A 72,089-nucleotide genomic window follows, 5' to 3' on the forward strand; every position below is an offset into this window, starting at 1 on the left:
CTTTTCTCCTACAGCAACAGCAGCAAGAAGAAGAGGTAAGAAAAAAACAACAAGAAGAAGACGCAGCAGCAAAGAAACAAGGGTGTCAAAATCAAACGGTCACGGTACTGTTAGACATTTTAGTTAAGAAGTCTGAAACAGATGTATCAGACTTCTTTATTACGGCCGAAGAGAATACGACCTTCCCAAGCTAAACACTCCAACCCTGTGACTACGCCTACTGCACCATCCTTAGTGATTTCAACGAAATCATCATCAACAGTACGCAGTCCAGAAGTAGGCCTTGGCCATGGCAAAGGCTTAAGACAGTTAAAGTTGATTGTTTAAACTCACCCCTTACACCAAAAAAGGCCCTTTTCAGGGCCATCCACGTCTCTCGAAAAGAGATAGGCTTTCAATTGCCAATAACTAATAAAAACCATTTTACCCAATAGTACCTGTCTGTGTATGAGTGTGCGTGAGTGTAGGTTCTTATTTTAAAATCAAAACCCAAAGACACTTACCTTTTATAATTAATTTATTCTTTTATAAATATTTACAATTCACAATTCACAACAGAGCACTTTAAAAAGTTCATAGACTTATTCTGTCTCATTGTTCACTCTCTGTTTTTTTAATTTCTTCACCGTCATAGTCTTTTCCTCCTCTTCCTCTTCACTTTCTTCCCTTCTTTTCTTCTCCTGTTTCTTTTTCTTCACCTGTCTGTTTTCTTCCTCTTCTTCTTCCTCTTCCTCTGAAGAATCCCTCTCTTCTTCTGACTCCTCTTGTTTCTTTTTTGGGCAGTCTGGTGACCAATGTCCTTTTTCTTGACAATAATAACAGGTATCTTGACTTTTGTCTCTTCTAACCCCTTTTTTTTCTTTTTTGACGGTCTGGACACTCTGAAGACCAATGCCCTTTCTTCTGACAGATATAGCAAGTATCTTGACTTTTATCTTGAAAGGAAGGAGAGTAGTCCCTCGGCTGGTCTGAAGAGAATTTTCTAATGACCCCTCGCAAAGCTCTGATGAAACGTTCGATCTTGGTAGTCTCTTCCATTGTTGTGCTCAGTTTGAGAGTGAAATGAATAGTGAAAGGACAAGACACATACCCTTTATATATGCTGGTCTGCTATGACTATAAATTAATCCATGGTGTTTAAACTTTAGTCATTTGACTTTTTGCTATCGAGATGAAATGATCCAATTCATTTGAGAAGAAAGAAGAAGAAAGTAAGAGGCAGAAACGTGATCTATCGCCTCGTACTAGGGCTGAAGTCTTGGCACAAATTCATGCCAGTGATTTTGAAGAGGACATGAGTGAACCAGAATCCAAACCCTCTAAACAAAGTTTACCACCCTTAGTCAACCCTGAAAAGTACTATGACATTCGAGAGACGGAAAAGCGTCCCTCTAGAAAATTTAGAACTACGGCTTACAAATACACAGTGAAGTTTAAAGATTTCAAGTCTGAAGTACTGTTAGAGAAAGCAAAAGGGTTCATCACCGACATGTGGGATTCTTTGCTCACCACACTCAAGCGACAATGTCAACCCAAAGAAGATGATCGCTTGAGACTTTCCATACAACATGATGGCTTGAAATCCCCTGTTTGGATCGAGTTTAGCAGCCCTGCAGAATTGACCACTTCCAAAGTCATGGACAAGATTCAACACGTGCAACAATCTAATGACCAGTTTGACATCACCGATGGAAAAGCCACACTGGACATGACCCACGTCTCTCCTCCTCAAGGGACCGGACAATGCAGAAAGACCTTATTGGTCAACAACCTTCGCATTACCAAAACAAGTCTTGTCCAAATTAACAATTTTCAAGACCACGTGTGTTTAGCCCGAGCCATCGTGGTGGGATGAACCTATGCCGACAAGAACGACACGGTAGAATGGAAAAGAGCCTGGGAGAACATTCGAAAATCGAACCGAGCCAAACAACGAAATGAAGCAGAACTTCTGTTACAACAAGCATGCCTGTCCAAAGACACATCCTGTGGCATTCCTGAGATGCAAAAATTGCAAGATGCCCTAGCTCCACGATACACCTTGAAAGTGCACCCTCAAGAAGTGCGCGGGTCTCTGTTGTTTCGAGGGAAAGACTTTAAGGATGGAAAATACATTCACCTCTATCATCACGATGACCATTTCGATACCATTACCACTATCACTGGATTCCTGGGATACAAATATTACTGTGAGAAATGTGACTTATGATGGTTATAATAATCGAGAGCAACACAAACATTGTGGATCGAAATGCTCAGGATGTTTGGCCTCTCAACCCTGTCTGAGCGAAGGGCAAGAACCAGTGCATTGTCCTGCTTGTCTGCGCACATTTGTCAGCCCTGCCTGTTACCAACAACATCTGAAGATGCAAGGTTCACAGAAGAAATGTGCTTGTCAACTCCTGAGATTGTGCCCAATGTGTGGACAAGGTCTATGTATCAACAGTACCAAGGCACACGTATGTTCAGGAAAGAAAAAATGTCACATTTGTCACTGCATTGTGGACTTGGAACACCAATGCTACATACAAAAATACCAATCCCAACCAGAGAAAGAGGATGGTCACAAGAAGAAGAAAGGCAATTTCATCTTTTTCGATTTCGAATGCATGCAAGAGACCAGTATTCACATTCCTAATTTCTGCGTGGCTCATCGAGCGTGCGAGAAGTGATTCAAGAACCTATCTTGAGTTATTGCCCTCACTGCAGTAAGATTCCTGGAGGGCGTGAAAAAATCTTTCAAGGACTGAACACACTAGCCGATTTCACACAATGGGTCTTAGACCCCATCGACAAGACGTGGAGCCAAGAGGACATCGAACATTATTATGGAGATTGTCATCACCATGCCACGGTGATGGCTCACAATTTCTCCGGATACGATGGACAGTTTCTTTTGAGATGTTATACGGAACGTGGCATCGAGCGTCCTAAAATCACTTTGAACGGAGCCAAAATCATTTTCATGCAAGTGGGACAAGTGCAGTTTAAAGATTCGATGAGCTACTTAGCCATGCCTTTGAGTCGAATGCCTAAAATGTTTGGAATGACAGAAATGGCTAAAGGGTACTTTCCACACTTTTTCAATACAGAAGCCAATCAACACGCCGTTCTACCCCATTTGCCTCAGGCTCACTATTACGACCCTGACAACATGCGTACTGAACGAGAAACTTTCTACGCTTGGTACCAGGCTCACGCCTCCGACCCTTTCGACTTTCAGGAAGAAATGCTAAAGTATCGTCGTTCCGACATGGACATTTTACGGCGATGCTGTGGAAAATTTCGAGAACTGTTCATGGAACACGGAGGGGTTGATCATTTAAAAGAGGCTTGCACCATTGCCAAAGCGTGTTCCTTAGTCTACCGACAACGATTCATGCTTGAAAACACTGTGGCTGTCATCAGTCCTCAAACGACCAACTATGTCAAACGTCAATACTCGGTCAAAGCCCCATGCTGGTTGCATTACATGTGCGACAAGGAAGACAAATGGATTCAGCATGCCCGCAACGGACAGGGCGAAAGATCATCGGAATGCATTCGGTCAATGGCTGGGACTTAGAAAACCCCAAGATCATGTACGAGTTTAACGGTTGCTTATTTCACGGATGTCCCGTCTGTTACCCTGACCGCGGCACTAAAAATCAGTTCTTACAACGAACCATGGAAGACTTGTACCAGGCCATTTGTCAGCCACGCCTAAAGTTAGAACAGGAAGGATACCAAGTGGTGGAAATGTGGGAACACAAATACAATCACCGTTTGAACACCGATCCTGAGTTTAAACGCCTCATGGAAAGTTACCAGTTCATGGACCCCCTGAACCCAAGTAATAGTTTGTACGGAGGAAGGACCAATGCCACCTGTTTGCTGTACCAAGCTGACGAAGAGAAAGGAGAAGAAATCAAATACTTGGACGTGTGTTCACTGTATCCCTATGTGTGCAAATATTGTTGCTTTCCTGCAGGGCACCCACAATTGTTCACCGAACACATCGACCTAAAAAACATTCGACAATACGAAGGCTTGATCAAGTGCAAAGTTTTGCCTCCCACGAACCTATACCATCCCGTCTTACCTCGCCATTGCCAAGGCAAACTTGTGTTTCCTTTGTGCCGTACTTGTGCTGAAACGTGCAACCAAGATCAACCTTGTCATCACACCCAGGAAGAACGGGCCTTGACGGGGACATGGGTCAGCGTAGAATTGTTCAAAGCTCTGAACATGGGATACCAACTGTTAGAAGTGTACGAAATTTGCCACTTTCCCAAGACACAATAATTCCACAAGGGTGACCCCACGCAGAAAGGCATTTTCGCAGACTACGTGGATGCCTTTTTGAAACTGAGCAAGAAGCCAGTGGCTATCTGTCCTGGTGTCACACTCCCGAAGACCAAAAGACATTCAGAGAGAAATTCTGGGCACAAGAAGGCATTACTTTAAATCACATTGAGAAAAACGAAGGCAGGCGATCGTTTGCCAAAGTGATGTTAAATTGCTTGTGGGGTAAAATGGCACAATGACCGTGTTTACCCAAGACGGAGTATTTGACCGAACCTTCCCGCTACTTTCAGATGATTCACGACAAAGCCAAATTCATGAAACACGTGGACGTCGTTCGTGAGGATTTGATCTTGGTGAATTACGAAGAAGATCTGAACTTTGTAGAAGATGACCCTTTTGGAAATGTCATCATTGCAGCTTACATGACAGCTCATGCTCGCTTAAAATTGTACGAAGCTTTAGAACTGTTAGGGGAACGTGTCTTGTACTTTGACATGGACAGTTGCATTTATATCGATCACCCGAGTCAACAGCACCCTGACATCGAAGGAGACCGTTTAGGAGCCTGGACAGACAAGCACCCCGATGACAAGATTCTAAGTTTCGTTAGTGGTGGTCCCAAAAATTACGGCTACGAATACTGGGACAAACAAGGAGAAGTGCACACGAAGTGTAAAGTGAAAGGACTTACTCTGAATTATCGTACCAGTCGAGTGGTCAACTTTGGCATATTGAAAGAAGCCTTGCAGTCTAGAGAAAGTGACCACCTATCAACCCAACAAGATTGTACGTTTACCCACACACCACATCGTCAGTCGACCCTTGGAAAAAGTCTATCAAATCGTGTAGCAGAAGCGAGTGCGGCTTCCCACCCACTTTACTTTGCCGTATGGACATGTCGGTATAAAACATTGGTTGTAAGAGGATAGCCACCCACCAGAAGGATGACTTCGCCGCAGCAAGAATCGAGTGAGAAATCCAGTGAGAACTCCAAGTTCAAACCCTACCATTTTCCAGTCTTCTTACCTGACTATTGTGATTGTGCCCGTCGATTGGACACGTTTCAAAAATGGCCTACGGATAGGGAAGGATTACCTTCTTCGTATGTTTTAGCTAGAACAGGATTTGTCTACTTCGGACCCGAGTCAGGATTGGGATACGAAGTACAGTGTTTCGCTTGCGGACTGAAGTTACGAATGGATCTATGTATCTACAAAGATTCAGCTATTCTGGAACATACTTGATGGTCTCCGCACTGCCCTTACCTTTCAATGGCCTTTCCACCCATTAAACTACGGTACAATTATGACGGTACCTTCCAAAACTAGACGTAAACACATTGCATCCTATTTCATTGTTGTTTCTTTTCCACATAATAGCTTATTTTTTATAAAATGTTAAACTTTACTAATCTTTTTTCAAGATCACTTTAGTTTGCAAAAATATATCTTGTCATTTATTGGCATTCTACATTGAATTTTGTAAACTAGCTATAAACCTGACCTAATTACTCAACTTAACTGCTGACAGAAACAGTCTACAGTAAATGTATTTCATTTCTATAGCTCGATGGATAAACATTACATCTTTTAAAGCTGTGCACAGAATAGGCCGACATATCACGAGTCAGGAAAACATGGGGGTGGTATCCCCTGTGTCCAAAATTAATATCATTTTGAATAGAATATTCTAGTGACAATTGCCTCTTTTCAAATGGTAAGCATTGCTTTTTTTATTTTCATCAATCTGTCAAATTCGGTATGCATTTTGCTTTAATATTTGAGATGGAAACCTTAGGTGCATAGAAATGTCAGACAGCATTGTACATCATGGATGGTGTCCAACATACTTTTATGATCATAAAACAAAATCCCATTTTTTAGTTATGGCCACTGATTTAAAAAATATTCATCCAAGCTAAATATAATAATAATAATAATGAGGACTTTGTATAGCGCCTAATCTTTAGAAGCTCTAAGCGCTTTGCAACATTAGACAACATAAAAACATACACAATGATATGATTACAAAAACAAACACCATGAAATTAGAAAACATAAAAAACATGCTGAGAATATTTAAGGTAGTTAACATTATTAAGTCATTAAGTTTGTTTTTGTAGTCAGAATAAGTAGTTTTGAGAGCACTCTTGAATGGGATCACTGCGTCTTTGTGTCTAAGTTCAGTGGGCAATTCATTCCATGTTGCTGGGCCCTGGTATGCAAAAGAATGCTGTCCATGTGACTTTGTTTTCATAGTGAGAATAATGAGTATATGATTGTCGGAAGAGGAGTGTAAGTATCTTGCTTGTGTGTACACATAGGTGAGGTCGGATAGGTATGTTGGACTAGAGTCTGTCAGTGAAACGTAGCACAGAGAACTAATGTTGTGTTTGATTCTGGATCGAATGGATAGCCAGTGTTGGGTACAGAGCAGCGGGGAGGTGTGCTCTGATTGTGGTACTCTAAGTATGATCCAAGCAGCTATGTTTTGAACTTTTTGAAGTCTCTGCAGTAGATATTAAGATGAACCAGACAGAATTGAGTTGCCATAGTCCAGTCTTGAAAGCAGTAATGAACACACAAGTGTTTTAGTGGCATCAACTGAAAGATATCTGAGAATGGAGCTGATGCGTCTCAGCTCAAGATACGCAGCCTTGCATATGTTCATGACATGTTGGTGCAATGTGAGAGTACTGTCCAGAGTAACACCTAGGTTTTGTACTGATTGTGTGAATTTAATGTTGGTGTTGCTGATATTTATTGTGTGAGGTAAAGGATGTGAATGAGAAAGTCTTTGATAAGTAAGTATGGCTTGATTTAAATTGTGTTTTTCATGTGACTTGCCAGAGATTTTTAAATGAATTGATAAAGTAACTTGAGACACATTTCAAAGTACATGTTTTAAAAATATTCCATTGATTATTGCTGGCATTTAGAAAAATGCAATGCATCCTTTGTTGTGAAACTTATTTTAAAACATTGTATTACTCATGCAGAAGCCTGCTTGAAAACTAATGGCAAAGCAAAGGCAAATGGAATGGAAGAGACCATATCAGAGACCCTCAAATATGCACCCAACCAACGCAGAATGATAAAAAACAAGGTAATCCAAATGACTCTTATTTCATCAATATTGGATTCAGTTTCGTCTTTTAAAGCATAGTATTTGCAAAGCGGATGCATTTCTAAACTGATAACAAAATCAGCTTATCCTATTGCCCAGGACTATCAGAGCTAGAGTCCAGCTAACTACAATATGCATATATCTTGTCTGATCGGACAAGTGCCTCCATTTGGAATTTTTATTCACATGAAATATTTGGATGAAATAAATTCATCTTTGTGCAAATTGATTGCACCATCCACTTGCCAGAAATGACAAGTAAGTGCAAAGTTATCTTGTATCATGGCTTAACGATAGTAAGGGAAGCACAAGTGCAGTGAAGAAAATTTCATACATTTTTATAATGCTGATTAACATGACTTCTGCATATGTAACTAGTGCTGAGATGATATGACTTTATTTAAGCATTACAATTTTGTTTTAATTTGCAGGTGCCTGAGCAGAAGAAGTAATAGATAAACTTTACAGTGGAGTTGGAGACTGATTCTGATTCATAATCTTAATTAAATCTAGAAAATAAACATTAAAGTCATATTAAAATATCTGTTGTATTGTTTCCTTCTTTCATTTTTCTCTTAAAAACAAATGTCTGAACCTTTAGTCTGTAAATTCAGTGGATTCCTTATCAGCCCATCTACTTTTACTTTACACCATGCTACTTTAAAAAAAAAATGAATTATCCCCATTGGGGTAGGTCCCCCCAACCCCCCACCCTACTTTGTCAACTTACCTGCCACATTTAAATCTAATGGAAGGCCCTGCTGTAAAGCCTGTTAGTAAAACTACCCAACAAGAGGATTTCATACATTTGCAACTCCTAGATGGATGGTAATGTTTTCATTTTTGTAATGTAGATTTGGACATTCTTGCCACCAGTATGGAATATGTGTTTCAGAAACACAAGCAGCTTTCATCAGATTTGCATATAGGTTTTATATGTTGTGAGTATGTTGTAGGAAGTTTTTTTAAATAACATCATATGAGATGATGCCAGTGGAAATGGCAGAAAAGTGTCTGTATTGTTCACCAACTACACCTTGTTCTTACAAAATGTGGCTGTTACACATTCCCATGATGATGTCACTGACAGCCATCAGTGAGGAATGCCCCAACAAGCATAATACAAATTGCTTCCATTGTAATTGTTACAATTCCATTCTGACCACTCCGGTGTCCTAGTGGTTAGAGCGTCCGCCTCAGAAGCGGGAGGTCATGGGTTCAAACCCCAGCCAAGTCATACCAAAGACTTACAAAAATGGTATTAACAGCTACCTCGCTAGACGCTCAGCATTAAGAGGTTAGTGTTAGGACTGATCGGCCTGGTGTCAGGATAATGTGACTGGGTGCAACATCATACTACATGTTTGCAGCATGATGCCCCAGTGCTATACATCACTATAAACTGCCACACTGCAGACATCGTAGCAATATGACTGAAAAATTATTCAAGCTACGTTAAAAATCCAATCACACACACACAATTCCATTCTACGATCCAGAACCAACACTAATTCCGTACTACAGTTCTTGCATTTCAATCCAATTTTGCTTTTGAAATGTAGTGCCACTCAATTCATAATGAACCCATTCATTTCAAACACTCGCAAATACTTATTATTCCTGTCTACAACTGAAAAATATCTATATAAAAAAACGTGTAACTGTGTTTTATGCAAGGGCATGGAGATGCACAAAAACTTGCACCTGAAGCTTGAATAAAACCCCGACTGTGGATAAGACTTTACCCATCGATTACCCCAGCTTGGGGATAAATTCCGACCGTGGCGATTTATTATATATCCTATGACTGCTCCAGCTTGAGGGCAAAATCCAAGCACATCCCTAAAAAGATAACAAGTATAGCGGCTCTTTACCTTCTGTAAATGCCACTTGAGCTTCCTGATGCTGTTGTATCTGCCATTTGACAGAATCACGAATGTGGATATATTTCTTAATTGCCTCTAGTTGTTGAGCTAGTTTAGCTGTATGAAATTCCTTTGTGCAGACTCACTCATTATTAATATTACAACAGTGATTTAATTACACATCACCTGTCAGCACACCGATGATAAGTCAGTTATTTTATAACACACCAACAAGCTTGCCCCTTGCACCCCTCCCCCTTTTTATTTTATTTGGGCACCTGTGGACATGAATCTGCAAGGCTCAAATTGTCATTTTTAATATAAGATCTCAACATTTTTAAGGCCTTAATTTTAAAGACATCCTTAAAACCCCCAAAAGGTTATCAACTGGATCACCAGCCTTCGTTTAGAGTAACAGCAAGTATATATATATATTTAGGTCTAAGGAAACACAATAAAAATGTTTGATTTAACAATGACATATTTGCCTCAGGTCTGTGATCCTGAAGTGAATATTAACTGTCCATTTATTTTCTTGGCTTTTCTTTACTAGGAAATTGATTATAGAGATTTCTGCAATGGTGAAGGCAATGTAAAAATTGGTTACTATAACATACTTTTTACGCCATGTTTGAAAAAATAAATCCAATGGAAAGGTTATAGTCTGAAAATCTTCATTAAATTAAGTTAATATAGGGGAAAAAACTTTAAGAGTTCATAAATATTTTTCAGTGCTGAATAAAGATATAACATAACACTTTCTGCTGTGATTTTAATAGTTTCTGAGAGCATGAAAAATTTCTAGAACTATAATGTATAAATGTTTTCAAAAGATTATATTAATATGAGGGAAAAGTCTGTTATGAAATAAACTGACAAGATCTTGTATGAATTCATGTTATCTTTAAATATGATATTTGTGTGAAAATATCTGGAAGAAAAAACAAGATGGTGCCACTCACACATACAATGTGGTTGCCACAGTAGCCATATTAAGAAACTTTTTATCGCTACTTCTGAATGGATAATTGTGTCAGCGTGTCAACATGTGTACAAAATACTTATGTTGATGTCTAGCAGGTCCTGAATGAGAATTATGGTGCTGTACAGACATCCTATAAGGCCACCAATGTGGCCATCCTGAAAATCTTGGTATAACTACTTCTCCTGAATGAATCGTCATATCAGTGAAAGACTTCTTATGTCTAGTTGGACGTAAATGAAAATAGTGCCAATCTAACCTCCAATATGGCTGTTTTAATGGGCATCTGGAAAACCCCTTCCTTGCTACTTCTCCTAGATGGCTGGTCATTTTGACATTGTGCTTTCACTAGATGACCTATTTGATGTCTGGTTGGCCGTAAATGGAACTATGCATATGGTTTTGATGTCTAGTTGGTCCTAAATGTGGTTTTTGCTGCTCATAAACTTTTAATGGTATTATAGTTGGTTCCTTAATGAAACTGCTGTACAAAATTAAAAGGCCTTCTCACTTTCTGTCAAGTTGGATACAATTATCTTTACCAGCTAGGATTTCTTGATCCTCTTTTTTATACATCAACCCTTCGCATATGTAGTTAGCTAAAACAGTATTTTGAACAATTAATTGCCCTCTTGCAAATACAATCCCAATTGCATGCTTTTACCAGTGTGAGAGCTCCTTATATAAGTAGCTAAGTATTCAGTAACTGAATTTCCACATCCACATGCATCAACTCAGAATTAAAAGTTGCAAAACATATACAAATTTGAAAATCTTGAGACATGTGTCACTTTGCATGGTGGGTGTTATGATTTAAATGCAACAAGGAAATTGAATTAGGGTTAATTTCTTTAAGCTGTATTCAATCATGGGGCCCTGGATTATATAATGGTCTAGGCATACACATCACTAATCAACTCTCTCTAGTCCAACCAATGTGTGTATATGAGAAAGCTTGCCAGTAGCGTTATGTGTGTTGATTTCTTCCAATAAATATGTTGGCTGCCATGTAAAGTCTATGATGTCCTGAAAAATGGTGTTAAGCTCCATACAAGCAAGCTAAACAATCAATGATATAATGGAACAGTAGACACCATTTTAGCTAAATATGCCAAGAATTGATTTAGAGACTTGGTTAGTGATGATGACTTAAAATTGGCAAGGGATTAAAAAGATAAAAGAAATGACCTTTCATGGCACTGTAATATAACAAATGAGGAAAAACAAAAGTTTATTGCATTTGAACCTTTTGTTTTTTCACAGTTTCAATTTAAGTCATAAGGCCCCTTATTTTGCCTTACCAAACATATAGCAAGTTATTACCTCAAGCCCTAGCACTAACAATGCCTCACAAGTAAGCAGTCTTTTATGAAGTCTCAGGTCTGAGTATATGTCTAGCAATACTTATGTCCAGTTTGTTTATAAAATTCTTTCTCACATGGTACAGTTTTCAGAGAGACACGATAAATTCAACAAGTGTGGTAATGAAGGGACAGGCATTCTTTATTTATGCACACATCCCAAAGGGACATTGCTATGTTTGAATCAACACTGAACTGAAGAATGGAGCATCAGCTGCATCAATTAAAATATTGTGGCCCACACAAAATACTGCAAGGACTATAATCAATTTATGAGTGCAATGGGCATGAATTACTGTAGCAGACTGGAGGAAGTAATCCGAATTTATTAATATCTTGAAGCTAAATATAGTAAAGTTTTCATCTATAATCTGTGGAATCATTTTTGCACACAGTTTGCAGGATTTGTCTTTGGGTCATCGTTTTTCTTTTTCTTCATCTTTCTAGCTTATGGTATCTTGATAAGTCTTATGGTGCCGTGCAACTGCACTTGATGATTACCACAGCCAGTGACATTGTATCAAATCTTCTGGGATCAGATGATTCAATGCAAATTCCACATAACCTATCACCATCCTCATGTTTGCCATCTGACTTACTAAGTTATTTTGCCTAAATAATAATAAAAACAATCTGGTCTGATGTATTGATAGCGTTCTGAATGACCATAATATATTCTCTGTATCTATCCTAGAAAATCCTGAGTGGATTGCTGTTTGGTTTTAATAAACCAAAGTAATCCAATGAAAGGCATTTTACAGACACAAGTGTCTGTTTCCTGTATGCAGTGATTAAATGATAGTATTATGTCTTTATTTTTTTAAAACTGATGATACATATGATCACCTTCAATGTGCAATATTAGTTATGTTAATTAACGAGTGGGCAATATTTGAATTTCAAAGATAAAAGTGTATGCCATGATCACTTTAGTAGGATGATTTGTCAAGTGAGGTTATCTTTTCTGTTTGAATAAATATTGTTAACTAAACTATTTTCGCAAGTTATGACATAAGAATGATTCAAAGAAAGAAAATTCATTAAATTGAACATATAAAGTGTAATACTGCAACAGAGTCTAGATGAACTATTTCTTCAGAGACACAATCCAGACTCTGTGGCAGCAAAATTATCAAATAGGACACAACTAAGAGACAATCACATTTTCAGTCACAATGGTTTGACAATTATCAATGGCTTGAATTCATTGACTGTGAAGGCAAAGTGATTTGCAGTTACTGCAAAAAAAGTTCCCAAACTGTCACAGATTTTAAATTCTACCAGTGGACTTGTAAGTGTAACTGACAAATTCAGGATTTAATCAAGCAAGTCTCATGATAGTATTATACCTAATAAAGCAAAATGTAGCACAGTATATTCATGACACTTAGGCCAGCATGTACAAAATATTCCTCAAGTTACAGTTGCTAGCACTCCACTAAGAAATGTCATTTTATAATAAATAAAAATGTAATGGAAAAAAAAATCGATAAAGTGATTGCACTCTTTAACATAGCCTACTACCTAACTCAATAATGAAAATGATTTGGTTCATTATATCTTTGTGTTTTATGGAATAAATGCATACATCTGATTGAATTTTAGGCAAGAGACTGAACTTTTGGGTTAAGTTAAAATGTATGTGGAACAAATGCATTTTCTAAAACTACTTGTATCAGTGTGCATTGTGACTTTTCTTTAAGATAACTCTAAATGGTACTGGGTATATATCATTTTCTTCAACTGCACACTGTTGTCTTCCATTTGATTTGATGACTTACAGCTATACTGTCTACACAGTAGGCCTCAACGTCAGGAAAAATTCTGTATACTTCAGTTACAGCTGAAATAAGTTTTGCATTAGTACCTGAATCAGACAAAAAAGGTTGTGTTCTGGTGTGTGAATAGAAATGGCTAAAAGTAATATAGACAAAAGCCATAAGAGTACACAAGTTACATATGAAAACCACCAATTCACTTGCATGTGTGGCATACAAGTTCAAAGATTTGCTTCAAGTTTATTTGTGTACACAGATTGTTCAACTCATAAGATATTTTAAGAGCTATTTCTCTATTGTATGCATAATTCATTTACAAATGTGATTAGTGGGCCACACCGAAGGCCATACTATTAGTTCACTTGGCAATATGGTAACGTCAGCTGAAAAGCATAATCATCCATTAAAAGAGCATTATGATATGAACATTAGGTATTTAGGACATATAGATTTTTCTTTTCCAAATGGAGTCCAAGTAATTATTGCCCAATCCAGGTATAATTTTGTACACAAGTAAAGAACAAAATAAGATAAATCTTCATTTATTTGCAATTGACAATACACTTCTTAATGAATATACACTTTTGCATTTATTTTGTATCACTTGAATAAACAATATTTCTTTCAGTTCATTTTAAACTTTTATTTTATATCACTTGAGTAAACAATATCTCTTTCGTTTCATTTAACACTTAGAAACAGGTTCTTCCAGTTACAATAATCAACTCTGGAAACAATAAACAAACTGGAACTTTTGACCTAATTATATTACATTTACTAGGGTTAAAACAATAAATTCCTTAACATAATAAATTAACAGTTCCAGTTAATCAAACACAAAATCACCTTTTATACAGGGTGTGAACTGTTAATATTTACAGGATAAAGCTTATAGTTTCCAAATTGATTGAAGCTTACATGTTGCAGTTGCTGGCACATATCTATTTCCAGCATGGTTTGCATACATTCCACCTTTAATAATTTTGTTACTTCCCTACCCCACCCCATTCAGTAACAAGTATCAAAAATCAGGCTCATTCTAAGGCAAAGTCTGTAACTTGTGTACCACAGTCATCAGAGAGACAAAGATGCAAAACTTTATGATGCCTGTCAAAGGAAGAAAACAGTTTGTTGTTTACCCAAGTTTTGAACCAGTTAACTTGAATTCTCAGACCATCAATTGCTACAGCCCCACTAATTACAATTGTTAGGGAATAATGAGAACTCACCTTCAGTTATCTGTGTATATATATAATTTTAATAACCAAGAATACCGGATGTCTGGGAACATTATAGCATTCAATGGTAACGTCAGAACTGAGATGAGAGAATTAAACAAGCATAGTACATGACATAATATATCCATAAACTATTGACTGGGAAAAATACTACAGAACACCATTTCTGCTGGCAGTAAGATGTTGAACCTATATGTCATAAATATCAGGTTGGACATCTAGGACCAGTAATATTCATAATGGGCAGTACCCACCCCCCACCCACCCCCAAGTGAGAAGGGCCTGATTTGTAATCTAAGCCACCCAACCTATCACAGCCTTTATAGTACTTGAAACAAATATTGAGTAATAGTAAAACAAACTCTGAAAGTTATTAAAACCAATTTGTTATATTTCCATAACTCTGCATAGTTAACTGTGCAAGCAGACTTAAACATATCAGTGTATGACAGTTAAATTGAGCTATAGCATCGATTAACAGAAGCTACGAATTCATCAACAAGCAGTGAACAATCATCTTCACAATAAATGTCAAACATTAGCATCCATAAGCTGTCAAGACAAGTTGTTACACTGGATATATAATCATCCATTTATTTCAAACAAGCTGTGAAAAACGAACCTCACGTCCGCTATATGTACGCTGGCCATTGCAAAGGATGCCTTAATAGATTAATGTTTATCGTCGTGTCTTGACAACCATTTTGCGCGCGCACACCGGAAAGTCATGCTATATATTTGTTACTTGTGAACGTATTCGTGGGCAGTACGCTATATATTGTTCCCATGGCCGTATTCACGGGCAGAATGCTATATGTTTGTTCTTCGTGAACGTATTTTTGGGCAGTTACTTTGTCATCTTCAACCTAAAGGTCAAAACTGCCCATGAAATATATATATCTGCCCACGAACCGAAAACATGAATAGGACTATAACATAAGTGTATATACTTATTTTCAACATATACATAATTACTATGTAAGAAATACAACCTATGTATATGTATTTTGATTTGAAATGTAAACTATATCATGTCCTTCCCGTAAACCCACTTTCGGGATGACTGCCCACAACGCACCTAAAACGTATATATATATATATATATATATATATATATATATATATATATATATATATATATATATATAAACCGACTGACTTTTGTCCTTAATTGAGGTTTGGAGATTGAACCTGCCTGATTAATGTCATTTTTTAAAGATATGTTTACTTGGATTAGAGTTCAGGACATTAGATTTTTTTCCGTTGGAAATTCTGTCGTTTACCTAATTTTGGACAGGTTGTTTGCTAAACTTTAAGTCAAACAGACCTGCCCTTGCTTATGAATTTGATGGAAATTTCCATTGGAAATGACCAAAGTCGATGTAATTTTGTTGCATCATAAGTCGGGTGACAGTCTGTATACTATTTACGACATCGATGGAGTCGAAAGGAAGATAGAGAGTGAAAAGACATAATTCCCTAAGCCAGTCGTGAAAATATTATAAAGTCAAAGTATATGGGTATACAATTAAAACAAAGACAAACGTTGTGTTTGATGCTGGCCACTTTCGAGACTTTGTTTGAACATAAATGATATCAGTGAACCAAACATTTGCTATATATTTACTGCATAGCATAACTATTTGGACAAAGTCTATAGAGTAAACGTGCTAAGAAATTGATCAATGAGACAAGGTAAACAATAATTCATTCCTATTTTAATATAAGTCAATGTGGAATGACTTTTACTGTGTTCAGATATAACTTGAGAGAAATTATATATTTAAAGTATGCACTGGAATTGCAAAGTGCTCATTTACATTTTGAACTAAATCATTACTTCAGATTAATCTCAATTCATTCAAAGAAATGTTATATTATATAATTGTGATACATCAGCCCTACTGGTATATCATCACATTCAAAATTGGAATTCTTTCGGAAAACCACTGGTTTCATTCGGAACATTCGATATTTCGGACTTCTGATAGATCCTTTAGGATTAGTTTTAATTTAATTCACGCTACTTTCAGTCACATTTAAGTTTTCACTTTGTATTCTAGGGAGGTAAACGATTTGATAAATTGTACTGAACGGATAGATATATATCTGTAGTCTTCAAGGTGCTAATGTACCAGTTCTTTTGATTGACCACAATGATGTAATCCATAATGTCTATGAATGAGTCCTCAATAATCCCACAGAAGCGTTTTAGTCCAAAATGACAATGAGCACTTTCTAATTTCATTGAATAATTTGAATAAATACTTCCTCTTAGATTATATCTGAACACAATAGTAAATGCTTCCACAGACTGAACTTAAAGTAATAATTGAGACTTTGCGTACAACCTCTATTTCTATACAAACTGTCACCCGACACATGACGTAACAGAATGTCCTGGATGTGGGTGATTCCTAATGGAAATAAAAATTGCAAAATATTTTCAACAAGCTCGCTTCGAGAACCATCTAAGGTCGTAATTATGGCTGTGTTCTGAACCCAAATTCAACTAAACGTCTGCAAAAGACTGACAGGTAGGGCAAAACACTACTCTCAGTCAAGGACAAAGGTCAACACACAGTATCAATGAATATGCATACCAATCAATATATATATATATATATATATATATATATATATATATATATATATATATATATATATATATATATATATATATATATAAGATTTAGTTCCTATCGGCAAGTCATGGCATCGTAACGAAATATCAGAAGGGAGATTCACCAGCGATGGTGCCCGTTGTTTTGTACACCTCGACAAATTTTAAAAACTATGGTACATGTATTGAAACAGTGAGGACCCACCTGCCTCCGTGTGTTTTCATGAAGCCGTTGTGACTCGCTGATGGTCCCCAGTGTAGTGTGGAGATCACCTCAGTGACACCATGGTTATGACCACTCGGATCATTGGCAACAGCATTCCCTATCAGAGAAAATAATATGTAACTACAGTGTCTATATATGTATGCATGGTCAAAAGGGTTTTAAAGTAATCCCTAAAAGAAATCGATGGATTGAAAACATCTTTCGAAATGATAAAATTCCCAAATAGATGGACAAAAATTTGACAGATCTGGGAAACAAATTATGTGTGCGAGTGAGTGTGTGTGTGCGCGCTAGCAGATTCGCACAAATTGGCTGAATTAAGAATATAAGGGAACTTCGATGATACAATTCAGAACTTAAGTCCTCCGGAAATTAAATGAACCCCAGGCAATTCTGTTGCTATAATAGGTAGTTTTGTGTACCTCTCGATTCCATCATGTCAATCTCACCGGATCGAGGCCACCCACCATATTTGGAATCCCTCGGGAGCATCCATATAGCTGAAATGAAAATCGAAAATAACAATCAGAAAACTGTTTGCACTGTACTGTAAGTCACAGCGTGATTCATATGTGCGTGAAAACAAGAACTTGTCAGCTTTTTTTTAAAGTATGTGTTTTCAAGGAGATATGTACACTTAGAACGCAAAATATTACATACGTGGTTAACCGCAACATGTCTTCACTTCCAGACAACTATAGCTCTAATCTAATATTTCTCCAAACTTCCCTTTAAGTCAGCTACACAAGCCGTAGTCCTAACTGCTGTTGACATTTAGCATCTCACGTCTAATACAGAAGGTTGTTTGATTCCAGTTCCGCGTCACAGAGGTTCAGATGGCTCATATGAAAGAGTAAGAACCTCAAAATCAATTCCAAAACAAAGGAAACTCTCTCTATGGAACATGAATAGAAACACAGACGATTTCATGCCATAAAGGACAGGGGAAGCGTGCATGCAATGTACAAACAAGACCTTCAAGGTATGAATTTCAACCTATTCACACACTGTGTTGAGTTTTCACTGTCTTTTGCTTTGGTATTTTCCGTCGGTATACCGCATAGACAGGATAATTAAATGCATATAGTATGATGACCCTGGACCCCTAATTTTAAGTGGAATGATCGATATCTTATTTCCCAAATGTGTAAAATTTGATCAAGAGGAGAAAGGAATTACTTTAACTAGCATATTCTAAAACCTTCTGAGAAGTGAGGAGTTCCACAAGATCCTGTTCATTACCAAATCAAAAGGTCCGTTATTTATAAAGTCCGGTTTGATTGACTTAAAAGGAAAAATACTATTTAAAGGCATGCTCAGAACTTTATTAACCTCCAACTCAGGCAATCTACCTACTAATCTAAACATGTAAAGCAACAAAACATTTGGTGAAAGCACATAAACAATTTATGTGCGATCCAACAAACCAAGAGTTATTCGGCAGAATGAAATTATCAACTTCCGGATATTGCATTCTATGATAAAGAAATCACTGAGAATGTGTGGCATTGAACGAACCTGGCCAGATCCAATCTCCTTTAGGAATCCTGGCTCTAACCTCAACCTTGCCGTACCGGATGGTGTGCTTGGACTTGATCTTGGCAGACATAACTGGAGGGAGCAAACCGTTGTGTCCGTCCCGACTGCATCCGTTATTGGCTGTGTTGGTACAGGTTCCGTACATTTCTAAAGTGTAAGTACCATTTATAAATGAGAACATATTAAGTACATGGAATCGCTTATAAAAATTGGCGGTTATTGTCCATACATAACTAATAATAGAAATAGTTTTAAAAAAAGTTAAACTTTCAATAATACTGCTTTCCACAACCGATGATCTCCAAAAGCATTAGAATGACTAAGCTTTACAACAATATGATACAAGCATTACGACAGAAACACATACACACAGAAACAAACAAACACACCCAAAGTGCATACTACCTTCAATTACGTATTGACAAATACACGGTGCTTAAACTAATATACTTTTCGTTTTCATTTTACTTTGTAAATCGGGTCAATTTGTGTACATGACATCTGTCATAAATATCCTGCATCTGTACTACGGACGGATATTTTGGTCACTGGAAGAAGTACGTATTTGGATGGGTTCGTGAAATATATATTACAAACCAAATAAAAGTCTGACAAGGAGCAAAATGTTTCATCAATGTGTACAGAGAGAGAGAGAGAGAGAGAGAACACTCAAGTACTCACGATGCAAATCCATCACTCCTGTCGTCAATTTATGTTCATCAAATCTCGCATCATTTATCGTCAATGTCTGCCGACAATAGAAAGAAATACGTGTACGTACAAATTCTAGCATACAAAATGATATTCGTGCAATTCAGTCCCTAGAACAACTTTCTATGCATTTGAAGTATATATATTTGGGTGGCTCCAAAATGCAAGAGAATATTTCGTTTTGTCGCCATATTATGCGATTTTATCTGCCTAAACAGCTATCGTACATGAATAATTGCGATGTATGTTGCTAAAAATCAATTAGAACCGAACTGATTGGTAGATCTTTCAGATAATCTCCATCTAAACTTATTACGTCGTTTTTGTCAATGTCAGCATCTATGCGAGGGAATGGAAACTGAAGATGCATTGAGGCTGTGGTTGCAAAACGCGTAGACTTTATCCAGAATGTATGTTAAGAGCACGTGGGGTTGTTTTGAAAAAGGAAAAGTGGAGTTTTCTTGAAAACACAGTTTCAGGTTTACACACCGTCCACAGCTAAATAAAATGTGTAGACCCTTCATTAGATTCTTCTATGATTGACTCTCCCTCAGTATAATGCTTTTCTTTAGACCTAAATCTTTGTTGGAAACTACTTTTGGAATTATGTTGTGTGGATACTGTCAGTACTTACGTGGGATTGAAACTGCATTTAAAATTCATATCACACCAAAAGAAACAATTCTATACCACGCATTTTTTGAGCAATACAGTACACTATAACCCCAACGCGTTATAAAGCTTCCACAACAATCCGATGCCTCCCATCCATCTGGCAAAAATAGACCTTTACCTTATTAAGTGTTATTTTCCTTTCTTATTATATAATTTTAGGGTAGCCGATTAATATATATATATATATGTGTGTGTGTGTGTGAGAGAGAGAGAGAGAGAAAGGGAGGGAGGGAGAGACGGACACGGCGGTTCTTCTATTTTATAAACATTATATGTTTGGATTCTGTTACTTACAGGCTTGAGGAAAAGATGACCATCTCTAATAAAGGCGTTTGGCCTGGCCGGTGTGTACACCTGAAACTCCCCGTTCTGAAAAAAAATAATATATATATATATATATATATATATATATATATATATATATATATATATATATATATATATATATATATATATATATATGCATGCATGTATGTATGTATTAGTAGCCTTTCATGTCATATTGACAAAATAGGAACTAAAGGTACAGTTAATAAATGTTAAAATGAATTACATGCAAATTTAGGAAGATGGAAGATAAACCCTTCCAAATAAATGAAAAGGGACCTGTGACAATCTACAATGTAAAGTGTACAGATGTTACATTTCTATGCAAATGTATCTGAAGTAAATGATGAAAGTAACACGTGCATAATCCTTAAAGCATATGGTGACAATTGTTTGCATCAACCACACACCCTCAAAATGCCCAAGATCGTCTCGATCGGTAAATCAATGTTGGAAATAATTTAAAATCCTGTATTGCCAAAACTTCAGCTTGATTACCCCTCCCCCAACCATTATATTTGATCTGTACAAGTTTATATAGTACACAAAAATACTCTCCTTTTCAGAGTAAATTTAATAAAATCAGTACTTCCTGTCGTAATCATACGTAGCCAAAGTAGTATGTACTGATGGCTTTCTTTTCGTGTATATCTGTGTTATTGTATGATTGCAGTGTATATATGTGTTATTGTATGATTGCAGTTTGACACAACTGATCATTTGAATCAATCAAATCAATCAATCCTCTCTGGTGCTTGAGGCGACAGCAAGGGAGCACCATTTTGGTCTGTCGGCTGCTGTTATGGGGGCGGTCTGCAGGGTGAGGCCTCTGGTCTTGAGTTCTCGCTCCACGGTTCGGCGCCAGGTCTCTTTGGGTCGTTTGATCGTTTGAGTATAGCTCTCAAAGTCACTTCGGTGTTTCTCGAGCAATTATTTCAAAGTTAGCAGAATTACTAATGAACTTTGAAATAGAACTTGATTACTTCGTTGTTATATGATGAGGTGTGGTTTATGGTATGGTCTATGCTTGCCAGGAGTGTCATAGACTGGTTATTCTGTTTTGCTTTTAAAAAAAAAATGAAAACAGGAGAAAAGTTGATGGCCATCGCAAAATGCGTGCTCTGTGGACATGGTGTCTGATTCAGGTTGTAAGTAGGGAGAAATAGTATTACTTCAATAGCTTAGTATCGCAAATTTCTCACATTTCCTTCTCCACCACCAACCCCAACCCCCTCTCATTTTACTATCCCTATACAGTTACTTATGGGCAAGATTCCAATATCCATTATGCAGTTGATGTGCCATTTTGATATGACTATGCATTTATGTACAAATTTTTTTTTTCAAAGTAACAAAAAATCAAAACTATCACTCTTCACTCAATTTATAGCACCGTAACATATTAAAAGATAATTTACAATTCATTCCGTGCTATAGTACCGTAACACATTAAAATATAATTTTCAATTCATTCCGTGCTATAGTACCGTGAAATATCTCTGATTTTAACCTAAGATTAAGATCACATGCTTTGGTGTAGTCCTATTTTTTTCGGTTTGAGCCCCTACCCCAGGGTCCATGTGGTCAGAAAGACACAATATTATCCATCACATATCTTGAGTTATTGAAGAACCGTAGCAAAAGAAGAAAACAAAACGTAATCCACAGACAAAGGGCATAGATGTATGTTCGACCCTTTTTGGTGGCTCTGATAGGTTGGGGATGGCTAGGCTTGCACTAAAATTAGAAAATGTATAGTTAGACTATATCCGATTTGCAACTTACTGACTTTTACAACGCGTGTTGAACAGGGAAACGTTTAAGCAATTACAAAGCTCTCAAAAGCCTTCGATTAAGTGCCAAAGACAACTTGATTTAATAATAACCTATTTTTAACCTTTTCTTCTAGGTCTTTTTAAATTGGCTACGGGATAAAAATTAATTTCATGCATACATGCTCCAAAAGACTTTTGATATACGCACATGGTATTACGTCTTTGTTATATTTCGTTTTCTTTATCCAACTGCCTTCTTTGACCCAGCATCCCACCCACCAGAAAGACCATAGGGACACCGTGAACAACACTACATGCACTGCATATATTCTGTATTTTAAAACTGTACCTACATTAAAATAAAAAATATAACCAATATACAAGAAAAAAGCATTCGTTGTGTGTTTTCTGTTAACTCTGCCTCTGTGCGGCGATTACAGAGACAATGCAAGACCTTGCTGCAAATATACACCTTATAACAGAGACACCTGCCACGTTTTACTGCTGTATCACGGACGCTAAAATACGATATTAGTTTTTGGATTTACAGAAAACGTAACGGATACCGAGGTCAATTAAAATGCCCGCCATTGCAAACAAGATGCAAAAAATAAGATTCAGGCTTCGGTGTAAATACGTCTTCCAGAATCGACCCGTTGGTGTGAGCTTTCGGTGGACTATTCGTTTAAGCGATAAATATACATTGCATTTTGCATGCATCTTAATTTCATGATTTGGCAAAGTATCTCGTTGACATGACCAAGCAAATTGTTTGCACATTGCTATTATATATTTCTCAGATGGTCTAGGCCTGAAAAACTATACTAATTCAAGGTAAATTGACATGTCATGTTGGTCTAGTAACACAAATGAAAAACATGAAAAATTACATACATGACCCCCATACATGGAGACTTCATAGTCCCAGTGGTTCCTATCAGGTTGGTCACCGTGGTCAAAGTCGTCACGGAAGACGACCGTGCCTCTCCGAACAGCATTTTTGGGATAAAAGAGTTTTGGTTCTAAAAGAATTGAAAGGATTTCATATTTTAATAACATTTATAATATGCATCTATTATGTCATTTTATCCTTAGCTTCTAATAAAGTATTCAGAGAAAAGGATTACCATTTTCCGTTATTGATTACAATGTAACCTAATTTTATATAGGTAATAGGGTAACTGCTGGTCTCATAAATGGATAATTGCATCATTGCAAAGTGCGGAAATGGGTCATAGCATTCCCTAATATATCTCGGAAATGGGTAATAGCATATCCTAGCAGAATTAGGAAATGCATTCACTAGAGATTTCAGAAATGAGTAATAATATTCGCTACAGATCTCGGCACTGGGTATCAGCATTCGCCACATACTTCAGAAAAGTGTACTGATATTCACTACAGGTCTCATAACACGTTCACTTGCTTGAATTTTTTAAGTTGATTTTACATCAAAATATTTATAAAGAAGTAAATTTGAAATTGGCTCAAACTCTTACTTTACTTGCCATTCTATTTATAATATTAGCATAGGCTTATTAAATGATGTTGAACATATCAGAAAGTACATCCACAATGCATATTTATCATCTGAACTATTTAAGAAAAAAGGTTCTTGTTCATGTCATAGTTTAATTCTTTGTTGTTGAAGTAAAATGACAGACAGAGTCCTTTCGGCACGCCTCTTGTATACACTCTAAATATAAGTCGTCAAGATTGGTAAAAACGTAATAGGTTTTCGGTACTGCATTGGATCCAGGTCGCTGTAAACGATCTTCATTCAACATGTCGAAGTCAAATGCATGATAAGTTAGTGCTTACATACCTAACCATTCCAGGAAACTGCCGATGGGAAAGTGTATGAGTTTTCCTTCAACTTCAGCCACAAGCCGATATAGAAGCTTTTCTCCCTCGTCTATCTTGAAGTTGTTATTCCAATGGTACCACATCCCATTTACTGAATTAAAAAAATGACAGTTACAGAATTTAAAACAATGTTGGGTCGATTTAAAAAGAAAAAACGTTTCTATCATTAAAAATGTTTAGCCCCTTTTAATAATAATAATAATAATACTAATAATGTACCAAACATAAGATGTGTGCTATTTAGTGATTTGTGTTAATTTTTGTATTATGTGAATCCATTTTTAAAGATATTTCTCAAAACGAGTAATTAGTCAACTGCTATCAGCAGACTTCATAAAGCACCCTATTCACGAGACGTAATAATTTCTTATCATCATAAAATTATCTGGATATTCTCAAGTGTGAGTATCAAGTCATGTGAGATGGGAATATGTGTGTGTGTGTGTGTGTGTGTGTGTGTATTCGGTGTTTGGATCATATTTCCTACCAAATGACATGAAATACAGAACAAAGACTTAGAACAGCATGTTAATAATGTAAAGCTGGGAAAAACCATGTGCGTGTGAAATTTGAGGTTTGTGAATGTGTGGTCGTTATTATCAATAATCGAAAATTATATTTGATATTATCGCATTTAATAACCTTTCAGTTTATAACGACTGTTCTCTTTATGTCATTGGAAACAGAGGAGACGTCGTCTTCAAGTCAGCTTCAAGCAAGTGTTCAACATTGCTTGCTTCGCTGTGAGGTGTAATAATAATAATAATAATGATAATTGATTATGATGATAATAAGTGACGTTACATTGGTTTATTCTGTTGCAATTCTTGATTATGACGATGATAACTTTAAAATCTATTTTTGCATGATTAACCTAAAGAATGAATTCCTTACCCGCTTGCTGGAAGACGCCAACCACTGTGTCTTTCTCGTTCTTTCCGTAGATGACATGAAGAAACCGGAGGCCAGGAATATCTGAAAGACAATGTTTACTGTTATCCAGTTTCAACTTGGAATCACATTCCGAAAACATGTATTATCGGATTACTGTAATCCTGGCTAATGTTTGAATTTCTGTGCCTACATGAATTAACGGATTAATTTTGTTTTAAATAACCACTGGTCATAGCCATAAAGTCATAGAATATACAAGGATCTTTCTTGGAGATGCAAAAGCTCACGCTGTAAGCAAAGCCTGAAATTGTCGACCCACGCACGGCTCCAAGCGGGGACTTGTCTCTTCTTCTTTTTTTTTTTTTTTTTTTTTTTTTTCTTAAATTGGAGATGGGCAGCTGGGTGTAATTCAATCAGGAACTCGAAAGTCAATATTCACAGTTAAAACGAAAAAGAATGGTGTACAAGACTGTGTTATGGGTGTGTAGATCTGTGCCAGCAATGAGGATATTTATTTTAATGGTAAGTTAAAGGTAAATCTGAGCAACCAACCTAATTTTATTTCCATTTCGCGCAATACAGAAGGCATAATATTCTCATATCCATTCGTTCGTCGGACTCTCCATCTGTCACACTCTAACTTGTATATTATTTAAGATATATTAATATCACTTGAATAATAACAGAAATGATTGCTCTCGACTTCATCCATAAGCTCTTATACTGACAAGAGCATCCTTGAGAAAGAAAAATTGAGATTTTTCTCTTCTTGTTTAGGTCAATGTTGGTGGAAATAATCGACGGGAAATGCAACGGAGTTGATTTATCGGTAAGCTCTACTTCATTGGCGTATAAACATTCCCTGAGTATTTTCACACCTGAAGATGTAGTCTGCGACCGAATATTTTAACTTTTTAATGCTATAATGCTAAGATGACTTCGAGCTGGAATTGATACATCAAAGCGGTTCCAAATGTCAAATTCTGGCAAGTCTCCTTTTCATTTTGATGAAAAATGTATGTATGTATGTATGTATGTATGTATATATATATATATATATATATATATATATATATATATATATATATATATATATATATATATATATATATACGCATGTGAAGAAAGCAACGTATACAAAAGTTAAACGATTTAAATTTAGTTACGAGAGGTTCGTTAATTTTACCTACTACACATGGTACTAATGATAAAAAAAAAACAGCGTAGATGATGACCCCAAAACAAATACTAAAAACAGGACATGACACTTCCAGTATTCCAATCTTATCTTTATGACACTGATGTTTGTAATTTATTAAAATGAAAACAGCCATTTAATTCTAATACATTTTCCCGATCTGTCATAGCGTACCATGGTACTTTTCATTTGTTTAGTGTTTTAATATTGATCGTGAGCGAATTATTTTGTGTGATCACATGACTATGTAACTACTGAAACATATACTGTGAAATAATGATAATCATTTTAAACATTTTTACAGTGAACACACACACACACACACACGTACCTTTAAACGTATTATGCTTGGTCATTTGGGTTTTGTTACAATACCAATCCTCTAATTGTTTAATTGAGGTTTTCATTAATTAAATCCAGTTATTATTAAAATGTCCATCTGTTCTTTTTCTTTTTTCTTTCCTTTTTATTATCTTCTTCCTCTTTATAACCTGCACTTTTACATTCTAATAATGATCATAAATTCTATACTTAAGCACATTTTATCGGCTGTGTCAAATCTATATTTACTTTAAAGCTTTGAGACCTCGTACATATCTGTCATTGTCTGAATTTTATCAGATAAGATTTGACCTAGATCCAAAGTTTATCAATGATATGAACTTTGACTTCGACCATGATAATCCTCACAAGAGCAATATCTGGGATTCTACTTTTCATCTAGAGTCAACAGCTGACTTTGCTTAATGAATCTCTTAGTGCGAAAGCATTTTCTTTGTCAACTCAAACTCGAATGACAAAATCAAGTGTTGCAATAACAGAAGCCTAATATTAAACACTGTAACACCTCAATTAATTTGTAAAACACAAATCTGCAGTCAGAAAGTTTTGGATCACACTGAATCTAAGGTAATATTTATCTTTTAGTAATGAAACTGACATATCCATTATCTTTTGGTGATAAAAAGCCTTTCCTAATTTCTTGCTCAACAGCAAATCATTCGAAATCACTATCTTGCGTCAAAAGTATATGGCTGTTTCTCTTTTTCATTTTCTTTCCTGAAATATCCTGGTTGAATTCATACGAAAAAGGAGTAAATGTACAGAGTCAGATACATTCCCCTGAACCAGACACTGATGGAACGCAAAATTTGGTCAGATTTATTTACAGCGGTGGTCAGTGCAAAGAAGCCAGTCTGATTAGTATTGGGAAAGCTTTATCCAGTGAAGCTTGTGTGGACAGACTGCGGAGGATATTGGCATCGAAGGAGTCGGTATAATTACATACACCAAAAATCTAAACTTTGGAATACCTTTAGACCGTATACCACATTAATGGTTTCCATGAATGTATTCTAATAAAGTGTTATTACTTTCAAGACACAATACATAATGATGCATCAAAACACTTATCAAAAAATCAATTTTCTAACGTTATATACTGATTCCAGCCGTTGACGAAAATGTGTCAATATTGAAGTGAAACTTATCCAAGAATGACCTTCAAAACAATTTCTTCTTCGATGGTGCAGTTATATTAAATATTCCATTTGACTAGCTGAGAATTTCGAAGGGATTGTGGGGAAGAGGTCGACGTTTCAGTAAAACCTCCCTTTTCTGGTTATACTTTTCTATTTTTCATTCGGAAAGAACGAAACATAGCCAATTTATGCCAAACTAACAAACCAATTGGCAAAATCAAACAATCCTAGAAAAGATAGATTTGTAATAATTATCGCTCCAACTTAAGTGCAAAATACGAGACACATTCATCATATGTTTGAAGGCAATGACATTAGTTCAATCTAAATAATCTGTGCTCAAACGCATAGCATTGATACTACATTCTTTTCCACAAAAAAATCACTAAGAACTACCTTCCAGCATGAATCCAACTCCATTCTCATAGCTGGAGATTTTGGGGAGCGGCAGATCATTGGCCCTGGTCGACAAGACTGACAGGATGTTCAGCAACAGGACACAGATGAGGATCATTTTGTGTGTCTCGCTTTCAATGACATCTGCACGAGATGTGATTCTGCCTCATTGGAACTGTGCTTTATTACCATTATCGATAACCTACGTAGCATAATACGTCATAACTACCGTATTTACTATGATATATGTCCACTAATCTATAACAAAACAATAAAGCGAATGAATACACAGCAACATTCAGGTTAGGATGATATCTAACATTATGTATATGTCCTCTTAATGTTTTATTCGAAGCAATGTTGAGTATCATATAAAACATTTAAATCTTGAATTCTGAAATTCGTACGTTTTGATCGTAATAACCTGTGGTCATGCAGGCATGCCCTAAATCTTAGAACGAATTGAAAACATGCAAAAGAAGTGCGTAGTTATTGGTTATCCTATAATGTTCATTCCCATTTTCAAAATTTTGGTGACCCACGACTAGTTCGTACTGATAGTGTAACTGATATTCCACTGATGGGCATTATCAAGTGCAATGTTAATTAATGACGTCCGATATTGTCTCAGTGCTTCAATCAAAATGGCCGTATTAGAGACATACATACCGAAAGAGAGGCGATGATTTAGAGAATTTTGAAATAACTTAGACAACACAGACATACACATGGCTCGCATTTGAGGTGCCAACATGTATATGAAGAATATAAAAAAAAATTGATGAAATATGTATTAAAAATGGTACAGCTTAACAATGTAGTACCTTCTGACGTGTATTTGACCATGCCCCATTTATAAATGGTTCTGCCAACTAACTGACGATTTGTAAACAGTCACTACAGTCATTTCTAATCATTTGGTTTTGTGGAGGTTTGAGGAAAAGAAAACTGTCTTATTGTACCACCATGCTTCTATTATAAATGTATCTCACATAGGTAGAATTATAAGCAGATTCTTTCCAATTTTGAAGAAACGTGTCGGATATGTGTATTTTTAGCTATGGTGCTTTTCAAAAGGATCTGTTAATAAATATTAATTACACAATATAGAGGAAACCATTGACGGAATTTAAATTATGTTCATGATTGAGATGTAGTGATGTAGCATGACTGAGATGTAGTGGTGTAGCATGACTGAGATGTAGTGGTGTAGCATATCTGAGATGTAGTGGTGTAGCATGATTGAGATGTAGTGGTGTAGCATGACTGAGATGAAGTGGTGTAGCATAACTGAGATGTAATGGTGTAGAATGATGAGATGTAGTGGTGTAGCATAACTGAGATGTAGTGGTGTAGCATGATTGAGATGTAGTGGTGTAGCATGACTGAGATGCAATGGTGTAGCATGACTGAGATGTAGTGGTGTAGCATGACTGAGATATAATGGTGTAGCATGATGAGATGTAGTGGTGTAGCATAACTGAGATGTAGTGGTGTAGCATGATTGAGATGTAGTGGTGTAGCATATCTGAGATATAGTGGTGTAGCATGACTGAGATGTAATGGTTTAGCATGATTGAGATGTAGTGGTGTAGCATGACTGAGATATAGTGGTGTAGCATGACTGAGATGTAGTGGTGTAGCATGACTGAGACGTAGTGGTGTAGCATGACTGAGATGTAATGGTGTAACGTGGCTGAGATGTTGTGGTGTTTCATCACATAGACGTAGTTGTGTAGCATGACTAAGATGTGGTACAGTGGCATAACCGACATGTAGAGGTGTATCATGACTGCGATATAGTAGTGAAGCGTCACTTAGATGTAGTGGTGTCCCATGATTGAGATGTAGTGATGTAGTATGGCCGCGATATAGTGATGTAGCATGTCTGAGATATAGGGGCGTGGCTGTGACATGGCTGCGATGTAGTGGTGTGGTATGGCTGATATGTAGTGCTGTGGAATGACTGATATGTAGTGGTGTGGCTTGACTGCGATGTAGAAATGAAGCGTCACTGAGATGTAGTGGTGTCCCATGACTGAGATGTAGTGATATAACGTCACTGAGATTGAGTGGTTTAACAAGACTGAGATATAGTGACGTAGCATGACTGAGATGTAGGGGTGTGGCTGTGACATGGCTGACATGTAGTGGTGTGGTATGATTGATATGTAGTGGTGTAGCATGATTGACATGTAGCGGTGTGGCCTGACTGACATGTAATGGTGTGACATGACTGATATATAGTGGTGTGGCTTGGTTGACATGTAGTGGTGTGGCATGACTGACATATAGTGGTGTAGCATGACTGAAATGTATTGATGCAACAACACACACGACATTACCAAACTATGGTTCATTTCATGGCTAATGCGAGATACTACGTGTTATAATTTAGAACAATTCATTTCACAGCTTAATGACATCATGGTGTAGTACTTCTTTTTATTTTTATATAAAATAAAATCATTTAATTGGATCTGTATGCCCCAACACAAATGTAATCAAGCATTGTGATGATGATGATGATGATGATGATGATGATGATGATGATGATGATGAACATATTTGTGGAGGGTCAAAAATAACACTATTTTGTATGTTATTTCTAACTACATTAACACAACAGATATTTACAGGTAAAAATTTACATTTGCTGAGCAATGCAGAATTGAAGCGATAGCGTCCCATGATATTGATGACAATTTCGATCCTAATTATAACTTTTAACTAGCAAGCGAAAATTTAGTCTCGCCTAGGAAGATTGATGAACAATATATGGTTACTCCGAGGAAGCCACTCGTAATTTGGCGGTAAAACTTAGAGAGGAGATTCTAAGGAAAGACAAAGCTTCGTAAAAGTCAATAAGGTATATGTTCAATTTGTATATAATATTACGGCATTGCAATTGTAACATGTGTAGTGTGTTTACTTAATTACTAGGATCGTTTAGTACGTAAAATTACCTTTGTTGTGTTTAATTTACATGCGTATTTGAAAAAAGAACTTGACTATTATGTAGTGAATTATGCAGATTGTTAGCTTGTGGTCAAAATTAATTTTGCCATTTATTATTAGGTTACTTCGTAGTAGACTAATGCATTTATTCATGTGATATGTTAGAACTTACACATGCTTGAATTGTGAATTTGGAAAATGGTTGAAGTGTGTGAGATTAGTTAATATTGATGTATGGATATATCAGAGCATGGTTACGACGTTGTTTTACCATACAAGAACGTATGAGTATTTCGATGTGAATGAATGCGTGACCGAAGAAATTTAATGGCCGTTATCTGATGATAGGCTGGGTGTAGCGTAAGTTGATAGGGCTAAGGAAAATATTGTACCGTCTATGTGTTTTTACAGGAAGCTTTTTGGGGGACATAACTTCCGGTTCAGCTAAATCCCGACTCGCTAAGAGGGGGAGATAGAATTGAGTTTTATAATTTTAGAAATATTTCCACTAGATAGTGTGCTATTATTAGGATTGTTATCAAGAAAATATTTACATGCTTCAATGCCATCTGCATGCGATATGTTTTATATAGTTATGTTACATATAATGATACCAGGATTGAGTTATCAGAGAGCTGTGGAATAGATTTCAACTTTTTAATGAAATCAGTAGTATCTTTAATGCATGAAGGAAGTGATTTTATTAAAGGTTGTATAACACTGTCAATAAATTTGGATAAGTTTTCAGTATATGAATTAAAACCTGATATAATGGGTCGTCCTGGATAATTTAAAGGTAAATTATGGTCAGGATTTTTATGAGTTTTGGGTAATATGTAGAATTGAGGTGTACGTATGTTAAGAGAGAAAGTATCAAATTGCTCATATACGGAATTATTTTTTTTAGAGATCTCAATAATGCATGTTGAAGAAAATTACTTTCGATATAATTTAATGCAAAGGTACTCTTAATATAATTTATAGAAAATTTAAATCTTATTACTTCTACTAAAAAATTATGTCCTAATAGAAGGTCCTTAATATATGTAACTTTCCTATTTTCAAACTTGTTTGTTTTCTATATATATACTGTTATGTTTCAATACTAAATAGAAGAGTCCTGTAAATACATCGTAAGAAAATAAAATCTGTCAGAGGTTATAACGCCGAATTAATGTGAGGGATGAATGAGAACAAAAACTTGCTGAAATGATGTTTTGAAAGGCATAGCAGCCTTGACGAAATAATATTACGAATGGCCTCGTTGCCATGGTGAAATAACGTTAGGAATGACCTTGTAGCCTTTTTGAAATATCACTACGACTGGCCTCGTTGCCTTGATAAAATAACATTATATTTGGCCTTGTTGTCTTGGTGAAATAGCGGTACGAATAGCTTCATGAAATGTGATGAATAGCCATGATATCTTCATGAAATACGATGGGACGATATCGCTTTAATTCTGTATTGCTCAGCAACTGTACATTTTTACCTGTAAATAACTTTGTTAATGTAGTTAGAAGTAACGTACAAAACAGTGCTATTTTTGAGATTCATTGTTCAACTGATTCCATATTTTTTCCCCGATTAATTCCGAAAACCGAAACAGCTAAGATTTTTCAACATAGTTATATAAGATATAATGAATGACTGCAATTTTTCTATTTATAGGATATCAATATCAGTTGTTTTTTTTTTTTGACTACGAAATAGGTTACAACGTCTGACATTTCAGGGGATTTGCGATATTTATACCTTCAAGGTATAGTTTGAAAGACTCTCCACAAATATGTTCATCATCATCATCATCATCATTATCATCATCATCAATATGCTTGATTATATTTGTGTTGGAACATACAGATCCAATTAAATGATTTTTTAGATATAAAACTAAATAGAAATACTACACCATGATTACATTAAACTGTGAAATGAATTGTTCTAAATTATAACACGTAGTATCTCGCATTAGCCATGAAATGAACCATAGTTTGGTAATGTCGTGTGTGTTGTTGCATCAATACATCTCAGTCATGCTACACCACTATATGTCAGTCATGCCACACCACTACATGTCAACCAAGCCACACCACTATATATCAGTCATGTCACACCATTACATGCCAGTCAGGCCACACAACTATATATCAGTCATGCCACACCATTACATGTCAACCAAGCCACACCACTATATATCAGTCATGTCACACCATTACATGCCAGTCAGGCCACACAACTATATATCAATCATACCACACCATTACATCTCAGCCATGTCACAGCCACACCCCTACATCTCAGTCATGCTACAGCACTATATCTCAGTCATGTTAAACCACTCAGTCCCAGTGACGTTGCATCACTACATCTCAGTCATACTACATCGTTACATCTCAATCATGGGACACCACTAGATCACAGTGACGCTTCACTTCTACATCGCAGTCATGCTACACTTCTACATGTCGGTTATGCCACACCACCACATCCTAGTCATGTTAAACCACTACATGACAGTCATGCTAAACCACTACATGACAGTCATGCCACACTCTACGTCTCACTCATGCCTTACCACTACATCTGAGTCATTATACACAACTACATCTCAATCAATGGCAACCGCTACATATCTGACTTGCTATACAACTACATCCCATTTATACTACACCGCTACATCTCAGCCGTGTTACACCCCTACATATAAGTGATGCTGCATTACTAAATCACAGTCATGTTAAATCACTACATCGCAGTGATGCCACAACACTTCGTGTGAGTCACGCCACACCTCTACAAGTCAATTAGGCTGCATCACTATCTCTCGGATATGCGACACCTCTGCATCTCAGTGATGCTACACAACTACGTTTCAGTGATGACACACCACAACATCTCAGCCATGTTGCACCACTACATTTCAGCCATGTTACACCACTATATCTCAGTTATGCTTTCACGAAGAGTTTTGCTTCGTAAACTCTAAGTCAATCCGTTTCTCAATTCCGAGAGAGAGAGAGAGAGAGAGAGAGAGAGAAAGGAAGGAAGTTCAAGTCATTTAATGTAGTGTCACTCGATGATGAAGACGTGACTACATTCTTGGGGAATTTAAGGTACTCGGGATCGAGCTGTAAAAGACAGAGCCTGCTTGAGTTTCTGGCTAGCAAAACTTTATTGAAATACTCAACATGTAAACTTACATTTCAATATCAAACTACAACAAGCTCAATTTTCGAATATAAGAAATACATATAAAACTACGATATTCTTTCACTTACCAACATCATACTTGTATAATATCTGCCGTTTAGAATGTAATACAGATAATTAAATATCGAATAAATTCACGATAGCAAAAGAATCTAAAATTCAATATTTCAGACTAATACCGTAATTGAAATATATTTTACTGAATTTATTCTAAAAAGTCAGCATATTAAACTATTATTTAAAGAGTATTTTATTTCTAAATTAACTATTACTGAGTATGATGTTGGTAACGATCGTTGCTTTTACTACAATCAATAATATAGTTATAAGTAAATATAAGTTATTCAAACAATTAAACTTTCCGTTACACTATATTAAAGAGTAGCAAAGAAATATTAAAATGATCTAATGATTAAACATACTGATGTTAAGTTAGCATCTTAACACTAAAAATTCTTATAACACTAAAAATTCTTATGACACTTAAAATTCTTATAACATTAAAAAGTCTTATACTATGAAAAACTGTACATAGACGGTTATCTTACCTGCAAAAGACAGAGCCTGCTTGAGTTTCTGGCTAGCAAAACTGGTGTCGACCCGCGGCTGGGCTTAATATACCCGCTTTCTTAAGACAACGCCAAATATGGCGTGTTCTTTAGCTCTTGCGTTTGGCCAGAATCTCAAAGCGAGGCTTCGTAGTCTCTTACAGATTATTGTCTAGGTCTATGTACATTATTACGTAAGTACTTCTGCAAGATCAGCACATTTGCCCTCCATAAGAATTTTTGGAATCTGTCTAGTTCGCTATTTTTATAACCTGCTGAATATATTGTTTTGTGCTGAGTCTGCGATACAAGTAATATTTTGTATAAGACGGTTCGTACTTGATCATAATAGCGCAATCATTGTTAATAGTAGGATACGAATAATTGGATTAAATCTCAATATATTTTAGTAGAAGATTACTTTCAGTATGATTTATCAATTTACTTCTAATACAATTTAATCAAAACTTACTCTTAACACAATTTAGAGGAATTTTCAATCTTGTTACTTGTACTGAAAATTTCTGTCCTAATAATGCTACACCACTACATCTCAGTCATGCTACACCACTACATCTCAGTCATGCTACACCACTACATCTCAGCCATGTTACACCACTACATCTCAGTCATGCTACACCACTACATCTCAGTCATGCTACACCACTACATCTCAGCCATGTTACACCACTACATCTCAGTCATGCTACACCACTACATCTCAGTCACGCTACACCACTACATCTCAGCCATGTTACACCACTACATCTCAGCCATGTTACACCACCACATCTCAATCATGAACATAATTTAAATTCCGTCAATGGTTTCCTCTATATTGTGTAATTAATATTTATTAACAGATCCTTTTGAAAAGTACCATGGTTAAAAAAAAACACATTCGACACGTTTGTTCAAAATTGTAAAGAATATCCTTATAATTCTACCTGTGTGAGATACATTTATAATAGAAGCATGGTGATGTAATAAGACAGTTATCTTTTCCTCAAACCTCCACAAAACCAAATGATTAGAAATTACTGTAGTGACTGTTTACAAATCATCAGTTAGTTGGCAGAACAATTTATAAATGGGGCATGGTCAAATACACGTCAGAAGTTATTACAATGTTAAGTTGTACAATTTTTAATACATATTTCATCAATTTTTTTATATTCTTCATATACATGTTGGCACCTTAAATGCGAGCAATGTCTATGTCTGTGTTGTCTAAGTTATTTCAAAATTCTCTAAATCATCATCTCTCTTTCGGTATGTATGTCTCTAATACGGCCATTTTGATTAAAGCACTGAGACAACATCGGACGTCATTAATTAACATTGCACTTGATAATGCCAATCAGTGGAATATCAGTTACACTAAGAGTACGAACAAGCCGTGGGTCACCAAAATTTTGAAAACCGGAATGTACAGTGGAGAAAGCCGCTATCATTCAATACTTTTTAGGAATATCTTCCCGATTTTAGCTCAAGATATATATATATATATATATATATATATATATATATATATATATATATATATATATATATATATATATATATATATATATCTGAAGAGACACTCTGTGGAATGACAGTCTATGTTTGATGTGTGGCACTTGAAGTGGTGTCTTGGGTTACCACATGCTGCTTCAACTTGTCATTTCTGGGGGCTAATATCTCATCTGCACGTTGCAAATGTTGTCTCTCGCATATCTAAATTCCTTGGTTTAGCGCATGAATCCAGCTACTTCGGTCCTGAGCAAGTGCTTCCGAGCTGTCTATATTAATGTCCAAAATCTTCATGTCTCTATTGCACAGATTTATGAAGTACAGGAATGGACTGACTTTGCCAGCCCGCAGTAGAAGATGTACTAGTAAAAGGCGTCCATCATCCATTCGGTTTTTCATTTCCATGCCATCGCAGGCAACGCTGTATTCACAGTATGACCATGCTTGGTAGGTGTGCACGATGTAGAAGAACCTCTGTGTTGGAAACTATTAGATTCCATCTGATGACGAGGATGCGTAGGAGTTAGCGTAGGTGAGAACTTTTTAGACTCTTTTTTTCTGTGTGATTAGTGTGATTATAGCGGCCATGACTCTCTGTCGTAGACGCAAGTACTGATAAAACAGGCTAGGTACACTTGTATTTTATTGTGTTCAGTCATGATGCTGATCTAGACCTACTTGCTTATACTACACATTTTACTAGCGGCATTTCCAAAGAGGGAGTTGAGTTCTGCGTCATCAGAGAGGTGATGGTGGACGCAAGGTATACGAACTTGATGACAAGTTCATAGTTGTTGATCATTTTGGAATGTACCTCTTCAACAGCTTGACCCATCACTACCGTCTTTTTTTAGGTTGATTGTATGCCAAAGTTATGGAAAGTTTGTGAAAATCGGTCAGAGGGGTTTTGGAGAAGCGGACTAGCAAACTTTTTTAATTTGTTGTTTCTAGGCATGCGCGCAACTTTTTCGCGCTTAAAGTTTTCAAAATGGGCGAAGACATGCTTTATCAAGATATGGGCGCTTGCTTTTTCCACACTCACACGCGCATCTTTAAGAGATGCACATGTGCATCTTTTTCCTAGAGATACAGACCAATTCCTTTCAAGATGTATAATTGCCGTAGGATTTACAGTAAGCGAGTGTATGAGGGCGTGTCGTAGAATTGCATTTTATTATAATATATACATACAAAAATCATGCAAATTGCATATAAATGTAAAAGCCTTTATTCAATTATGGATATAGTTACTAATAAATAAATAAAAAATGGCATAATTATTTTTCCTTAGCAGTGTTTGTATATTTGAGAAGCTATGGCTTTATATTGTTATTCTTACGCGTACATAGGTATAATGATAATAAATACGATTTACCAGATGGCTGTTTTTTGTATTGCCATTCAACAGACTGTGAATCCGCATTCGTTATACAGCGATGTAGCCAGCGGTTATCATCACCTCTCTTAACGAACGACGATAATACAGTCCGAGTCGTCATTTTCCCAATGAAAGTCAGCGAATCAATTTAATTATGGGATATTTACAGCTTAGCAGGTTAGTCTTTTGTCGTTTGCCTACCCTTTTTTATTGGTTAGTAAAAACGCTTTCGTCAACAGACTGGTAGGCGTTCAAGCACGCAACCACTTTGTAGTTAACTTACTGAAGTAGATTTTGTACAGGTATATAATGATTATGAAACCTTCATCAAGATTTGTAAAACATTTAAAACAAAATCTGCATTATTAAACTAATGAACCAGTGATGTCAAATATGTAAACTTCACGCTTTATTTAAGCTTTCTGACACACAACTACTACATACATGCATGGTGGTATGTTGGGTTTAACGGTACGTCAGTACAATATGGGCTTTATGTGTCAAATATAACATGTTGATGCAACAACTGAGTTTTCGAGCTGAACCGAGTTGACATGTCAAATCATATGTCTTGTTTGAACATCAACGCTCAGAAATATCAATACTTATATTGTTTATATATAAACATTGTGAAGTCACATCGATCGAGATGTTTACACGTCAACATTGTGAGGTCTTATTGAATGACAGGCTTACACACTAAACATTGGGAGTTCTTTTTGTATGACATGTTTATACACCAAACTTTGTGAGATCTTATCCTATGACATGTTTACACACTAAACATTGTAAGGCCTTATCCTATGACATGTCTACACATAAACACTGAAGACTGCATACAATGTATGCTAATTCTCTCATTTTTAATCATTTTTAATCTGTTAGCTTAAATCTTAGAAAAATAATAAGTAGATAATGTACACGATTAGGAATATCTTTAACTGCTATTTTCCGCCAAACGTTTAATGCATTTACTTCGGTTCCTCCTAAGGAAGACCTTACATTATAGGATAACCAATAACTACGCACTTCTTTTGCATGTTATCAATTCGTTCTAAGATTTAGGGCATGTCTGTATGACCAAAGGATATTACGATCAAATCGTAAGAATTTCAGAATTCAAGATTTAAATGTTTTATATGATACTCAACATTGCTTCGAATAAAACATTAAGAGGACATACACATACTGTCAGATATCATCCTAACCTGAATGTTGCTGTATATTCATTCGCTTTATTGTTTTGTTATAGATTAGTGGATAGATATCATAGTAAATACGGTAGTTATGACGTATTATGCTACGTAGGCTATCGATAGTGGTAATAAAGCACAGTTCCGATGAGGCAGAATCACATCTCGTGCAGATGTCATTGAAAGCGAGACACACAAAATGATCCTCATCTGTGTCCTGTTGCTGAACATCCTGTCAGTCTTGTCGACCAGGGCCAATGATCTGCCGCTCCCCAAAATCTCCAGCTATGAGAAAGGAGTCGAATTCATGCTGGAAGGTAGTTCTTCATGATTTTTTTATAAAAAAGAATGTAGTATCATTGCTATGCGTTTGAGCACAGATTATTTAGATTGAATTAATATATCATTGCCTTCAAACATATGATGGATGTGTCTCGTATTTTGACATAAGTTGGAGCGATAATTATTACAAATCTATCTTGTCTGGGATGGTTTTATTTTGCCAATTGGTTTGTTAGTTTGGCATAAATTGGCCAAGTTTCGTTCTTTCCGAATGAAAAATAGAAAATTATAACCAGAAAAGGGAGGTTTTACTGAATCGTCGACCTCTTCCCCACAATCCCTTCGAAATTCTCAGCTAGTCAAATGGAATATTTAACATAACTGCACCATCGAAGAAGAAATTGTTTTGAAGGTCAATCTTGGATAAGTTTCGCTTCTATATTGAAACATTTTCGTCAAAGGCTGTAAATAGTATATAACGTTAGAAAATTGATTTTTTGATAAGTGTTTTGATGCATCGTTATGATACAAAAATATTTTTCATAACACTTTTTTGTGTGAATTTATCCAGGATATTTCAGGAAAGAAAATGGAAAAGAGAAACCGTCATACACTTTTGACGCAAGGTAGTGATTTCGAATGATTTGCTGTTGAGCAAGAAAGAAGGAAAGGCTTTTTATCACCAAAAGATAATGGATATGTCAGTTTCATTACTAAAATATAAACATTACTTTAGATTCAGTTTGATCCAAAACTTTCTGACTGCAGATTTATGTTTTACAAATTAAGTGAGGTGTTACATAATTTAATGTTGGGCTTCTTTTATTGCAACATCTGATTTTGTCATTTGTCGAGTTTGAATTGACAAAGAACATGCTTTCGCACTGAGAGATTCATTAAGCAAAGTCATCTGTTGACTCTAGATGAAAAGTTGAATCCCACATATTGCTCTTGTGTGGATTATCATGGTCAAGGTCAAAGTTCATATCATTGATAAACTTTGGATCAATGTCAAATCTTATCTGATAAAATTCAGACAAATGGCAGATATGTACGAGGTCTCAAAGCTTTAAAGTAAATATAGATTTGACACAGCCGATAAAATGTGCTTACGTATAGAATTCATGATCATTATTAGAATGTAAACGTGCAGGTTATAAAGAGGAAGAAAATAATGAAAAAGGAAGAAAAAAAATAGAAAAAGAACAAGTGGAAATTTTAATAATAATTGGATTTAATTAATGAAAACCTCAGTTAAACAATTGGTATTGTAACAAAATCCAAATGACCAAGCAAAATACGTTTAAAGGTAATCGTGTGTGTGTTCACTGTAAAAATGTTTAAAATGATTATCTTTATCTCACAGTATATGTTTCAGTAGTTACATAGTCATGTGATCACACAAAAATAATTCGCTCACGATCAATATTAAAACTCTAAAATAAATGAAAAGTACCATGGTACGCTATGAAATATCGGGAAAATGTATTAGAATTCAACGGCTGTTTTCATTTTAATAAATTACAAACATCAATGTCATCAAGATAAGATTGGAATGTTGGAAGTGTCATGTCCTGTTTTTAGTATTTGTTTTGGGGTTATCATCTACGCTGTCTTTTTATAAATTAACGAACCTCTCGTAATTAAATTTAAATCGTATAACTTTTTTATACGTTGCTTTCTTCACTTGAGTATATATATATATATATATATATATATATATATATATATATATATATATATATATATATATATATATATATATATATATATATATATATATATATATATATATATATAATCAAAAGAAAAATGAAACTTGCCTGAATTTGACATTTGGAACCGCTTTGATGTATCAATGCCAGCTCAAAGTCAGCTTGGCATTATAGCATTAAAAAGTGAAAACATTCGGTCGCAGACTACATCTTCAGGTGTGAAAATATTCAGGGAATGTTTATATGGCAATGAAGTAGAGCTGACCGATAAATCCAGCCGGTTGCATTTCCCGTCGATTATGTTCCACCAACATTGATGAAAACAAGAAGAGAACGATCTCAGTTTTTCTTTCTCAAGGACGCACTTGTCAGTATAAAAGTTTATGGACGAAGTCGAGAGCAATCATTTCTGTTATTATTCAAGTGATATTAATATATCTTAAATAAGATACAAGTTAGAGTGCGAAAGATGGACAGTCAGACGAACGGATGGAGATGAGAATAGTGTGCCTTCTGCATGGAAATGAAAGTAAAATTAGGTTGGTTACTCAGATTTACCTTTAGCTTCCCATTACAATAAACATCCTCACTCCTGGCACAAAACTACACACCCACAAGCACAATCTTGTATACCATTCATTTTCATTTTAATTACTAATATAGACTTTTGAGTCCCTGATCGAATTACACCCACCTGCCCGTCTCCAATTTAAGCCGAAAAAGACAAATCCCCGCTCGGAACTGTGCGTGGGTTGACATTTTCAGGCTTTGCTGACAATGTTAGCTTCCGCATCTACAAGAAAGATCATTGTATATTCTATGACCGTATGAGTATGACCAGTAGTTATTTTGTTTTAGAAATTAATTCGTAAATTCATGTAGGCACAGAAATTCAAACATTAGCCAGGATAACAGTAATCCGATAATACATGTTTTCCGAATGTGATTCTAAGGTGAAAGTGGATAACAGCAAACATTGTCTTTCAGATATTCCTGGCCTCCGGTTTCTTCATGTCATCTACGGCAAGAACGAGAAAGACACAGTGGTTGGCGTCTTCCAGCAAGCGGGTAAGGAATTCATTCTTTAGGTTAATCATGCAAAAATAGATTTTAAAGTTATCATCGTCATAATCAAGAATTGCAACAGAATAAACCAATGTAACGTCACTTATTATCATCACAATCAGTTATTATTATTATTATTATTACACCTCACAGCGAAGCAAGCAATGTTGAACATTTGCTTGAAGCTTACTTGAAGACGATGTTACCCCTATTTTCAGTGACATAAAGAGAACAGTCGTTACAAATTGAAAGGTTATTAAATGTGATATCAGATATAATTTTCGATTATTGAAAATAATGATCACACATTCACAAACCTCAAATTTCACACGCACATGGTGTTCTTGCTTTATTTCTGTATTTCATGTCCCTTAGTAGGAAATATGATCCAAACACCGAATATACACACATATTCCCATCTCACATGACTTGCCACTCATGCGTGAGAATATCTAGAGAACTGTATGATGATAAGAAATTATTACGTTTCGTGAATAAGGTGCTTTATGAAGTCTGCTGTTAGCAATTTACTAATTACTCGTGTTGAAAAATATCTTTTTAAAACCAATTCACATAATAATTTTTTAACACAAATCATTAAAATCTAACAATGCTATAAACGTAAATACTAACAGCACATATCTTATGTTTAGTACATTATGATTATTATTATTATTATTATTATTATTATATCAAAAATATTTGTAATGATATAAATGTTTGTTCTTTGTAAATCGACCAAACATTTGTTTTAATTCGGTGACTGTGTCAACCTTTTAATTCAGTAAATGGGATGTGGTACCACAGGAGTAACAACTTCAAGCTAGACGAGGGAGAAAAGCTTCAATATCGGATTGTGGCTGAAGTTGAAGGAAAACTTATACACTTTCCCTCTGACGGTTTCCTGGAATGGTTAGGTATGTGAGCACTCACTTAACATCCATTCTTTCCAAAAAATTAATATTCATTATTTTATTTGCGTTATTCACATTTCTTTGTCTTCAACGTGTTGAATGAAGATCGATTACACCTACCTGGACCCAATGCAGTACCGAAAACTTATTACTTTTTTACCAGTCTTGACGACTTATATTTAGAGTGTATACAAGAGGCGTGCCGAAATGGCTCTGACTGTCATTTTACTTCAACAACAAAGAATTAAACTATGACGTGAACAAGAACCTTGCCGGAAGGAATAATACTGTCCTCAAGTAGATGTGAACTGATTCTATAAAGTAACAGCCGATGACAGGCAATGATTTTGAGGGCAAAGTTTTTTTAAAAAAGATCGTTCAGATGAAAAATATTCATTGTTGATGTAATTTCTGATATGTTCAGCATCATTTAATAAGATTGTGCTAATAGTATAAATAGGATGGCAAGTAAGAGTTTGAGCCAATTTCAAATTTACTTCTTTATAAATATTTTGATATAAAATCAACTCCGAAAATTGAAGCAAGTGAACGTGTTATGAGACCTGTAGTGAATATCAGCACACTTTTCTGAAGTATGTGGTAAATGCTGATACCCAGTGCCGAGATCTGTAGCGAATATTGTTACTCATTTCTGACATCTCTAGTGAATGCATTTCCGAATTCTGCTAGGATATGCTATTACCCATTTCCGAGACATATTAGTGAATGCTATGACCCACTTCCGCACTTTGCAATGATGCAATTATCCATTTATGACACCAGCAGTTAGGCTATTACTCATATCAAATTCGGGTTACATTATAATCTGTTACAAAAAAAGTAATCCTTTTCTCTGAATACCTAATTAGAAGCTAAGGATGAAATGACATAATCGTGCGTATTATAAATGTTTCTAAAATATGAAATCCTTTCAAATCTTTCAGAACCAAAACTCTTTTATCCCAAAAATGCTGTTCGGAGAGGCACGGTCGTCTTCCGTGACGACTTTGACCACGGCGACCAACCTGATAGGAACCATTGGGACTATGAAGTCTCCATGTACGGGGGATATGTATGGAATTTTTTATGTTTTTCATTTGTGTTACTAGACCAACATGACATGTCAATTTGACCTTGAATTAGAATAGTTTTTCAGGCCCAGGCCATCTGAGAAATATACAATAGCAATGTGCAAACAATTTGCTTGGTCATGTCAACGAGATACTTTGCAAGATCATGAAATTAAGATGCATGCAAACTGCAATGTATATTTATCGCTTAAACGAATAGTCCACCGAAAGCTCACACCAATGGGTCGATTCTGGAAGACATATTTACACAGAAGCCTCAATCTTAACTTTTAAAAGTTTGTTTGCAATGGCGGGCATTTTAGTTTTATCTCAGTATCCGTTACATTTTCTGTCAATGCAGAAACGAATATCGTATTTTAGCGTTCATGATACAGCGGTAAAACGTGGCAGGTGTCTCTCTTAAAAGGTGTAAATTTGCAGCAAGGTCATGGATTGTCTCTGCAATGACAGCACAGAGGCAAAGTTAACAGAAAACACACAATGAATGGTTTTTCTTGTATGTTGATTATATATTTGATTTTAATCTAGGTACAGTTTTTAAGATACAGAATATATGCAGTGAATAAAGTGTTGTTCACTGCGGCACTAGGTTCTGTCGTGTGAGTGGGGTGCTGGGTCAAAAAAGGCAGTTAGATAAAATAAAAAAAAAGACGAGACATAACAAAGATGTATCACCATATGTGTGAATCAATAGTCTTTTGGAGTATGTATGCATGTAATTCAATTTTATCCTGTAACCAGTTTTAAAAGGCCTTGGGGAAACGGTAAAATTAGGTTATTATTAACTCAAGTTGTCGTTGGCATTTAATCGAATGCTTTTGAGATCTTTGTAATTGCTAAAACGTTTCTCTGTTAAAGATGCGGCTGTAAAAGTCAGTAAGTCACTTGCGAATCGGATATAGTCTAACTATACATTTTCTCATTTTAGTGCAAGCCTAGCCATCCCCAACCTATCATAGCCACCAAAATGGGTTCTAACGTCTAATATATATATATATATATATATATATATATATATATATATATATATATATATATATATATATATATATATATATATATATATATATATTTATATATATGCCCTTTGTCTGTCGATTACGTTTTTTTTTTTTTGGTGGGGGGGTTGTTGCTACGGTTCTTCAATAATTCAAGATATGTGATGGATAATAGTGTGTCTTTCTGACCACATGGACCCTGGGGTAGGGGCTCAAACCGTTAAAAATAGCACTACACCAAAGCATGGAATCCTAATCTTAGGTTAACGTCAGAGATATTACACGTTATTATAGCACGGAATGAATTGTAAATTATATTTTAGTGTGTTATAGTACTATAGCATGAATGGAATTGTAAATTATCTTTAAATGTGCTACTGTGCTATAGATTGAATGAAGAGTGATATTATTTTTTTTTACATTAACAAACAACAAACTTTGTACGTAAATGCATAGTCATATCAGAATGGCACATCAACTGCATAATGGATATTGGAATCTTGCCCATAAGTAACTGTATAGGGATAGTAAAATGAGAGGGGTTGGGGTTGGTGGTGGAGAAGGAAATGTGAGAGATTTGCGATACTAAGCTATTGAAGTAATACTATTTCTCCGTGCTTACAATCTGAATCAGATACTATGTCCACAGAGCACGCATTTTGCGATGGCCATCAACTTTTCTCCTGTTTTCATTTTTTCAAAAATAAAATAGAATAACCAGTCGATGACACTGCTGGCAAACATAGACCATACCATAAACCACACCTTATCATATAACAACGAAGTATTCAAGTTCTATTTCAAAGGTCATTAGTAATTCTGCTAACTTTGAAATAATTGCTCGAGAAACACAGAAGTGACTTTGAAAGTTATATTCAACGATGAGTTGTATCAAACTGCAATCATACAATAACACAGATATACACGAAACGAAAACCATCAATATATAATACTTTGGCTACGTATAACTACGATAAGAATTTATGATTTTATTAAATTTACTCTGAAAAGGAGAGTATTTGTGTGGACTGTTTAAACTGGCAAAGATCAAATATATTGGATGGGGGAGGGGTAATCAAGCTGAAGTTTTGGCAATACAGGATTGTAAAGTATTTCAAACATTGATTTACCGATCGAGACGATCTTGGGCATTTTGAGGGTGTGTGGTTGATGCAAACAATTGTCACCATATGCTTTAAGGATTATGCACGTGTTACTTTCATCATTTACTTCAGATACATTTGCATAGAAATGTAACATCTGTACACCTTACATTGTAGATTGTCACACGTCCCATTTCATTTATTTGGAAGGGTTTATCTTCCATCTTCCTAAATTTGCATGCAATTCATTTTAACATTTATTAACTGTACCTTTAGTTCCTATTTTGTCAATATGACAAGAAACTTATATATATATATATATATATATATATATATATATATATATATATATATATATGTTTATTTTCAGAACGGGGAGTTCCAGGTGTACACACCAGCCAAGCCAAACGCCTTTATCAGAAATGGTCATCTTTTCCTCAAGCCTGTAAGTAACAGAATCCATACATATAATGTTTATAAAATACAAGTACCGCCGTGTCCGTCTCTCCCTCCCTCTCTCTTTCTCTCTCTCTCTCTCTCTCTCTCTCTCACACACACACACACACACACACACACACACACACACACACACACATCAATCGGCTAATAAGAAAGGAAAATTACACTGAATAAAGTAAAGGGTCTATTTTTGCTAGAGGATGGGAGGCACCGGAATTTTTTGGCAGCTTTTTAACGTTTTGGGGCTATAGTGTACTGTGTTTTGCTCAGAAAATCCGTGGTATAGAATTGTTTTTGGTTATTTTTGGTTGGTATGGGGTGCGATATGAATTTAAATGCAGTGTCAATTCCACGTAAGTACTGACAGTATCAACACAGCATAATCCCAAAAGTAGTTTCCAACAAAGATTTAGGCTTAAAGAAAAGCATTATACTGAGGGAAAATCAATCATAGATGAACCTAATTAATGGTCTAAACATTTTATTTACCTGTGGCAATCAATTGTTTTCTAGAAAACTCCACTTTTCCTTTTTCAAAACAACCCCACGTACTCTTAACATCCAATCTGGATAAAGTCTACGCGTTTTGCAACCACGGCCTCAACGGATCTTCAATTTCAATTCCCTTGCAGAGATGCTGACATTGACAAAAGCGACGTAATAAGTTTAGATGGAGATTATCTGAAAAATCTAACAATCAGTTTGGTGCTAATTGATTTTTAGCAACATACATCGCAATTATTCATGTACCAATACTAACTGTTTACGCAGAGAAAATCGGATAATATGGCGACAAAACGAAATATTCTTTTGCATTTTGGAGCCACACAAATATATATACTTCAAATGCATAGAAAATGGTTCTAGGGACTAAATTGCACGCATAGCATTTTGTATGCTAGGATTTGTACGTACACGTATTTCCATTGTCGGCAGACATTGACGATAAATGATGCGAGATTTGATGAACATTAATTGACGACAGGAGTGATGGATTTGCATCGTGAGTACTTGAGTGTTCTCTCTCTCTCTCTCTCTCTCTTTCTGTACACATTGATGAAATATTTTGCTCCTTGTCAGACTTTTATTTGGTCTGTAATATATATTTCACGAACCCATCCAAATACGTACTTCTTCCAGTGACCAAACTATCCGTCTGTACTACGGATGCAGGACATTTATGACAGATGTCATGTACACAAATTGACCCGATTTACAAAGTAAAATGAAGACGAAAAGTGTATTAGTTTAAGTACCGTGTATTTGTCGATACGTAATTGAAGTTAGTATGCATTTTGGGTGTGCTTATTTGTTTGTGTGTGTGTACATAGCAGTATTATTGATAGTTGAATTTTTTTTAAAAACCAATTTACATTATTATTTATGTACGGACAATAACCGCCAATGTTTATAAGCGAGTCCATACATTCGATATGCTCTCATTTATAAATGGTACTTACACTTTAGAAATGTACGGAATGTGTAGCATCGCAGATAATAACGGATGCAGGCGGGACGGACACAACGGTTTGCTCCCTCCAGTGATGTCTGCCAAGATCAAGTCCAAGCACACCATCCGGTACGGCAAGGTCGAGGTTAGAGCCAGGATTCCTAAAGGAGATTGGATCTGGCCAGGTTCGTTCGATGCCACACATTCTCAGTGATTTATTTAGCATATAATGCAATATCCGGAGGTTGAAACTTTCATTATGCCAGATAACTCATGGATTGGTTGATCGCACATAAATTGTTTCTGTGCTTTCACCAAATGTTTTGTTGTTTTACATGTTAAGATTAGTAGGTAGATTGCCTGAGTTGGAGGTCAATACAATTTTGAGCATGCCTTTAAATAGTACTTTTCGTTTCAAGTCACTCAAACCGGACTTTATAAATAACGGACTTTTTGATTGGTAATGAATAGGATCTTGTGGAACTCCTCACCTCCCAGAAGGTTTTAGAATATGCTAGTTAAGTAATTTCTTTTTCCTCTTGATCAGATTTTATACATTTAGGTAATCAGATATCGATCATTCCTCTTGAATTAAGGGTCCAGGTTCATCGTACTATATGCATTTAATTACCCTGTCTGATCGGTATACCGAAGTAAAATACCAGAGCAAAACACATTGTAAGCTCAACACATTTAGTGTGTGAATAGGTTGAAATTCATACCTTGAAGGTCTTGTTTGTATATGGCATGCAAGCTTCCCCTGTCCTTTATGGCATGAAATCGTCTGTGTTTCTATTCGTGTTCCATAGACGGAGTTTCCTTTGTTTTGGAATTGATTTTGAGGCTCTTACTATTTCATATGAGCCATCTGAGCTGCTGTCACGCGAAACTGGGATTAAACAACCTTCTGTTTTAGACGTGAGATGCTAAATGTCAACAGCAGTTAGGACGACGGCTTGTGTAGCGGAGTGAAAGGAAATTATTGGAGAAATATTAGATTAGAACTATAGTTGTCTGGAAGTGAAAACATTTTGAGGTTAACCACGTATGTAATATTTTGCGTTCTATGTGTACATATCTCCTTGAAAACACCTACTATAAAAAAAGCTGACAAGTTCTTGTTTTTATGAATCACGCCGTGTCTTACAAATGGACAGAAACAGCCAAATAACACAACACTTTTATAAGACAGTAAATAAACCAGTGCAATGCACTGATTGTTATTTTCGATTTTCATTTCAGCTATATGGATGCTACCGAAGGATTCCAAGTATGGTCAATGGCCTAGATCCGGTGAGATTGACATGATGGAATCGAGAGGTACACAAAACTACCTATTATAGCAACAGAATGGCCTGGGTTTCATTTAATTTCCGGAGCACTTAAGTTCTGAATTGTATCCTCCACGTTCCGTAATTATTCTTAATACAGCTAATTTGTGCGAATCTGCTAGCGCACACACACTCACACGCACACATAATTTGTCATAGCTTTGTCAATCTATTTGGGCATTTTATCATTTCGAAATATGTTTTCAATCCATTGATTTCTTTTAGGGATTACTTTAAAACCCTTTTGACCATGCATACATGTATATACACTGTAGTTATATTATTTTCTCTGATAGGGAATGCTGTTGCCAATGATCCGAGTGGTCATAACCATGGTGTCACTGAGGTCATCTCCACACTCCACTGGGGACCATCAGCGAGTCACAACGGCTTCATGAAAACGCACGGAGGCAGGTGGGTCCTCACTGTTTCAATACATGTTCCATAGTTTTTAAAATTTGTCGAGGTGTACAAACAACGGCGCACCTTCGCTAGTGAATCTCCTTTCTCATATTTCGTTACGATGTCCTGACCTGCCGATAGGAACTAAATCTTATATATATATATATATATATATATATATATATATATATATATATATATATATATATATATATATATATATATATTTGTTATTCATATTCATTGATATTATGTGCTTGACCTTCGTCCTTGACTGAGAGTAGAGTTTTCCCTACCTGTTAGTCTTTTTAAGATGTTAATTTGAATTTGTGTTCAGAACACAGTTATGATTACGACTTTAGAAGGTTCTGGAAGCGAGCTTGTTGACAATGTTTTAGATTTTTTTTCCATTAGGAATCACCCACATCCAGTATATGTTGTGACGTCATGTGTCAGGTGACAGTGTGCATAGAAATAGAGGTTGTACCCAAAGTCTCAATTATTACTTTATGTTCAGTCTGTGGAAGCATTTACTATTTTGTTCAGATATAATCTAAGAGGAAGTATTTATTTAAGCTATACAATGGAATTAGAAAGTGCTCATTGCCATTTTGGACTTATACGCTACTGAGGAATTATTGAGGACTCATTCATAGACATTATGGATTATATCTTTGTGGTCAATCAAGAGAACTGATAGCACCTTGAAGACTATCTATTTATCTATCTATCTATCTATCCGTTTAGTAAAATTTCACAAATCATTTATTTCCCTAGAATGCAATCTGAAAAATTAAATTGAACTGAAAGTAACGTGAATTAAATTCAAAGTAATCCTAAAGGTTCTATCAGAAGTCCAAAATATAGAATGTTCCGAATGAAACCAGTGGTTTTCCGAAAGAATTCCAATTTTGAATGTGATGATATACCAATAGAGATGATGTATCATACTTATATAATATAACATTTCTTTGAATGAATTGACAATAATCTAAAGTAATGATTTAGTTCAAAACGTAAATGAACACTTTGCAATTCCAATGCATACTTTAAACACATAATTCCTCTCAAGTCATATCTGAAGGAAACCAAAAGTGATTCCACATTGATTTATATTAAAATAAGAATGAATAATTGTTTACCTTGTCTCGTTGATCAATTTCTTAGCACGTTTACTCTATAGACTTTGTCCAAATAGTTATGTTATGCTGTAAATACATAGCAAATTTTTGGTTCACTGATATCATTTATGTTCATTACAAAGTCACGAAAGTGGCCAGCATCAAACACAACGTTTGTCTTTGTTTTAATTATGTACCAATATACTTTGACCTTGTAATATTTGCACAACTGACCTAGGGAATTCTGTCTTTTCACTTAGACTATCACCCGACTTATGCCGAAACGAAATTCCCTCGATTTCCACTGGAGATTTCCATCAAATTCATAAACAAGGGCAGGTCTGTTTACTTAAAGTTTAGCAAACAACCTGTGCAAAATTAGGTGGACCACAGAATTTCCAAGGAAAAAAACCTAATATCCTGAACTCTAATCCAAGTAAAAATGTCATTAAAACTGACATTAGTCAGGTAGGCCCAATCTCCAACCCTCAATTAAGGACAAAAGTCAATGGCATTTTATATATATATATATATATATATATATATATATATATATATATATATATATATATAATGGGTTTAAATTGCTGATTTATAGGAATTTGATGTACTAATACTGTTCGTATATCTAATTGTGATTTTCCAATGTTTTATATTAAGCATATAACTATGGTTTCAAAAGTAGACCATTGTTTCTCTAGATTGGTGATGAATTTCCATTCGTTAACAAAACAGAAAAGTAACATGAAACTCTCGTTTTCTAAATGTATTAAGCACGTTGCACAAAGTCATCAAATGATTTCTTTTTTATCTCCCATGGGACAAAAATGCGTGAAAATCTGTGAAGTGAGAGAGTAAAAAATATGAAGCTGGATGAAAACCTTGAACTTGAACTTTAAACATTTTAGTAGTAGAACCTAAATGGTGATACTGTGATATGTACACTTTCCATGGGAATTTCCCACACTCTTTCGTTATAATATAGATACAATGTTCCTCTAATTTGTTGAGACTAGAAGACAGTGCTTTACATTTCTTGACATCCCGATACACACACAATTTGTTTCTATTTCTCTCCCGCCCTCTTTCTCTTACCCTGTCATGGCTGGTCAGTCAGAGTGTTCGTGTTACCTTTGTTGAGCCACATCATCCTCTGGCTCTCGTTGGAATAATGACTGGAAACATTTACAGATTAATAGGTCAACACGGAGATGGAGGATGCAAACAATATAATGGTCAGTTACCCCCACCCCCTTGATCTGTTCATTAGACAGCGAACATATCAGTTTGACCCAATAATCTAAAATCTCGATATCTGACTCCTCGCCAGCCTCGGGCCAAAGTCCGGAACAAATGTGCATGGCAGATTTTCGCATATGGCATGCAGCGATATCTAGGGTATGATGGTAGACAAAATGACCATCAGAGAAAGTAAAAGAGTAATAGAGAGATGGAGGATAACAAGAATTTTAAGGTATTATGGTCAATAGAACTGGTAAGTACAGTATGATAATGACTTATGTCCACTTCAAATAACGCTAAATGTTTGAATTACCTCTTTTTGGTTTGTCTTTTCGCTTAGCCTATTCCCCAATGGTCGCGCTTTCACTATAGCCATACGATCTTTCTAGGGCCCGATTTTATTCATTTAAACCCTATTAGAATTTTAAGAATGTGTAATTGAATGTTGAATAATTAAAGTGTGTCATTGCATGGGCTATAATTAAAGTGTGTTTGTATGTGGTATAATTTAAGTGTGTAATTGTTTGTGGCATACTCTGAGTACCTGTAAAGTATGAATGCTCGATCTTTGATACCTTACTCGTATACATTTTTCAAGTCAATAGAAAGTGTATACACCTTGTGGTATATATATATATATATATATATATATATATATATATATATATATATATATATATATATATATATATATATGCATATTCACTAACTTCTTTCAAAGATTTGGACTTGCCACTAAAATATTCATTACTAATACAAAAACAACCGGAATTATATGTACGTTTGAGATACATTACTGGAATCGGATCAACCTATGTATCGGTGTCATTATTTTAGTAAACAGATAAAAAGAACGTAATTGTAAAAAAAAATGTATAAGTAAATATAAATTTATAAAATCTTACACGGAACATATAGGGAGTCCTATACAGTCATACGAATCTCACATTTTAGCACGAAGTACCTACCTATGTTTTGACCGAATTGCATAGCATCTCTGGCTTATGGTTGGCCATTATAATATCTGTCTGTCAGGTCTTTTGTCTGGCATCAGCACTGTGGTTAAGGTTTGGGTTGAACTCGATTTCTCAGACATTAGAATGTGAAGAGTCACGTTGCTTTATATGCAGATGTTTCATGGGAAATCTTGAGAAAAACTCTGGCAATGTGACGTATTTTTAATGTTCTACTGATGCTAAGTTTTTCGTTGATTTGAGCGCCATCCATTTAAACAAGTGCATGATTTAAAACTCCAACATATCATTCTTTCCATAGCGTTTGCCTTGTTTGTTGGTAATGATGTAGACTATTGTATTATTAAATTTTAATATTTCAGGCAAAACAACAATGGATGGAACTCTGATTTCCACGTCTATACACTTGATTGGACGCATAACCACATCATGTAAGTTAGTAGAGTTTTTATTCCGTTTTCAACCTTATACTATTTTCCATCCATCGTGAACCTCCACCAATAAACAGTCTTATAATATTTATATTTGTTATAAAAAAAGATACATCATTTCTGTTATAAATTGTTATTTTTAATGAAAGTTAAGGCAAATATGGGAAATCAAAGCAGAAATGATAGTGCACTGGAAATGGAATGTTTTGCCTCTAACATATTTAGCAATGATAATTAAATATTAATGCAACGAAATCCCAACAGCTTGAAAGTTATGTTTGAAAATTCGGCTTTAACTTTAGTATATTTCAATAATTTACTTTTCATATTTATGTTGCATAGCACACCATAGTTAGCTATATTTTATTGGGAAGGGGGAAAGATCATTGTCAGTCAATCTGGCAATTAACATTTATTTCTAAATTATTAGGTTTTTCGGGTAGAAAATGACGTTTTAAGTACATTTATGTACTCCCTTGTCTCTGGCTATGTAGCAGAAAGAGGCAAAACCAACACGTTTAGTAAAACTAACAAATGATGTATTTTCCTAGAATGTGAGGTGAAAATTAAGTAAAGACACTTACAGTATTGTGAATTGTTATATCACAAATCCAAAAGTATAAAATGTTCCGAATGAATGTCAATAGTGTTTAATGCGCTGATGTAGCAATAGTCTATAATGTATTGATATACCGCAAGGATGCAATCCGGTATGTCTTGGAATGAGTTCTCCATAATCCCCAAAGTAGTGTTTTAGTCCGAAACGTCATTGAGCACAATGTAATTCCAAAGAATAATGTAAATAAATCATTCCTTTCAAATTATATCTGAACACAACTACAAACTCTGAGCATAGATTCCCTAAGACTGATATTAAACTGGAATGAATAATTGTTTACCAAATCCTCTATATGCATATTTTAATTGAAATATGTCGCAGTAGAGATTTCTGAAAAACTCAAGATCTTAATGGAAAATTACACCAAACTGTAAACAATTTATCTTTCAGAACCTCATAAGCTCGTAAACAAGGTTTTGTTTTGAACTTTTAGTAAATATCTTAAAACATGACGATAGTCAGGTTGGCAAAAACTATATCCTTAATTACGGACAAAGGTCAAGCACATAATATAGATTAAATATACATTATACTTTTTCATAGTTGTCTTATGTTATACACCATTGTTGTAGCGTCTCCGTTGACAATCAAGAAGTAATGCATGTAAATGCCCCTGCAGGTGGATTCTTTCATTTTGGTGGTTTTACAGGGGACAATATCTGGAAAACTGGAGAACCTATGGCTCCTTTTGATCAACCGGTCAGTACAAAGTGACACAACACTATGAACACATCCGTCTGTCTGCTTCCTGTTTTTGTCTGTAAATGTGTATACATAATGCCTTCATGTACTTATGCACGTATGCATGCCTTTTTTTCTTTATACATATAAACAAGTTTATTTGTAAAAAAAAACGACCGCTCCGTTGGCCTAAGTGGTTCGAGCGTCCGCCTTGGATGAGGGAGGTCTCGGGTTCGAACCCTGGCCGAGTTATACCAAAGACTTATACAAATAGTACTCTCATGTGCCTTGTCTGGTGCTCAACATTAAGAAGTTAATGTTAGGACTCGTGGGGCCGAGTCTCAGGAGAATGCAACTAGGTGGGAAATGATCCTACATGTCTGCGGCATGGTGCCCCAGTGCTAGACATTTCTGTAAAAAAAAAACACTGCAGACATCGTAGCGATATGACTGGAAAATTGTTAACGCTACGTTAAAAATCCAAATCACACATACACAGAGGCACACATACACGTTTTTGAAAAAAAGTCTATCTTTAAACATGTTTAAAAAGCGAGAAATTTAAATTTATTTTTTGACACCCTGAAATTGTAAAGTTCTTGCCGAAAATTTACATTCCGAAGAAAATATTTTCAGTCATTAAATTTAAATGGATTACATATATGTTTACTGACTTCCACTTATGTCTTTTTATTCGGTTTCGTAATGCCACGAGAATGACATGAGTTAATGCCTTTTTTATTCGGTTTCGTAATGCCACGAGAATGACATGAGTTACAATAAAACAGTTCCAGTAGATCAGTTACGTCTTCATTGTGACCTGTAGATCTCACCCAAATGCTATCCAGCTGATCAATGATCCACCTCTGCTCTTCTGTTCAAAATAGACTTGTGCAATCCAGTTCATTTAAAGAAAGGAGACATAATGACACGGCGCTTAACTTGCCAGACATGCCGTATAGGCTACGATGGTATTTTCTGCGGAAAGGCAATTTACTCATGTTGCCTCGGCAATAAATAACCTCCTTGGGAGAGAACCTGTTGTCTGCTGGCGTTTGCACTTTTATTTCTGCAAACTATTCCCTATTGGTATCTTTTACTTCGAGAGAGGCAACTCATATTGTGCAGTTTTAATTACAGCCAGGTAGCTAATACCGTATTAAGTTCAGTTTTAATTAAAGCCAGGTAGTTAATACCGTATTAAGTTCAGTTTTAATTAAAGCCAGGTAGTTAATACCGTATTCGGTTCAGTTTTAATTAAAGCCAGGTAGTTAATACCGTATTAAGTTCAGTTTTAATTAAAGCCAGGTAGTTAATACCGTATTCGGTTCAGTTTTAATTAAAGCCAGGTAGTTAATACCGTATTAAGTTCAGTTTTAATTAAAGCCAGGTAGTTAATACCGTATTCGGTTCAGTTTTGATTAGAGTCAGGCAACTCATACCGTATTTATTTAATTTAACTTTATTGCCACTAATCATCCTACACTTCTTATACAGGATTGTCATGAAACTTGAAACACACATTCCTCTCATCGTTTGGCTTGTCGAAAATGAAAATGAAATATCTAAAATTTCATAAATATAATATCCAAAGAAATTTCAGACACAGTAAGTGAAAGTAACATATAGATGTGCCTACATTCTCTCAACTGGTTCATGTTGCAAATGCAAACAATATCACCTTACACCTGTCATTCTCTCGTGAGTTCATACTATTTGTAGAGCTTAATTCTGTTTTTTTTTTTTTTTAAATGGTGCCGGTTTGATGTCTGTGATTGCCAGCTTGAATATTTTGTCACTGCAGCTCTTCAGGAACGGAAAGTCAAATCGACATGGAGTTTTCACCAAATGACTTTTTATAATGGTGGCGTTCTACAATGGTGGCGCTCTACAGTTTCGTATTTTGCATAGGGAGGGTTAAGATTTTAAAGAACAAGAATTTCCCCGGCTTTCTTCACTTGTTATACTGGCTATTTAAAAAGGACCTTGTATATCTTAGGTATAATTCAAAGAATCTTTAATTCCCTTTATTTTCATGTATGATTGATGGGTGTAATATGGGTATAGATTATACAGCTTGGCCTTACTCGAGATGTGCACCTTTCAAAAAAGTGCTAGCTTTACTTGGTCATTTTCACTTCCTGAACTTCAGAGGTAAATTGTATGAAAAAAGAGCTGATAACTTTTTTACATTTTATATATTTGGTAATTCATTCATTGCACTTTCAGAAGCTTGTATTGTCTAGTCAGGCAAAATTAATTTCCCCTATTTTAATAGATGCTATGGATAGTGAACTTTATTCTAATTCAGGCTGTTTTTTAAGCAAAAGTACAATATCCAAAGAAATATCATCCACATTACATTAATGTAGCATAGAGGTATGCCAACATTCTCTCCATTGTGCATCTTTTAAATGCGAACAACTTCACCTCGCATACGTCACTCTCTCAAAAGTACATAATAACTGGTGAACGCCCCCAATGCCTGGTGCAAAATTAAAATTATTCAGGTCTTGCTTCATATGTGGCGGTTACAACAGCTAATTTTAAAATCTTGTAGTTGTTCAAAAATAACACAATAGTTTTAACACTCAGAACAAAAATGACTTTATCGTGACTTCCTGAAAATTATTTTGCCTCAGTAGAGAGCTAGTCCCTTCGATTGTTTAATAGTGAGTGAAAAAAGACATAAAATGATACATTTACAGCCGAATGTCTTGCTCACGATACAAGATTTATATATAATGGGAATATGTAAAACAAGGCAGGTAAAAGCTGTACCCCTTGCAGTGTACAAACAGTGGCACTAGAACGTTTATAGTCACACTTAGAATCGTCAGGTATTTTTCACCCGCTCCATAATGTTATAACGAAGAAAGATGAGTAAGCGCTAATAAGAATCGTCATTAATGATCTTCTCAACAATGGGACGTATTCACTATTACTTTCTTCGAGATTCTAATTTAGCGACAAAAAAATAATTCTTGCAGATTTCTTGGGCTACATTCAAGCTTCGATTGATTTAATCAAAAGAACCTCAACAAGCAATATTTCATTTTTATATTTATCCGATTTTATTATCTTTTTATTAAGTGTCCCATGCTACCTTGACGCTTTGCATTTATCACCTGTATTTTGTCAACCAGTACGAGATTTTTTAAAACTTGAATATGTTATCTTTTGTGAAAAGAGTCCTTTACTTCTAGGTAAAAGCTTGGCGGACTGATGTCTGAATCCGAGGTAAAAACTTTAGAGTGCAGCATAAATTAAGTTTACAAAGGATAGACAGGTTCACTTCACACATTATGATTGCATCTCCGTAATGGTATTTCAATCCGTTCTTTATGACGAATCAGAGTTCTCTTTCCCTTTGTTAAAAAAAGATGTATAGGAACGTTTTTGTAATAGTTCTCCCTTCTTACAAAAGCTGCTTTTTAAGGATTTCAGTTACGTATGGTTTAAGATCAAGAGAGCAAAAGAATTTCTTGAATACCATCAACAATGTCGAAAATTATGAAAGTATCGATTACGTTTTTGTTCTAAGCAAACTGTGAATCAGACATTGATGGAACAATATTTTTTCTTCTTTCATTTTGTTAAATATATTTGTTATATATCAAGCCCTTAATTATTTGTGTATCTCAATTGCTATTGCGTTTAAATCGGTCGATTAGTACAGATGTCATATCAATATCTATAAACCGTATCATTGTTCGGTTACAGTTCTAATGCATACACTTTAGTTGAAGGATGATACAAAATATGACTGTACAGACAGTAACAATAATTTGTCTTCTGGCAGGGATTTGGTTGATAATAATGCGTACAGTCTGTTGTTTCTTTTAGTTCTACTTGATTCTGAACGTAGCGATCGGAGGAACCAGCAATTTCTTCCCAGACAATTGGCATTACGACGCCAAGAAACCATGGGCAAACAATTCACCCCATGCGAACGCTGACTTCTGGGCTCACAGATACGAATGGGAACGGACGTGGGTTGGCGACAATGTGGCCATGGAAGTCGATTGGGTGCAGATGACTCAGTACTAGGTCTATATTGTCAAGACTTAACTACTATGCATACATAAATAAAATTAATTTTATCACGGCGTTTATCTTGGTGTCTGTAAGGTGGGTAGTGGCATCATTACATAAAAATATTGAAGATAAATTGATAAATAAAGAAATTGATCTGTTTTTGGGTTATTTGTGTCTCACTGGCATGTGGCAACTCTCGAAAGCACATCATTTAAAAAAGTAGGACATTACTATTGGATGAGCAAGTAGCCCCTACGGCCACTGTTTGATGACTGTAGGGATTTGTACAAGCATAGACCGGCGTGGAGATAAAATGAATTTCTGTACTGCCTAAGCGTTGAAATACAGATATCAGCTGTACGTTATTCCGATCTTAACTCCATGTCAAAACATAGCTGAACGTTATCACTCTAACTTTACCATTCTTCTCACGAATTGGGATGTAACATTTTTTTTTTAAAATTGTGCAGCGACTACCTCACGTCTTTTTTGTCACGATATCCCGTTTCACGGTGGCGTATTTTTTCTGTGTGTAGTTCTTCTTCTTCCTATTGCTTTTAAAATGAATTATTTCGAATCATAAGCTGATGTGTTTCACACACTATGGGGTGACGTCATAAGTTTAAATCATAATCGTGTAGCATTATGGATATATCTTACCAGACGCATTGGCTATATTAAGTACATATCTAGTATCCATTGAATCACAAAGCGCAACCAGATCGATGGTGATAAAGACATTTAAACGAACCACTTCTTTTAGAAATAATTAGCAAATGTAGCTAAAAATATGCTATTACCGTTATGTTTATATCTATAAGACAAAATTTATCATGATCTATCGAAATAAATTGTCCAGCATAACCTGGTTACTTGCCGATCACGCCAACATTGGCGGCACGTTAGAGTCGTTGTATTCCTTTTCCTCCTCCTTCTCTCTCTCTCTCTCTCTCTCTTTCTCTCTCTCTCTGGTCATCAACCGTAATTTGGATGTCTTCTCTTTGCCATTTCTGTGCAAGGCTATGTTTGGAACTATTTCCCTTTTGAAATTAATAAGTATGCAATTTAAATATTTGTCAGGCTTCTATTTCTGAGATCGAACATTACCACCTCTCTCCTTACCTCAAATATCGTCATATTGTAATTCAAGAGAAACTAAGGTTAATATGGGTTAGTTAGCAGCCTAACAGCTGATACAAAAACCGTAGTAGAGAAAAATTAATATCTCTCCCTGACGGCTCATTTAGTATCCCTATCTGAACCATAACATAATCCAGACCTCTTAATAAATGTTTACGCCCTGTCATGACAATAAATCATTAACTCAATCGATTTTCGGCGGCCAGGCGCTCTTAATGCAACCACCATCGATTTTCGGGCAAAGGAATTCACATTTTAAGTATACAAATGAATTAACAAAATTCACTTCATGTCTTAAATACAATATTTCCTAACAAACAATCCATTGTCATATCATTTCCAGGTATAGTAATATCAGTTTCTACCCTACATGATTCACATTACATATAAACGAATAAATTCGAACAATACCCTCAAGATTCCTCTCAAGGAAATAATGTATGAAATTCTTAGAATAAACGAGTCATATAAAATTCAAGACAAATGAATGCAAACAATTATCTTACGAACTCATATAAAAATTCGAACAAATAATGACTAACTCAAATCAAATGACAAATTCCACGAGACGGAGACAAATACAGAACCTCTCTACCTTTAAGGCTCCAAGTCCCTCCCAGACAACCGTCCCTTGGACAATTTTAACGAGAATGCACTTCCTACTAATCTCGGAGTCAAGACCTTCCCCTTCCGAAGAAGAAATTGGATTGACTCATTAAAAGATGGAGAATACATAAAACATCGAATTTCGACTCGAAAACACACACACACACACCTTGTTTAGCTTTACCAATCAGGATAAAATTTATTTAACCGCTGAAAATTAACACGCGCAAATCCAGGTTTGAGTAACTGCTCATATTTCTGCGCATTCTTAGTAAACCGATTTTTGGAAAGTTTCATTTTATGAGACTTATTTCAACTGATACAAAAATTGTCTCTGCATCATTTCAACTCTGTCATTCTTTGGTACTCAGACTCATATTCACTTTGCCGCGTCCATCTGTGTGACCTTTATGGAAGGACCCTAATTAAAAATCAACATACACACATACATACATATTCTTGTCAGTTACGTTTTTGAAAAGAAAGTATATGTGATACATTCTTTTCAAAATTTGTACATATATAATGATTTAATTATGATGTATTTTAATTTTCACAATTATCATTTTTGATGAACAGAATGTTAGTTGTGGTAATGAGGAATTCTAGATAAAATGACTCTTTTCTGAATTTTTTAAACACACGCACACGATCAGATAGATACATAGACAGAAAAGAAATAGTGCGTGTCTCATCGGATAGGAGAAAAGAATGTTGAGGGACATCACGTTGAAGTCTTTTTTATTGATAATTTACTTCATATTGTAATGCTTATTGGTAGTTTGTTTGGTTTCATTTGAAATGTCCATCATGTAAGCATTTAATGCTGTCTTGTGTCAGCTGATACGCCATTGATCTAATCACAACAAAGTACACAGGTACCACAAACTACTAAAATAGAACTAGCGGTCATCTTAACCATGTGATCTACTAGCTGCCCCTAAATATTAAGAACAGCTATAATAATAATAATAATAATAATAATAAATTAAAATACCAATCACACATCCATAAAATTAAAATCTACCACATACATTCGCGAAAATTAAATTACGCAGGAAAATTTCGGTCTACTTCGAAATTCAATTAAGAATTTGCTTCATACTTGTATATTTTACATGAAATCTTGAAGCACGAAAATATATTACACATTGCATGAACAGCTATAACGAAGTGATCGCTGTTCCTCCCTACTATGTAATCGATGTTCAAGGTTTACGACTTCACGCATCCTATCAAATATAAAGTGCGATGGTTATAATTACAAAGAATTAAAAATTCATAACAGTTCATTTATAATGAGCACGCATGTCACATCATCTAAATAAATTTTAGGCACAATAGTTGGGATCAGTTTGCAATAATATTATTCGTCGACTGTAACTTGTTCCAAATATTTGTTGAGGATATTTTTGCTAGAAAAGAATTTAAATGTACCATTACCGGATTGTAACCATGTTAAGAAACAGTCCGCGTTTTCCGAATTGACTGTGATTAATCGAAACATCGCCATGTATTTTGATTTTCTGATTCCACTATACATGATGTCGTCCTGATATGAACCTTGCCATGATCGGCATGTTAAATCTTTCCACTTGTGTTCATGCCACGTGTGCATGTCTTCATCTGTCTCTGTATATGATTCACATCAAAGATGGTTTGTGTGAAAAAAAGAAAACGGTGATTAACTAAACGTAAACCCGTATGCCCTATAGGAGTCATACACGGACCCAGTGTATAGAAATTGTTTTACTCTAATAACAGTGAAACAAGTGGTTCCAATTTGGCTTTTCCAGGTTTTGTTTTGTTTCACTTAATTAGTACCTACTGTGTGCTGGTTCACACTCATGGCAAAGAAAGGGACATCATCATGAGCGAGGGACAATCAGCTACTAATATGTTATTGCAGCTGTTGTTGTGATTGTTTCAGCGGAATGATTACAAGGAGTTTATGTTAAACGTTGGTACTAAAAGAAAGATAAAAGGTCCTTATCGAATGTAAACTTGTGGATTTTATGTAGGAAGAGATAACAGAGTATCATACCTCCCTTTTGGATATCCTTTTCTAACAAAGGTGTCACGGAGGGGATATATTTTAAAAATCTTGTAAGAAAGGGAGGTGACAAAATGGGAATGAAAGTCTTTTTTGACATGAAATGCACCTGTTTATTTCCAGGAGTTCCAAATCAGGTCATTGGATAATTGTTTACCTAACTGGAGCAAAGAGGGAATAGTTTAAACATGTCAGACACTCGGCACCTTCTTGATATCAGATAAGACATCACGCAAACTGTGTTTCCTCACTTCTGATCGTAGTTCACATTGTCTTGTACTTTAAATTATGGGTTTATGGTTATAAATAGAAGAAAAGAACTGGTGCTAGCGTACTACTTGAATTCATTACACTTTAATAAAATTTTAAACATCAAATTGCCTCTATGCTTCCAAACAAATATAAATCAAATGATAGTTCTGACCTTGTAACCAATACTTTCATCTGGATCAAAGGGTTTCTCTAATAGCATGTCCAAATTTGTTTTGTCACCTAGCCCTATTTCAGAATTGACGACAAAAAGCTACACACATACATATTGAGCAGATTCCTACTGATATTACCCGAGCATTCGGAATTGGAAGTTTCAAGTGTACACGCAGCATGATATCGAAATCGGTAATGTAAAGATAGTGAGCAAACCATAGTAGCAAGAACGTTTTATATGGTGGATGGTGAGGGGGAGGGAGATAGAACAGGCATGAGTTTTAAATCGTCCCTAGAAACACAACACGGGTGACGAAAAAGTGACACAAAAATTATGCTCTATTAGAACGACAGCTGCCTGTGAAGGAGATGGATGCCTAATATTTGGCATTTTAATGGAGGTTTACAAAAATGATTACAAACAAAAAAGTCATTGGCACTTCTGTACAAATCCTCTCTAGATTTATATGCATGGAACCCTGTCTTGAAGTTGGACAGTAATAGTCAAGTAATTAAAAGCGATTAACAAAAACTCAGAGGAATCTAACATAGTGACTATTATCCTCCCACTTTTAGCGCAGGCACTCAATGCTTGCCGCATCGATAGATAATGTCAGAAGTGAAATAAAGATGGGAAATATTTATAATATTTTAAAACAAAATCTGAATCATAATACAAAAAAGGTTTTTCTCTGTCTCAGATATAGTAATCTCTGTCTCAGATGAAAGAATCCCTGTCTTAGAGTAATCCTTGTCAAACAGCATATATTGTTTTACAAACTTATGATTCCCCGACTTTCTTCCATTTTATTATTTGTAACACTGCTATCGATCTCTATAGAGTAAAACATTTTACCCGAGATCATACACATCGAAATATTGGGCTTAAATTTTCAATTATTTTCCTAAGGTTTATCAAAACTTTGTCGATATATATTCGTATAATAACATTTTCTTAGGAGTATCTATTTTTATTTAAAACTCGCGGTTTGTCAAATTTGTAGTTGCCTTAAATCTTTCATGGGAAAGATTCAAATGAATTTTAACTAAATAGTGATTTCTGAAACTTGACATGCCTGGTTCTTTATATAATAATAAGAAGAAGAAAAAGAAGACAAATAAAAACTTTCACACTTTGATCTTTTATCAAAAAAGTTTTATTCATCGTAAGTATCCCTTGTTAATAATGATGGGCGCAAAGAAAGATTCAACTGTCAAAGAATTTGGATGTCATATCCGTGCCTGGCGTTGTGCATTTGAATAAAACTCGTAGACATATCTCAACTCTACATGAATGTTAGTTTTTACCAAGTCAGTAATGACGGAAAAAAAGTCAGCCCATAGTTAGGACGCGACTCTAAGATATCGACAAATAAACAAGAAAACAAAACACAATGTCGCATACAAGAATATGAAGTGTGGAAAAAACAACTCAGATAAATTTTCGTCATATTAACGCTCCTGAGGTTTGTCAATTACATATATCGCAATAAAGACAGAGATTTCGTGACGTGATGAGCTTCTTCCATCAAGTGGATAAGGATTACATTATTTAACTTAAGACTGATCGATGACTGTCAATGAAGTATATATCAGAGTCAGCATCATTGATTATTTTTTTTTACAAGTTATCGTGGAAAGCATATAAGATCATACAGAAATTTCGAGGGCTGAGCAACAAGCACCAAGATATTTCGAGCTCATTCCTCTTTTTACGATACTATTTATGGTAATAATGTCGCTGGCGTAAATAATGGAGGGATAGGATTGAAAAAATGTAAAAATACTAATGAGACATTAAAAGAAAATTGTACATGAGATATTGCAATAATATCAAGCAGTAATGTATAAGCAATATATAGAAACATATTACCTTACATCAAAGACTAAGAAAATGAGACCAAAATATGAAGATGGAGTTGTAATGGTAGGACACGTAAAAGGGTTTATGTAAAAAAAAACATTTTGCTTCAACTCAGATGGCATATATGTAGTAAAAAAAATACGTACAAGAGATATAACAGCTTATTGTGCATACATAAGTATTGATTAAACTTTTGTACTTTTGCACTGCCTTTAAAAAATCTCATCGTTGATCTTAAAGGATTGCAAGGGGTTTACCCATTAATATCGAAGGTTTATCTGTATCATCGAACACAATTCTGGTTTCTGACAGTGTAACAAGATAACCGGGTTGGATTTCGGATTTACAACAGAACACTTTTGATGGTGATACAAATACAATGTTTAATGATAAATGACTTGAATGAGAAAAGAATTATGATTAACACGTGCGTGTATAAGGTCCAAATATTTGACACAATAACATAATCCGCACGAACCTAATAATGCAACAAATGAAAATACAAATAAATAACTTAACACAGTACAAGGACAAGGGTGAATGATTCACAGCAATTTCACACGACGAAAATAATGATGTGTTTTACTCAAATAGTGAAAATGAATTCACTCAGATAGTAAAATAGGTAATTTACTCAAATAGTAAAATGATGAAAACAAAGGGATATATATAATACCAAATATCTGTACAATCCCAAAGACACTGGCTACAACTAACCCCAAAATTAGCCCACGGCTAAAAGATTACATGTATGGAGTTACACACTACGTTACCAGCACACTCGGCTACCAATTACACTGGTCAATCAAGCAGTCAGTATTCCAGGTAGTCACCGACCACTATTCAATTCCTTTGTCAATCAAGGAATCAGCGCCCACCAATCGGTCAGCAATATATATAACTTGTCATGTGACAAACCACGACAAAATAACTTCAGTCACAAATCGCTATACAATGAAAAGTCATACAGCCGGCATTATAACTTTCTCACCCATGCTTTTTTGATAACCTTACTTATCTCTGGTTGCCTGAGCCATGGTGTCCACACGCTAGGTACTACTATTATCAAGGTACGCAACCATTGTTGTCTTCTGCCTGCCTCGATGGAGTTGGTTTAAAATCAAAACGAATAGCTTTATAAAAAGAAGATAAAATCAACGACAGAGAAAAGACAAAACGAAAATGGACGACAAGCTAACGAGAATCTTGACTCTTAAAGGTAGGAGAGCAAAAGTTGTAAATGTTACCCACCAACTGGATGCCAATACACTACATTGTTTTGGACGGTGGAACTTTCCCAAATTTTGCTAAACATGAACAAGCACTTTGCCAATATTCACGAAAGCATGAGACAGAAGACTTTTCCTTTCTTCTCGATGACTGGAAACAAAGGAAATGTATATTTGTATCTGAAACCGGCAACTTTCGTCTGAGAATGTGTGTGTGTGTGTGTGTGTGTGTGTGTGTGTGTGTGTGTGTGATTTGGATTTTTATCGTAGCTTTAACAATTTTTCAGTCATATCGCTACGTTGTCTGCATTGTGACAGTTTATAGTGATGTCTAGCACTGGGGCATCATGCCGCAGACATGTAACATGATGTTCCACCCACTCACATTATCCCAAGACCAGGCCGACCAGCCCTAACACTAACCTCTTAATGCTGAGCACCAAGCGAGCCAGCTGTTAGTACCATTTTTATGTCTTTGGTATGACTCGGCCGGGGATCGAACCCACGACCTCCCGCATCCGTGGCGGACGCTCTAACCACTAGGCTAACGGAGCGGTATCTGAAAAAATAACAAAATCAGAAGAGGAAAGAAACAAATGTGAGAACGTGATAGAGAGGAGATTTACAGAAGTGGACGAAGAATTTGTTGCAAAGTTTATTTTAGAGCATGAAAATGTGAATACCAAACCCAGCACATTTAGACACTTAAAGCTTTTAGAAGAATATCTGGAGGGAGACAGTGAAAGACGCTCCATACATGATGTTGCAGCACCTGACCTAAACAACATCCTTTGACAATTTTCTTTCCATTCGTCAGATGGATGATAGTGAATACGAGTCAACAACATTGAAAAGTAAAAAAGGTATATGTATGACTAACATTTTTAAAAGACGGAACATAAAAAATAACACTGGTCTTCAGTTTTTTCGAAGTCGTCTGCTTCAGAGATAAAATGTGCTATTTATTATGGATTTTGATGTACTGAATTATGACAATTAAAACAACTGATTGGCTACTGTTTCCAAGATATTTAAGTTATTACATTTTGTGTCTCTGTATATTGTGTAGATAGTAGAGTTTTAATCATAAATTGTAAACCTATGTCTTTTCCTGTGTTCATGGTTGCTTCACATGATAATATTTCACCTGTCCTGTTCACGTAACACTTTAAAATCAACAAAAAGTGTTATATAAATAAAATTTATTATGAAACAAAAGCCAAACAAGTAGTATGTATATATAAGTGCATAGTTAAGTCCTCATTCAGTGTCTATTCGGAGCTTCTTGGTTTTTCTCTTGTATTCATTAAATGGAGCATCTCTTGTCACTGTCTAACAATAGTCTGTTAACATTGATGGGCTCCATTTGCCTTGATAGCGTTTCCCCATATTTGCAATGTCCTGGTGAAATCACTCGCGTGCTCGTCGCTCATTGCGCTGGAACAAAATCTAGATGATAGTGCCAAAAATGTATCTTTAGTAGCTTGTTTCTTTTGTACGCATTGAGGAGGTTTTCCACCAACTCTCTGTAGTTGTCTGAATTGTTGTTTCCGTTAAAATGTGTTGCCACTAACTGGAAGGCTTTTCCTTGCCACGCAGTACACGGTCAAATACATCATCTCGAAGAAGTTCACGAATCTGAGGACCAACAAAGACACCTTCCTTCCAGGGTGGTTCATGGCCTTGACAAAGTTCTTCATCAGACCCAGCTTGATTTGTAAGGGTGGTAACAAAATCTTCCTTGATTCAACAAGTGGTGGATGCTGAACACTTTTCCTCGCAAGTTCCAATGACTGTTGGAGTGGACAACCTCTCTCTGTCTAGCGTCAATCTCACGCACGATTATCCCATTTGCAGTGAAAACGGCAGTTCTTTGTGTACTTAGTCTGCAGACCAAGAGAGCAAGATATTTCAAATCGCGACAAATCTGCCATTGATGTTGAGCTTAGTTTCTGCACCTCAAAAGTTGTTTCATGTTTTCACAAGTTTCCTTCATATGGGCTGCATGACCAGCTGTTCTTGATATAAAAAAACGCTGCCATTACGCAGCAAAACAGATTTAAGACTCGTCTTCGATGAATCAATGAGCAGTCTCAACTCATCTGGATCGTGAACGATGTTGAGGACTGCAATCACACCATCGATGCTGTTATACGCTACAAGATCATGAAGAAGAATGGGACAATATCCTTTAGACGGTCACGGAACATGGAAACCCTAACATCACCTGCCAGGAGATTCCACTGCTGTAGTTTGAAGCCCAACATCTCTTATGTTATGAGGTGTGGTTCAGAGAAGAAGGATGGGAAAATATGGGCCATGTGACATTGATGTGTTAGGACTATAAGTTTCATCATCTTCCTCTTCCTCGTTTGACTCAAGTGAGAATGATTCTGGTGCATCAGGAACCGGCAGTCCTTCTCCGTGTGGTACTGAGCGTATAGTTGATAGACTGTTTGGATAATGTACAGTCTACTTTTTCTTCGTTGACACACCTTTCCCAAGTGGAAGCATCATGCAGAAGTAACATTGGCTCTCTCCAAAAAATTATCATTGCAAAAGGCATATATTTCCGTTTCCTATTCAACCTCTGGCGATGATTTGTTGCACAAGAGTTGCAGCATATGTGTGGGGCCCTCCTCTTGTCCTGATCTCCAAGTTTGCAGTCAAATTAAAGGTAATAGGCTTTCTTAACCATAGTGGTTATACTGCACTTTTGTGATTAAAAGTCACTCCACCACAGACATAGCAGAAGTTATCTGTATTGTTCACACAAGTACGAGGCATCTCTGCTCACTTTGGCAAAACAGAATAAGTGCCTTTGCAAAATCGAATACTGACAAATAAAAAGCATGATACTGTACTATTTCTAGAGTTGATATAGGTAAATTTGTTCATCAAAGTGATGTAAGCTTGATTATGATTGCATCATTCATGACTTCTATGAATACATGATGCAATTCATATCATGTATGATGCAATACCACCTTCAGATTGTATCATTCATTGTTTTGCCTTAAAAAGCAAGTACTGTCCAAACCCAGTCATAGATCTATTCATACATCCAGTCAAAGATGTATTTTAGTCATTTCTGGTTTAAATTGAGATCCTTTTCCTTTATAACTCACTTATCCTCCACCATTCCCAAGTCAAGGGTCGTATATACTGACCTAGTATCATATCTTTAAAACTAGAGTCAGTCAACAATTTTAAGCATAATTTTCGTTCTCAGTGACTCTGATTTAGTAAAGTTCGACTACATTTATTTCTGAAGCATTTTGGCTGTAGACCAATGTAATGCAAATAAAATGTTGCAGAAAGTAAAACTAATTATGAATGAGTTATTTAATGAATGAAATAGCTGATTACTCACAACAAATGCTGTAATAAACAAGATTTTATTCACAGATCTTTAAAACGTTAATTACGTTATAAAATAAAGAAATTACCTCATAAAATAAGTTAAGGTTTCCCCAATGTCATACAAAGAGAGAGAGACAGACAGACACTATCTATTTGGTACCACTAAATACATTTCATTTTACTGATTATTTGTTATAGATATGACGGGAAGTTTCGAAAGTTACCTGAGGCAACACAGATACAATTGTAGCTCGGTTCATTGCCCTGAATTTTACCAAACAAAAGAGGCCCTAAAAAAAAAAAGATCTGAATAAGAATAGGTTAGGATACAAACCCCAGAGTGATGAGGCTATCAGTAATATTGGCATCAATAAACTGTTGGAATCCTCGCTTTTGGAATCCAGCGCACCATCAAATTTTTTAAACACTTTATGGCTTAACTATATGTTGCACTTTATAGTACTGGTAGGGGTGAAGACGACAGAAACATGAAGTAGGGAGATATCTCTTAAAATAAGACTAAATATAAACTAAAATATTTAGTGCCGAACCAGAGATTTTCAAAGACGAGGACATGGGATGACGTAAGGAACACAAGAAATAAAAAAGAAGGATGTACGCTAAACCCGTCTTTCCAGGTAGGTATCCTCTAGCATCCTAGAAATGTTATAAGAACAATCGTCCCAGTGATTTTTGTGACCCCGACCATCTATTTCTACCTTGCCCCTGTAACTCACGTGAATGTACCTGGGCCAAATGAGCAATGGTGTCTATAGGCACCAGCTGAGGCAAGAAAGCTTAATGCCTTAATTAAAAAAATGGCTATGAAAGCAAACTTGCAGATTTGGCTTCTAAAAGTATTACAAACTCAAGCGAGAGAACATATTTATTTCAGAAACTAAGAGAAAACAATGATCTAGACACACACGTTATATACATCACTGACCCCAAAGCTCTCTCAACAACTATTCAGAACTTAGTAACAATAAGAAATGTGTTATGTCGAACCTGCTTGCTTCTACGTTTATCAAATATCACTTTTGTGCCACAGTTGAATCAAAGCTGTACATGCAATCAGAAATGACAAATCATGAACTTACCAATTAGAGGGAATCCTTGACCTGTCCACAAGTTGTTCCACCAGCATTGTTTCCTGTGCCATATTCTTTTACTACTAACAGCAAAACTAGCAAGACAGAACATATCCAAGAAAAAGTGAACTAGAACGTTCCGCAAAAAGCTTATCAGCCGGGATGTGTTTGGGGGATCTTTCATACACGGGGATAATTTTACAATCAATATCAATTATAAAACCAGAGTGTCACAAACAGTTTCACCTACTCCAAAACAAGAGGTGAGTTATATACAATAGTGATGCAAGGGTCTCTGATCACCCTTAAATAATCAAATTTATGGTCAATTGTTCTACATTTTACTCTTCGTTAAAGATGTGTACCCAGTATCGTATCCTTATTTACCATAAAACTTTTCTCATTTAGAACCGATGAACAACAGAGAAGTCCAGCTATTTTGCTAGAATTACTTATCTTATCTCAGTCTGGTTATCTAAAAAGAAGAAACAGTCGTTGCCTTCATCTGTGCCTGAATGAGTTGTTCTAAAAGCAAACAACAACATATATAAAACACAAAGAACCCATATAGCAACTTAAGGTCTCCAAATCTTTGAGGCCATACCATGTCGAACATTTTGAGAGAAACGGACACACATACGTACACAAAGTCGAGCTATTTGGTATTGTGACGAAAACCAATGGTTCATTCCACACAGCATGGTGAATTTTATTCTATCTGTAGGCCTAACAGTAAACATTCAGGTCAGCGCCATTAAATGTATCTAAAAGTACCTAATCAGTTTTAAATACTTCAGGTGAAACGAATTCGATACTGTTAGCTACATTGAATGACCCTGACCTGAACATTTACTGAGCTACAGATACAATGAAATTAGCGTTGCTGTGTGGAACTACGTATGACAGAAAACACTGCTCCGAGCACACAGACTATACACACCACTGAGTAAAGAAAAGAAAATTTCAAACTCTCTCAAAAGATACCGCAAAGACCGCACCAACTAAAAATGTGTCTTCAAACTTTGTCAAAGACCCTTAAATAGCGCCAGTTCAATCAAACATTGTCAACAAATGAAAATTACTGCATTTACGAATCAGAGTGGTTCATTCATCAGTCCACACGCTTTTCCACATGAAGACTTTCATGTAGCGTATTATACTAGTAATAGTCACACTTGCCGTATTTCTTCAAAAAGAAATAATAATATCAAAGAATATCATGAATTAGAAATTCGTTCCGTTGCCCCA

At 35.6% G+C, this 72,089-nt stretch overlaps 1 protein-coding gene, 1 long non-coding RNA gene and 1 pseudogene across 3 annotated transcripts in view; 2 read left to right on the forward strand and 1 right to left on the reverse strand.

Annotated features, from left to right (window-relative positions):
- The window catches only part of LOC149780482 (uncharacterized), a 22,204-nt gene extending 14,249 nt beyond the window's left edge, over positions 1-7,955 (forward strand). Inside the window, exons 4-5 of the long non-coding RNA XR_016414895.1 lie at positions 7,286-7,392; positions 7,845-7,955. This is a non-coding gene — a long non-coding RNA (uncharacterized LOC149780482). The remainder of the gene's footprint in view (positions 1-7,285; positions 7,393-7,844) is intronic.
- Positions 7,956-17,416: 9,461 nt separating this feature from the next.
- LOC149780483 (beta-1,3-glucan-binding protein-like) lies at positions 17,417-28,509 on the reverse strand. The gene is made up of 9 exons (XM_089936387.1): positions 28,349-28,509; positions 25,274-25,354; positions 24,339-24,470; positions 23,408-23,535; positions 20,706-20,780; positions 19,707-19,773; positions 19,005-19,172; positions 17,909-17,986; positions 17,417-17,583 (listed from the first exon to the last, which is right to left on the reverse strand). Exons 1-9 carry the CDS (start codon positions 28,464-28,466, stop codon positions 17,432-17,434), a joined length of 999 nt encoding a protein of 332 aa, XP_089792513.1. The 5' UTR covers positions 28,467-28,509; the 3' UTR covers positions 17,417-17,431.
- A 10,801-nt stretch (positions 28,510-39,310) lies between these two features.
- LOC149780484 (beta-1,3-glucan-binding protein-like) lies at positions 39,311-59,140 on the forward strand (annotated as a pseudogene). Its single transcript, XR_016415093.1, has 12 exons — positions 39,311-39,470; positions 42,138-42,218; positions 43,001-43,132; positions 44,074-44,201; positions 46,692-46,766; positions 47,717-47,783; positions 48,248-48,415; positions 49,473-49,550; positions 49,858-49,975; positions 53,663-53,731; positions 54,923-55,049; positions 58,878-59,140. The product of XR_016415093.1 is annotated as a beta-1,3-glucan-binding protein-like (transcript).
- Positions 59,141-72,089: the final 12,949 nt, after the last annotated feature.

Source organism: Sinohyriopsis cumingii, chromosome 16, assembly GCF_028554795.1.
Source record: "Sinohyriopsis cumingii isolate HCF-2022 chromosome 16, ASM2855479v2, whole genome shotgun sequence".
Taxonomy (NCBI): domain Eukaryota; kingdom Metazoa; phylum Mollusca; class Bivalvia; order Unionida; family Unionidae; genus Sinohyriopsis; species Sinohyriopsis cumingii.

Bases quoted from the DNA above. Each gene is read 5' to 3' on its own strand.
- LOC149780483 (XM_089936387.1), bottom strand. From the start codon at position 28,466: ATGATCCTCATCTGTGTCCTGTTGCTGAACATCCTGTCAGTCTTGTCG. The intron at 25,355-28,348 runs GTAGTTCTTAGT...ATTGTCTTTCAG, and splicing joins AGTTGGATTCATGCTGGAAG to ATATTCCTGGCCTCCGGTTT. The intron at 19,173-19,706 runs GTGAGTACTTGA...CTTACACTTTAG, and splicing joins AGGAGTGATGGATTTGCATC to AAATGTACGGAACCTGTACC.